Source organism: Mchenga conophoros, linkage group LG23 (assembly GCF_057382185.1).
Source record: "Mchenga conophoros isolate Kocher_MC1m ecotype Shallow Benthic linkage group LG23, M_conophoros_male_GT1.1, whole genome shotgun sequence".
NCBI classification, from domain to species: domain Eukaryota; kingdom Metazoa; phylum Chordata; class Actinopteri; order Cichliformes; family Cichlidae; genus Mchenga; species Mchenga conophoros.
In genome coordinates, this window is record NC_140547.1 from 21120225 (window position 1) to 21192313 (window position 72089).

The following is a 72089-nucleotide window of genomic DNA, read 5'->3' on the forward strand; positions in this document are numbered from 1 at the left end:
AGACAATAATGAATAAAGGTTTGAATTTAACACTTAAACTTACTATAGTAGCACTGTTCTCTAATAGCTGTTTGTTCTCAGCTCTAAGCTCCAACTCCTACCATCTGAGAAAGCTACACTCAACCTACAATCATTTTGGAGAGGCACAAGTGAAGCACCTGTCTGCAAAACTGGTAGATGCACATTGCCAACTGGACAATCTCAGGCATCGAGACGCAAACTGCAGCCATTCTCCTGTTCAGCAGGTAGATGTGAGAATGTAGCTCAGTGATCTTTGACAAAAACTGTCAAACTGCATGGCAGGAAAAAAAGAAATATTAATTAAATCATATTAATGGGACAGTTTCAAAGTCAGCACATGGAATTCAAAAACAGTTCCTGAAATTAAATTATGATGCCCTTTTCATCCCCACGTGCAAATACAGAGTTATATTTGGAAGGTAAGATTTTGTTATTACTTTGTTTTATTTTTTTATATAGTGTCTTTCAGTCTTCATTTTTTTAAATCTATGCCCCTTGGTATTCAGTTACTTTAAAAAGAAATGCATTCATGACTATCACAACTTCACAGTTTTTCTTTTAGTTTTTACAGCACATTTTGCTGTTGCCAGTCTAGAGGCTTTTATTTTAATACTTAATTTGTATTTTATCTTCCCACAGCCCAAAGACTCGCAGTTAGTGGGTGTAGGTTAATTGGGGATTCTAAATTGCCTATGGGTGTGAATGTAAATGTGAATGGTTGTCTATCTCCCTGTGTTAGCCATGCAACAGACTGGAGACCTGTCCAAGGAGTACCCCGCGTCCCCGCGACAAAGACTCCAGTCAGGCCCACTAGAACGCCCTGAAAATGCATAGATTTTGAATTTTTCATTGTATTTTCACAAATTTTAAGCCTTTCCTATTAATAAAGAACCCCCATTATTTATTTTACAACAGAAATTAAGTAAAAATTAAGTAACAGATAAAAAGTTTAAATGACAGACATTTCCTGTTTTTTCACTATCTACTGTATTAAATTGTGTTTGAAACAAGCTCTCATTCTTCAAACTAATTTGTAATTTTAAATGTTAAACTATTATTTGATTAAACATCCAGTAATAATACAGAAAATATATATATTAACAAAGCACTCATCATATCAGGTCAGGACTCAAAGCAAAAAATAAAATCTTTATTCAGGTCAAGTGGTAAAAGGCCAAATCCGAGTCAGTGGGTGAAAACTACATCTTAGAGGTAATTTAGAAAACCCAGAGGACACTATGTCAGCAAAGCAAATGCTAAGACAAAGAAGGAGCAGTATATGCACAGACTGAGGGCTGACTGGGAATTGGAAACAGGAGAAGAAAATAGAAATCTGAAAATACATTAAACCTATACAGCCCAAAGTGACCTGAAATAACGTGGACGGAAACTTAAGAATAAAATACTGTGAAAAATCATGAGAGTGAACACGAACACATAAGTGCCTTTCATCTGTTTATCGTTTGAAGCCATCTTTTCAAAAACTCCTCGGTCACTAAAATCCAGTTTGTTCAGTTTTTTTCCCATTACTCCCAGTCAGCTCATTTCCTCGTCCGCCGGAGCAACATTTCCCTGAACTTTCGTAACTTCCTGTGATGCTTTGTAAATTGTAGATATAAACAAACTTTCATTTAACGATGAATTCAAAATACTAAAAACAACAATATTGAGATCAGTTATTGGCCTGAGGGTTTCAACTTTGCCCTCAATGTTTCCTGTAGAGGTGAAGGAGGAACGTTTCCAGCTGCTGTACCGTTCTTTGTTTGTAGTAGACTGAGGTACAGATTGCTCAACATTTGATGTGTAAATGTTAATAGTTGTCAGGAATGAGGAGATTTATTTGTTCTCAGCTTTGTTTAGGGTGTTCCAGTCAGAGCGTTGTTGCAAGTTAATTATTGAAGCCATATTACAATGTATCAGCTGATTTTCAACCTATGAGCTACAGCTTAAGACTTGTTTGAAGAGTTTAATGAGCCTGAGTGATAACAGAGATGATTTGGGGGATTTTCTTTTTTTCTTGACACAGACGTCGTGAAGACACCAGAGAGCTGAATAGCGAAGAAGCTAGTGGGAGAAACGCAGAGTGAGTAGAACTTTGATTTATTTGAGCCTCCCAGGTTTTTCTCTCCATCACAAAGCAGCTGCTTTTATCTTTGTTTGTTAGCTTATGTGGTGAACATTTGAAGACTCTAATCTCTGAGGTCTTGAATTGGCTAAAGACTCCAAACCCCCAACAACGAAGTCTCCAACATTCGGCTCAGAGCCTTTCAAACAGAATGAGCAGGTAGAGATTTGTTCATCAGATCATTTTAAACACAGAAAGCCTGACTGTGTTATATTTACTAAGACTCAGGTGTTCTTGAAGTGCACCCTGAACGGTTTCATAATCAAACTATAAAACTGAAGTGCTGTTGCTAAGCTCTAGTTTGACTCTGAGGCTGTTTTATTGTTGTTTTATGAAGGAACAAAGTGCATTACTGGAATGGGTGAGTTCTTCCTGCTGGGTTCCTGTAAGTGCCATTGTTGGGATGGATTTATGGAGGATCTGTGGAATTCACAGCAATTCAATTGTAGTTAATCCCTCACACCTGTGTAACCACAGTTAATGTTTAAATTTTGAGTTCAGTGTTATCGCTTCAGAAATTCAAATACATTTCTTCCTTTATCAATTATATTTAACCTTCTATTTCCAGATGTAATAAAATAGAAGCAGTAAACACTGAAATCGCAGCATGACTTTTCCTTCAAAACACAGAGTCACACTGCTTAAGTTCAATATTTGTATCTAAATCTGCACCAAGACAGAGTCGACACAATAGATTTTTTCAGTTAATGCTAATAATATTTCAAATGTCATGTGTGACAAGTGGAGAAGCACAGAGAGATTGTGAGTACCAAAATAACCTAAAATAGAGTTAAGCACTTATCCTCTAACTAACCACCATCAGTGTGTTTTAATAGTAGTAAGGATGCCAACACAAACTTGCCACTGATGTGTTCTGTTCAGCAATAAGCCAGTGGCAGGTGTAAGCTTATTAGTTCTTCTAAAAGTAAGTCTAGCAGTTTGGCAGCCATCCTGAAATACATCAGCTGATGGAAGCTTCTTCTGCGTCACACTGCCGTCTGACTGCCACATGAATGTTTTGTGTTTCCTCTGCAGGTGAAGGTAGAAAGTGTGTGTGAGCTGATGTGGATGTGAATTCAGCAGCATGGATCAGTGTGAGAACAGACAGGAGGGAGTCCCTCCCTCTAAAACCACTCTGTGTGGGGAACATGAGAGCCAGACCAAAGCTCAGAGGTGAGATGACCATCTCTAACTGTCCACGACTCTTCTCCATGTCACAGCTCAGCTCTCACATCACTGCTCCATCATTATTCACAGGAACCAACCTGGAGCTGAACCCAGCTGTGTGTCCTTAAAGAGTGACTGGTCAAAAAATCGCCTCATTTATTTTAAAGGACAAAAATCATCTGCAGAGAGGTGAGCTGTGTTAGTAATATGAACTTTTTGATAGTTATCATTTTGGTGCCTGTTGAAAGTAGGAACATGGGTAGTCCTGTAAAGGCCAAAGTAAAGTGTTTACGTCTGGGTGAGACCGTTCCCCTTCCCGATACGTAACATACCGATGATTTGTCATGTCCTGAGGTGTCACATAGGAACCAGAAATGTAACCTTCCGCGCCCCTATGATGCGTGCCGGGTTGTGGATAGGATCCAATAGAATGACTCTCCCGGTGGTAACACACGTTCCAGACGTGTATTCCAGCCCTAACCCTAAACTTAATCCTAATCCTAATCCTAACCATAACCTTATCCCTACTCTTAACCACAACCTTAATCATATTAGATAGTGTTTTCCAAAGCGATTCATAATGAGAAAGTAAAATAAATGTACATGTGTAGATTCAGTCCAAACAGTTCTCGTGCTTCATCCCTTTCTGAACAGGTAACATAGAGATGTGTTGGGTGGCCAAAAGCATAACATACCGATGATTTGTCACATTAAACATATTATGCTTTGGGATGAGAACGTTTGTCTGAGTGGTGCTCTGTTCTTACAGTGACTGTTTGGAGTTTCTTTATGCTGATTTACAGTCTGGAAAAACAAGGTTGTATTTGGGATGATGGTGAGGTCTTCATCTGTTTTTGTTGCTGGAAATGAAAAAAAATTCTTCTCTGTCTAACAGGACCTATGGGAGACCTGAACCAAGCAGTGTATCTTTAAAGAGTGACCGGTCAAAAAATCGCCTCATTTATTTCAAAGGACAAAAATCATCTCCTGCAGAGAGGTGAGCTGTTAGTAACAATGATGTGTTTTAAATGAACTGCTTTTTGTTGTTTCATGGCCCTAAACAGCATTAAAAAAAAATAAGGAACTGAGCAAGGAATACCTTTATTCCACAGGGTGGGCCATTTATATGGATACACCATAATAACATGGGAATGGTTGGTGATATTAAAGTCCTGTTTGTGGCACATTAGTATATGTGAGGGGGCAAACTCCTCAAGATGGGTGGTGACCATGGTGGCCATTTAGAAGTCGGCCATTTTGGATACAACTTTTGTTTTTTCAATAGGAAGAGGGCCATGTGACACATCAAACTTATTGGTAATGTCACAAGAAAAACAATGGTGTGCTTGGTTTCAACGTAAATGTATTCTTTCATGAGTTATTTACAAGTTTCTGACCACTTATAAAATATGTTCAATGTGCTGTCCATTGTGTTGGATTGTCAATGCAACCCTCTTCTCCCACTCTTCACACACTGATAGCAACACCGCAGGAGAAATGCCAGCACAGGCATCCAGTATCCATAGTTTCAGGTGCTGCACATCTCGTATCTTCACACCATAGACAATTGCCTTCAGATGACCCCAAAGATAAAAGTCTAAGGGGGTGAGATCGGGAGACCTTGGGGGCCATTCAAGTGGCCCACGACGACGAATCCATTTTCCAGGAAACTGTTCATCTAGGAATGCTCGGATCTGGCACCCATAATGTGGTGGTGACCATCTTGCTGGAAAAACTCAGGGAACGTGCCAGCTTCAGTGCATAAAGAGGGAAACACATCATTATGTAGCAATTTCAAATATCCAGTGGCCTTGAGGTTTCCATTGATGAAGAATGGACCCACTACCGTTGTACCTCATATACCACACCAAACCATCACTTTTGTTGTTCCAACAGTCTTGGAGGGATCCATCCAATGTGGGTTAGTGTCAGACCAATAGCGGTGGTTTTGTTTGTTAACTTCACCATTCACATAAAAGTTTGCCTCATCACTGAACAAAATCTTCTGCGTGAACTGAGGGTCCTGTTCCAATTTTTGTTTTGCCCATTCTGCAAATTCTGTGCGGCGATCTGGGTCATCCTCGTTGAGATGCTGCAGTAGCTGGAGTTTGTAAGGGTGCCATTTGTGAGTAGCTAATATCCGCCGAAGGCATGTTCGACTAATGCCACTCTCCAGTGACATGCGGCGAGTGCTACGCTGTGGGCTCTTGCTGAATGAAGCTAGGACAGCCACTGATGTTTCTTCATTAGTGACAGTTTTGTTACGTCCACATTTTGGCAAATCCAACACTGAACCAGTTTCACGAAACTTAGCAAGCAGTTTGCTAACTGTAGCATGGGAGATGGGTGGTCTCGTAGGGTGTCTTGCATTGAAATCTGCTGCAATGACCCGGTTACTGCGTTCACCAGTTATCAACACAATTTCGATCCGCTCCTCACGTGTTAACCTCTTCGACATGTCAATGGCTGTGAACGAAGAGAAACTTGTAAATAACTCATGAAAGAATAAAGTTACGTTGAAACCAAGCACACCATTGTTTTCCTTGTGACATTACCAATAAGTTTGATGTGTCACATGGCCCTCTTCCTATTGAGAAAACAAAAGTTGTATCCAAGATGACCGACTTCTAAATGGCCACCATCGTCACCCACCATCTTGAGGAGTTTGCCCCCTCACATATACTAATGTGCCACAAACAGGACTTTAATATCACCAACCATTCCCATTTTATTACGGTGTATCCATATAAATGGCCCACCCTGTACATTTAACCTTCTGCAGCTTATTGTGGGACCATCAATAGTCCTGCATAGTGTAAATGACTGTTTTACTTTGGGTGGTAAATCACAAACACTAGTTTCCTTCTGCTCAGGCATGGCCTGCAAACCAGGTTCTCTTATGGATGACAAAAGTATTCTAAGTCTTCATCAAATTCTTTTGCTGGAAATGAAAAAACAATTTTCTTCTGTCTAACAGGATCTATGGGAAACCTGGAGAACTTAGATCTGACACAAGCAGGGTATCTTTAAAAAGTGATGAGTCTAAAGATTGCTTTATTTACAGGGAGTGCAGAATTATTAGGCAAATGAGTATTTTGTCCACATCATCCTCTTCATGCATGTTGTCTTACTCCAAGCTGTATAGACTCGAAAGCCTACTACCAATTAAGCATATTAGGTGATGTGCATCTCTGTAATGAGAAGGGGTGTGGTCTAATGACATCAACACCCTATATCAGGTGTGCATAATTATTAGGCAACGTCCTTTCCTTTGTCAAAATGGGTCAAAAGAAGGACTTGACAGGCTCAGAAAAGTCAAAAATAGTGAGATATCTTGCAGAGGGATGCAGCAGTCTCAAAATTGCAAAGCTTCTGAAGCGTGATCATCGAACAATCAAGCGTTTCATTCAAAATAGTCAACAGGGTCGCAAGAAGCGTGTGGAAAAACCAAGGCGCAAAATAACTGCCCATGAACTGAGAAAAGTCAAGCGTGTAAGTAAGTAAGTAAGTAAGTAAGTAAAATTTTATTTATATAGCACATTTCTAGATAGAAATCACAAAGTGCTTTACAAGATATAACAGATTATAAAAAAAACAAACAAGATACAAACAAAGTTAGCAAAAAGCAATTTTAAAAAGATGTGTTTTTAGCTGTTTTTTAAAAGTAATCAATGAAACAGCGGATCGTAAGTCCTGAGGAAGGGAATTCCACAGTCTGGCGGCCACAATAGCAAAAGCTCTATCACCCCTAGTTTTCAGTCTCGTATACTGAGTGACAAGTAGGCCCTGACTACTCGACCTCAGAGACCTACTAGGGGCATAGGGCTGTAAAAGTTCAATAATATATGGTGGTGCTTGTTGTTGAAGAGCCTTAAAAGTTAAAACCAAAATCTTAAAATGGACTCTAAATTCGACAGGAAGCCAATGTAACTGCATAAGCAACGGTGTTATATGTGAAAATCTAGAAGCGTGCAGCTGCCAAGATTCCACTTGCCACCAGTTTGGCCATATTTCAGAGCTGCAACATCACTGGAGTGCCCAAAAGCACAAGGTGTGCAATACTCAGAGACATGGCCAAGGTAAGAAAGGCTGAAAGACGACCACAACTGAACAAGACACACAAGATGAAACGTCAAGACTGGGCCAAGAAATATCTCAAGACTGGTTTTTCTAAGGTTTTATGGACTGATGAAATGAGAGTGAGTCTTGATGGGCCAGATGGATGGGCCCGTGGCTGGATTGGTAAAGGGCAGAGAGCTCCAGTCCGACTCAGATGCCAGCAAGGTGGAGGTGGAGTACTGGTTTGGGCTGGTATCATCAAAGATGAGCTTGTGGGGCCTTTTCGGGTTGAGGATGGAGTCAAGCTCAACTCCCAGTCCTACTGCCAGTTTCTGGAAGACACCTTCTTCAAGCAGTGGTACAGGAAGAAGTCTGCATCCTTCAAGAAAAACATGATTTTCATGCAGGACGATGCTCCATCACACGCGTCCAATTACTCCACAGCGTGGCTGGCAAGAAAGGGTATAAAAGAAGAAAAACTAATGACATGGCCACCTTGTTCACCTGATCTGAACCCCATTGAGAACCTGTGGTCCATCATCAAATGTGAGATTTACAAGGAGGGGAAACAGTACACCTCTCTGAACAGTGTCTGGGAGGCTGTGGTTGCTGCTGCACGCAATGTTGATGGTGAACAGATCAAAACACTGACAGAATCCATGGATGGCAGGCTTTTGAGTGTCCTTGCAAAGAAAGGTGGCTATATTGGTCGCTGATTTGTTTTTGTTTTGTTTTTGAATGTCAGAAATGTATATTTGTGAATGTGGAGATGTTATATTGGTTTCACTGGTAAAAATAAATAATTGAAATGGGTATATATTTATTTTTTGTTAAGTTGCCTAATAATCATGCACAGTAATAGTGACCTGCACACACAGATATCCCCCTAAAATAGCTAAAACGAAAAACTACTTCCAAAAACATTCAGCTTTGATATTAATGAGTTTTTTGGGTTCATTGAGAACATGGTTGTTGTTCAATAATAAAATTATTCCTCAAAAATACAACTTGCCTAATAATTCTGCACTCCCTGTATTTTAAAGGACAAAAATCATCTCCTACAGAAAGGTGAGCTGTTACTAACACTGACTGACGCTATTTTAGCCATCAGTTTGGTGTTTGACTTAAATTAACTGGAATACTAAGGTATTAAGGAATTCCTTTATTATATAATATATACACAGATGTATATTTAAACGTCTGCAGCTTATTGTAGGACCATCCATAGTCCTGCATAGTGTAAATGGCTGAGGGTCACATCATGAGGACCACGAAATACCTAATTACCATTTAAATCCAAATCATATTTACCTCACTGATTGCACCTTAAACTAAAGTTGATTCACATTCTTTGAAATCTAGATTTACAGAAAACAACGGCAGATAATTGTGCAACAGCTCTTTATGTTGAAGAATGTACGTATCCATTCAGACACAATGAACTCAAGCACTCATTTTACCTGGAAATACCAAGAGTACATCATCACCAGTGTTCACAATCTGACAGTGAAAACAGGACAATAGTAGAAGAGAAGGATCTTAACACTATCAAAGGAGATTTTGAAAGAATCTCAAACAGTTACTGAATCCTCTGAATGTGTGAATTTTTTTGAAATTATTAGAATATAAGAAATAAGAAATATCAAATGAAAGGAGGATCTGCTGTGAAAATATAATATTGTTGGCATGGATAGCAGGGATAGCTCAGCAGGTAGAGTGGTGGCCCCATGATCGGAAGGTCGGGGGTTCGACTCCACTGAACAGCTACCCTGAGGTACCCCTGAGCAAGGTACCGTCCCTACACACTGCTCCCCGGGCGCTGCATTGGTGGCTGCCCACTGCTTCACTGGGTGAATGGGTTAAATGCAGAGGAACTATTTCCCTATGGGGACTAACTCGCACACTTTACTTTTACTTTACTTTACTTATTGTCCCTGATAGACAATAAATCGATGCAGTCTATTAAGTGTATGGAAAATCCATTGATACAGATGCTGGTTGGGTTTAGAAAGAAAACATTCTGAATAAAAAAAAAAAACCCACAACAAAAAAGTGCCTGCATTAAATTTGCACACATATGCTAAAGTTATTTGACAAACATAATAGAAGGTGTCAGGTTGAATTTACACAATGATCTTTCATGGAATTAACACATAACTGTTTATCAGATGTACAATGTTGAAAAAATGCTAAGCTGAGTAGCTGAGTATCAATGAGATCGTCAAGAGTGGCAAACTTTTACAACTACATGGAGTCATATATAATCTAAACACCTTAGTTTTTTTTTCTTCAGATGTCACTTACATTGTCTTTCCCCTGTGCATGAACTAATATTCATGAGTCCTCCACAGACTGGACCAGGAAAATTCAGAGGTTTCTAGTGGTCATTTTGTCCAGCAGGATCAAAAACAGCTGGACTCCATATTCATGGTGCGTACATACAGTATATAACAACCACTCTTACATCTATTATGTTCATTCATCTTCATGTTGCTCTTTGTAGACCAGTGAAAGGACATGATGTCAGCACTATTTTGTCATTGACATAATGTTCTTATAATATTTTGTTCCAGCTGTTAGAGGACAACATCATCACGTTTGTAAAGAATGAACTGAAGAAGATGCACGAGATTTTGAGTCCAGATTATTTAGAGATGGAAGAAGATAATATGTCGAAGGATGACAATAAAAAGCAGAGGAGTAAAAGCAGAGAGGCATTTGTGACAATTGTGTTACACTTTTTGAAGAGAATAAAGCAGGAAGAGCTGGCTGACCGTCTGCAGAGCAGTAAGGGGATTTCTCAAAACATTTAAGCTGCAGCATGAATTTAAAATTGAAAAATGTCTCAATACTTACTGAATTGAAATTTTGGGATATTTTCTGAAAACCAAATTAATGTAATGTATTTTTGTGTTTTCAGAAATGTTTGCTCCACTTTGTCAATGTAAACTTAAATCTACTTTGAACAAAAAGTTCCAGTGTGTGTTTGAGGGGATCACTAAAGCAGGAAACTCAACACTTCTGAATCAGATCTACACAGAGCTCTACATCACAGAGGGAGGGACTGCAGAGGTCAATGATGAACATGAAGTCAGACAGATTGAAACAACATCCAGGAAAGCAGACAAACCAAACACAACAATCAGACTAGAAGACATCTTTAAAACTTTACCTGGAATAGATGAACCAATCAGAACAGTGCTGACAAAGGGAGTGGCTGGCATTGGGAAAACAGTCTTAACACAGAAGTTCACTCTTGACTGGGCTGAAGAAAAATCCAACCAGGACATCCAGTTCATATTTCCATTTACTTTCAAGGAGTTGAATGTGCTGAAAGAGGAAAAGTTCAGCTTGGTGGAACTTGTTCATCACTTCTTTACTGAAACCAAAGAAGCAGGAATCTGCAGCTTTGAAGACTTCCAGGTTTTGTTCATCTTTGATGGTCTGGATGAATGTCGACTTCCTCTGGACTTCCACAAAACTAAAATACTAACTGACTCCAGAAAATCCACCTCAGTGGATGTGCTGCTGACAAACCTCATCAGGGGGAATCTGCTTTCCTCTGCTCACATCTGGATAACCACGCGACCTGCAGCTGCCAATCAGATCCCTCCTGAGTGTGTTGACATGGTGACAGAGGTCAGAGGGTTCACTGACCCACAGAAGGAGGAGTACTTCAGGAAGAGATTCAGAGACAAGAAGCAGGCTTCTAGGATCATCTCTCACATCAAAACATCACAAAGCCTCCACATCATGTGCCACATCCCAGTCTTCTGCTGGATCAATGCTACGGTTCTGGAGGATGTGCTGAAAACAAAAGAACAGAGAGACATGCCCAAAACCTTGACTGAGTTGTACATCCACTTCCTGGTGGTTCAGGCCAAAGTGAAGAAGGTCAAGTATGATGGAGGATCTGAGACAGATCCACACTGGAGTCCAGAGAGCAGGAAGATGGTTGAGTGTCTAGGAAAACTAGCTTTTGAACAGCTGCAGAAAGGAAACCTGATCTTCTATGAAACAGACCTGACAGAGTGTGGCATCGATGTCAGAGCAGCATCAGTGTACTCAGGAGTGTTCACACAGATCTTTAAAGAGGAGAGAGGACTGTACCAGGACAAGGTGTTCTGCTTTGTCCATCTGAGCATTCAGGAGTTTCTGGCTGCTCTTCATGTCCATCTGACGTTCTTCAACTTCTGTGTCAATCTGCTAGAAGGAGAAACCTCTGCATGGTCTAAAGCATTTAATAAACTCAAACTCCAAAACTGTGGTGGACAATTTCTTCACAAGAGTGCTGTGGACAAGGCCTTAGAGAGTCCAAATGGACACCTGGATTTGTTCCTTCGTTTCCTCCTGGGTCTTTCACTGCAGTCCAATCAAGCCCTTCTACGAGGTCTACTGACACAGACAGGAATGAGCTCAGAGACCAATCAACAGACAGTCCAGTACATCAAGAAAAAGATCAGTGAGAATCTGTCTGTAGAGCAAAGCATCAACCTGTTCCACTGTCTGAATGAACTACATGATCGTGCTCTAGTTGGGGAGCTCCAACAGTCCCTGAGTATGGGAAGTCTTTCCACAGAGAAACTGTCTCCTGCTCAGTGGTCAGCTCTGGTCTTCATCTTATTGACATCAGAAAAAGATTTGGATGTTCTTGATCTGAAGAAATATTCTGCTTCAGAGGATGCTCTTCTGAGGCTGCTGCCTGTGCTCAAAGCATCTAAGAAAGCTCTGTATGTTACCATAAAGTTTTTAAGATCTATTCACAAGGAAAATAAAGACTGAATTTGCTGCTTTCTGTGTATTTTCTCTTAGGCTGAATAACTGTAACTTGACAGAGAGAAGCTGTGAAGCTCTTTCTCTGTCTCTCAAAGTAGAAGGCTGTGAGCTGAGAACGCTGGACCTGAGCAATAACAATCTGCAGGATTCAGGCGTAAATCTCTTGATAGCTGGAATGGAGAGTATGCACTGTAAATTAGAGAAACTCAGGTCAGATACATTGTTTGTGGTTTAATGTGAGAGCTGTTTGCTAATTCGAACCTTCATTGAATGTAAACAATAACATGCACTCCTGAATTTCTTTAAGCATTTAAAGTTTTCCAGTTTCATATTGAGATTTACACATTTATTTAGTACTTTGGGGAAAACTTTGGAATTGTCTAAATTAGCAATTTTTTTTGTTTTTATTTAACAATTTGTTTATCTTCAATAAGTATCAAGAATCTTTTTTAGGCTTTAGCAGGTGTAGGGATTATATGTTATATATATCACGTGTGATTAAAAGTTTAAATTAGACATTTTAAAAATGTTTTTTTTCTTCTAAATTACTGTCTCTTCAGACTGAGCACTTGTAACCTTTCAGAGAAAAGCTGTGGAACTATGTCGTCAGTTCTCAGTCTCCAGTTCTCTAGTCTGAGAGAGATGGACCTGAGCAACAACAACCTGAGGGATACTGGAGTAAAAGCTTTGTCGGATGGACTAAGAAGTCCACACTGTAAATTGGAAACACTCAGGTCAGAAATAATCAATTGTTTAGTTGATGAACATTTTGAAATCTGGATTGCATAAGTAACCCAAGCCGGGGTTAGTTACTTATGCAAGTTTGAGGGGTTTTCTTTAACATTTCCATTTTTTTCTTCTTTAATTCTTGCCCACTGATAAAATTAAGATTTCTCCTTCGTTTGATTTTTGAACTTTGAGTTTTAAATCTGGACTAAATGTTTATGATCAAAAAGTGAATAACATACAAACGTACAGTTTATGGAATGTAATGGTCACTTTCCACTGAAATATTTCAACACAGATATCGTGATTCAGGCTCAGTCATCAAGCTAACTAAATCCCAAAAGGTTGATTCTGTTGATCTGGATGTAACGATGAACAGAATCAACCTTGGATTTCAACACAGACTAGAAATTAAATTGGTTCGTATTATAACCAGAATGAATTATTATTGTAGTTTGTCCTGTACTTTTTTGTGCTAATTATCTGCTGTTCTCTAATAGTATCTGTAATGATTATTATGTGCAGGCTGTCGGGCTGTCTGATAACAGAAGAAGGTTGTACTCTTCTGGCCTCAGATCTGAGGTCTAATCCCTCCTGTCTCAGAGAGCTGGACCTGAGCTACAATCATCCAGGAGAGACAGGCATGAATCTGTTGAAGCAGCTGAGACTTGACAATCTCAGGTACAGAGAACGTCTCATAGCATCACACACATTTGAACACAGACGACTTATCAGAAGAAAGAGTATGTGATGCAGGAGCTTTTATGTATTGTAATCAAAAAGTAAAGTTATGTGTTTAGTTTGTGGAGAGCAGATTGCTGTGTTAAGACAAGATTTTTGATTTTCAACATAATCACAAAAACACAGTAAGCCATTCTCTGATGGGGAATTTAACACAGTGTTCAGTAGGTTCTGCCATGATAATATGCCCTGAGCTGGTATGTGTTCTGAGCCCCGCATGATCAAAGTCAAAGTCAACTTTATTTGTCAATTCTGCCACATGTACAGGACATACAGAGAATAGAAATTTCGTTACTCTCAAACCCTAGATGAAATAGCAAATGAACATTTAAATATAAGAGAGTGATTAAAAAATGCAAATAAAATAATTAAAAAGTAAAAATTTAAATAAATAAATACAATACAAATTAACAAGAAAGCTATGCAATATACAATATACAATATTCAGGTAAGGGTAAATGACATTGAGTGTAAACCAGGCAGAGTAGTGCAAATAGGCAAATAGTGCAAATGGAGATTTAGTAATGTACGGTAAGAGATAGTATAACAACAAAGTCTTATGAGGTAATGGCAGTCCAATGCTCCACAAAGTGACTGGTAACTGGTGCAGGCCAGTGAGTGAGTCAGAGAGTGTGTGTGTGTGTGTGTGTATGTGACAGAGTTCAGTGAGACCATGGAGGAGAAGAGGGGAGAGGGGGCAGAATCGGGAGGGAGTTAAGCTTCCTGACAGCCTGATGGATGAAGCTGTCCTTCAGTCTGCTGGTCCTGGCCTGGAGACTCCGCAGTCTCCTCCCTGACGGCAGCAGCTTGAAGATCAGCCGCTATGCAAAGGGCTTTTTTAGTGAGACGGGTGCTGTAAATGTCCTGGAGGGAGGGGAGAGAGACACCAATGATCCTCTCTGCAGCTCTCACTATGCGTTGGAGGGTTCTATGACAGGACGCATTGCAGGCTCCAAACCACACAGTGATGCAGCTCGACAGGATGCTCTCGATGGTGCCTCTGTAGAAAGTGTACATGATGGGGGCTGGTGCTCCTGCTCTTCTTAGTTTGCGGAGAAAGAAGAGACGCTGCTGTGATTTCTTGGCCAGTGCTGTGGTGTTGTACGTCCAGGAGAGATCCTCTGTGATGTGCACACCCAAGAACTTGGTGCTGCTCACTCTCTCCACAGACGCTCCGTCAATGGTCAGAGGAGCATGTTGGGTGTGCATTCTCCTGAAGTCCACAACAATCTCCTTCGTCTTCTCCACATTCAGAGAGAGATGATGAGAGCAATTCCAAAACAGTTTAGAATGAAATGCACATGATTTCATTTCCCTTAACTTGCATTATAGGGAAAGGCTCCAATGATGTTCAGATTGAACTAATTGATATGCAGTCTGATTCAATACTGTCAGTCTGATTCAACTAGTATCACTGCTGGGTAGACCTGCTCAGAAGATGTTGGTTCTCTATGGATCTACATTTATATGTCAACAAACAAACAAAGGAATGATATTTAACAAATCCAAGTACAGATTCTCTGTCAGTGATGATCACCTGTCTGCTGTCCTTCACATTTCCACCTCAGATATTGGACCTGACTTTAATGGACAAACAAACTAGACTTCTCTCACTGAAAAAGAAAAAAGAACCAAAAAACTGAACAAAATAACTAAAGTAATTAGTTTAATTGCTTAGTAATTAGTAAAATTAAACTCCATTGAAATTGTGTAAAAACATGCATGCTTCATTCTCACTCATTTGGGAGTATTGATGAAATAGCTTTTAGTATGCTGTGACTTAAAGTGACTGTAGCTCAAGAGGTAGCACAGGCCAACTACTGATAAGAAGAGTAGGTGATTTGATCCCCGGCTGCTCCTGTCTGCATGCTTTCAATCTTTTTGTTGGACTACACTGTTTTTTTGGGGTTTTTTTTTATATGTAGCTGTAAGGTTTGGTTCTCTGCGCACCTGTGGAGGCATACAAGTGCACCGGTGAACCCCTTTTAACCTTAGCTTCATTGTCTTTTTAATTAGGAAGTCTCCTGTGAAAAGAATTTTTTTTAAACTACATAACTGAGTGATGTTTAAGTTAATGAATGATCATTTTGACAAATAGAGATTACAATGGTGATCCACATAATTTAAATTATGAATTCTGCTATAATAAAACAGACTAACTAGATCATGACAACCACTGGACAAGACTTCAGAAGCATTTTCTTCAAGTGTATTTGTGAAAATGTTTGACTGTTCCTTTATCATTGTCTAACAGCATGTGTGTGAGAGCGATGTAATGTCCATGTGTGCATGCTGAAAGAGACTGTGGTGGTCTGACCCCCCTCCTCCTTTCAGAGTGGAGCCTGCTGGAGTCCGATGGCTGAAACTAGGAAGTCTGAGGAAGTGTAAGTGTGTTTTTAATGTGATTCATGAAAACAAAGCAGCACACATTCAACCATCTTCAAACTGTCACATCACTCATTCACATCTCTGATGTCAGGAGTCATCATCAAAGTGTCAATCAATGAACAGATGATGGATCAATAATTGCAGCTGTATTGTGTTTGTTCTCTCCATCAGATTCCTGTCAACTCACAATCGACACAAACACAGTACACAGAAAACTCAAACTTTCTGACAACATGAAGGTGAGAAAAGCAAAGGAAGTTCAATCATATCCTGATCATCCAGACAGATTTGAACGGCCTCAGCTGCTGTGTAAAGATGGTCTGACTGGCTGTTGTTATTGGGAGGTCGAGTGGAATGGAAAAGTTGAGATATCAGTGAGTTACAGAGGAATCACAAGGAGACGAGACAATGACTGTTTGTTTGGATGGAGTGATCAGTCCTGGAGTCTGAGCTGCTGTGATGATGGCCGCTACTCTGCCTGGCACAATAAGAAATCAACATCCATCTCCTCCTCCTCCTCCTCCTCCTCTGTCTCTAACAGAGTAGCAGTGTATGTGGACTGTCCTGCTGGCACTCTGTCCTTCTACAGAGTCTCCTCTGACACTTTGATCCACCTCCACACCTTCAACACCACATTCACTGAACCTCTTTATCCTGGGTTTGGAATCTGGTCCTCTGGTTCCTCAGTGACTCTATGTGTAGTTTAGCATAATAGTGTCCTAACAGATAGTTTAGTCCGTACATGTCGGTCTCTTTCATTTTGAAACATGTTTTCAGATTTATGGATTCAGCTGATGTTTTAAACTGTTCTAAATGATTTTTGTAAACTTCTTTCCTGGCTTTGTAAGTTTGTTGAGCAGTCAGGGTTCATCTTGATATTTATTTTTACTTTTGTTAGTGTGATGAAATCATAACTAGATTTTAACGTGTCTGTGGTCAAATTTGGAGAATTAAATGGTCCTTTAGAACCTAGATATACAGATAGTCAGTTACCAATACTGAACATTGTTTTACTCTGTTGTGGTATAGACTCAAATAAAACAGTGACAAAAAGACTGTAACTGTGACTGTAAATCATTCATTTACCTGTCCAGATGACCTCTTGTGTTATAATATAAGAAGATGTGCTCTATTTATCCATACCATGTATCTGGTCACATGGTCCAGCTTTACAGAATATTGTATCTAAGTTGTGCTCTTCTTTTGGCTCCCTGGCCCTCAAATTTCTCTGTCATCATAACTGGGAGAGGCTCAAATGAGAGGATGAGGTTCAAGTGAAGCATGCAAGGAGACACATTACCAAAAGAAAAAGCAACCAAAGTGTTGATGTTTAACAGAAGTGAATGTAAGTAAAGGTGCAATAATAATGCATTAAGTGAGCAGCGCCCTCCACTGGCAAGAGAGTAGAACTGATCATCAGCACTGGTGAGCTCATGCCATTGTAAAGGATCCTCTGTCAGTCCATCTTGCCACTATTCACAAGACTCTCTACTCCTGCTAAAGTATTGGTCAAATTTTATTGAAACTTGCCCACCCTGAGGACCTGATGTGTGTACATTACATACATACACATGTGTATGTGTGTACATTACATACATACACATGTGTATATGTCATTTTGTTTAATTATTGATATTGAAACAGGTCTGATCAGGTCGGTACAATTACTGGGTTAGGATAGTTGCACTGCATGTGGCAATTATAAGCAACACACAATAGCAGTGGCTCATGGTCAAAGTAGTCAATCATTTTACCTGAACCCTTGAATCTCTCCCTTGCTTATTATGTCCCCCCATCAATTTTCTTACTGCGATAATTTCACCTTCCTCCATCTCTTCCTCACTCTGTTGTTGGGACTGCTGTCCCTCCTACAGCGTCCTGTGACTGTAAAGCAGGGGTCCCCAATCCCAGTCCACGAGGGCCGGTGTCCCTGTAGGTTTTAGATGTGTCCTTGATCCATCACAGCTGATTTAAATGGATAAATTACCTTCTCAACCACTATATCCCAATTCAGGCTCTGCAGCCTTAAAGTACACAGCCTTAACGGTCCACAAGGGCCGCTAAGGTCGGAAGTGAGAGGCTTGTGAAATGGGACGGTCTAACCTCCGTCATGCTGCCCAGGTTGCCTAGCAACCGTGACACCGACAGCTGGAAACACTTCGTACAGCTTTGTTTGACAGAAATGAAGGAGAAAATGTTTTGTTCATTTATTTGTTTCTTTCTACATGAGCTTTGATTTGATAAGTATCTGAGGCTGAGACCACAGGACTGTGAAATCATGATTATTGGGCTTCACTTCTGTACTGAACAGTCATTTAAGATTAGCTAGTAAATAACAATTAGCTGATGTTGTTCATGAGACTAAAGTCATATCACTTTGGTAATGTAAATATAATATGGGCAATATTAAAGTTATAATTTCAATCATTATTAGTTATTACAGCATTGAATGAAGTCTGTTTCAAATACTGAGCTTCAGTAAAGATTCAAGCTGCATTTATTTATATTATTTATATTTCCTGTCACCTTAAATCTTCACTCAAAGACAGGTTTCTTTGACACTGTATATATAACTGTGTTATATATATGAGAGACAAATATTTTTCTTTTAATAATAACAATAATAGTAATGGATTGAATTTATATAGCGCTTTTCAAGGCACCCAAAGCGCTTTACAATGCCACTATTCATTCACTCTCGCATTCACACACTGGTGGAGGCAGCTACAGTTGTAGCCACAGCTGCCCTGGGGCAGACTGACAGAAGTGAGGCTGCCATATCGTGCCATCAGCCCCTCTGGCCAACACCATCATGGGGAGGCTCGCGGCTCTCCAACGGGAGATCGAGAGACCAGTGTCAGAGTGCTAAATTCGCTGCTCGCATAAAGGAGAAATCAACAATATTCAACATATGGACATCACGGCGCCAGCTGCTCAGGCCCAAGGCTGGAGCCCACCAAAACAACTCCCTGATAACGACTGTGTGATGACTATTCTTCCCATGCAAGGCCACCTGGGTTGGCTGGATACTGTTTACTTAGCCTGATAGGGCGAAGGACACTGTCTCAGCTGAACTCTGGACATGCACACACATACACTTACACTGATAAGCACGCACTCATCCCCCTCCCTTTCCAAACGCCTTCGATGCTTGTTTCCTGCGGGGGAAGACGGCGGGTCTGCGTGCCGCGCTGAAATGGTAGCGCTGTATAGGACGACTGCTGTCTTCCTTCGGATTACCCCCCACCCCCCTATCCACTCCTGTGGCTAGTCACGTGCTCTAATGTTGTGATGTGGACATTAATGTGCTCTCTGTGCAGAGGAGGTTTTTTTTGTTTCCTGTTCTCATGCTGTCCTCCCATAGGTGCCCAGCCTGAGAAGAGGTCTCTTTTTTTCCTCTTGTACTTTTTCCCATTGTTGTGTAACTTTTCAGTGTTTTCTCTGCACCGATCTCCGACTGTATTCCCATGTGATGTCTTTGTTGTGTGTGTGTAAGTCCGGGGGGGGGGGGGTCCTATTCCTCTGCGGGGCAACCTGCATATGACCAATAAAGCATTCAATCAATCAATCAACCAGTAGGCGGTAGGGTGAAGTGTCTTGCCCAAGGACACAACGACCAGGACAGAGAACCCGGGGATCGAACCAGCGACCTTCCGGTTACAGATACACTTCCCAACCCCCTGAGCCACGGTTGCCAAAATGACATATTAATATGTTGGCATTACTAAATTTGTCTCAGTGCTGACTTTAAATATCCATAAAATCATCACATTCTCTGTAAGATTAACGTCAACTATTGAACGGCGTATATATTAAAGTAAAGGCTTTAAAACCAAGTTAGTACAAACATCGCTAATGTCACATAACTTTCCCGACATGTGGCCAACAGTAATGTTTTAATGTTCTTCGTTATTAAGCATTCGCACATAAGTAACATAATATTCAGTTCTTACTTTTAAAAGTTTGCTCTTCGGCCACCCCTCTTCTGCCGTTTTTTTTCCCCGGCAAAATTATCCACACCCACAGCCGCGCTATGCATTCTGGGATATGTTGGGCCACCAAGTCTACACCGCCACATCCTTAAAATTCAGTGAAATGAAGGACGCATTTGAGGGCCGCATTTCGAGCAGCCTTTGAATTGGGACAGCCTTCGTCGCGTCGCTGTGACGTAATTAAAATGCGGCCTTTAAGGCTGCAGACCCTGAATTGGGATACAGCCAATGGCATTGTCCCAATTCAGGGACACAGCCATTTTAACTCCGTGAGACACGTTACATACAGCATTGTTTGACAGAAATGAAAGAGAAAAATGTTTTGTTGGTCATTCATTTTTGTCATGACATCACTTTGATTAGTTGAGTATCTGAGGCTGAGACCACGGGACTGTAAAACATGATTGCTGGGCTTCATTTCTGTGCTGAACAGTCATTCCAAGATTAGTTAGTAAATAACAATTAGTTAATGTTGTTCATGAGACTAAAGTCCTCTCACTGTGGTAATGAAAATATAATATGGCCAATATTATAGTATTGTCAGATTATTATGATTGATATATATAGATCTATCTACCTTCATAAACATTGAATTCAACCTAGGTCAAAATAAATACAGTATCACAAAGTAAAACTGCTGAGAAAGTGCTCTTTTAAGTGAAAAACAGGTATGAATGATTATTTCTCTGTGTTACCCTGTGGTAATGTGTTTGGGTGTACACCCAGGATCATATTATGACTTTGACATATGACTTTAATTGATATCGCTGTTTGTGTCATGGTGTGAGTATGGTTATCAGCAGTCATCTGTACAATTATCAAAGGTTGATTTAAAAACACTTCATGTCATCTACGTTCATTAAACTGACTCCATGCAGTTCATCTTCTCACCGGCAGAGGGACATAACTCAACATCTCGCCAGAGATAAAAGAGACATTGGTGACGTTAGTGCTGTACATACTGATCTGATTAATATGGAACTTCATGTTTCTTTTATTATATCAATTTTAAAAACAAGCTATTTTTAAAAAAAAAAAAAAAAAATTAAAGGAACATGTGAGGCTGAATGTCATTAATATTTATTATACATTGGGTGTACAGTAAAACAGTCATATAGCACCGCCCACAATGTAGTTTTCATTATTTGGGAACAAATCAAAGCAAATACCTAAATGTAACCTAACTGTGAAATTTTACTCATGAGACCTTCCCTTCTAGACTGGAAGACTGTTCAGTGCTTAATCAAACTGCATGACACTGACAGTCACTTGAGCACAGGGAAGTGTGACACAAACAGACTGACACTCTGGGCTATTTCAGTAAGTCTACAAACATACATCAGTGTGACTGTGAAACCACAAAGCATTACTGTCACAGGACCGAGTGGTCTGTACTGAACAGGACTCAGATGCAGAACCCCAGAGCAGAGACAGCAGATGATGTAACAATAATTTATTAGGCTTAAGTGCAAGAAACGTAGTAAGGACAAAAAAAACCCCAGTAAGACGTGGAGTTTGACATGGCGTGGCCTGGGAAACGTGGCTAGGGCGAGGGAAAGGGGCCTGAGATGCAAAGTGGAGCTGAGCAGGGAACAGTCACACTGAAGAGAGAAGACAGTGGAGTTAGGGAGGTAGTGGAGGCAGCTCTGAAGTGGTAAGTTGTAAGAGTAGCAATTCTTACTTGCAGTTGGGGACATAGAGTGTTGAGAGGGGGGTGATGACAATCCAGGGGAGCTGAGTGGCGTGACAAGGCTGACCTGAGATCCGGGGTCTTCAGATGCAGTGTGATGGCAGGAGGGCAGGCAGGTGAGGCACAGAGTGATTTTCAAAATGGTTGCTTGGTATCCTGAGTCCAGAGGTAGAGTGTGAGCCAAAGTGAATTCAGCAACTGCAGCACAAGAAAGTCTCGTTAGTAAGCTAAATCACAGCAAGAACTTGAAGCATAAGGCCTGTTACCAACATGACAAACTGGCAGTGAATGAACATCAAGGTGTGGCTTAAATCCCTCTGGCTTGATTGCCTGCAATAGGCTCCAGGTGTGCAGGAGCTGGAGGAGTTGGCCCTGCCCAGGGGCAGATCCCAGGTAAGTTCAGGGGCCTTATGGAAATTCCACCCACCCACCGCAGACCATGGCAATTACATCTGAGGTTTAGGGAAAAAGCTTCCAGTGTTCTATTAAACAAAGAGAAAGCATGGATCTGTTATTGATACCATATCTGACCTGCTGAAGGTTTTCTTTGCCTCACTCTCATTTTGTTCTCTGACTCCTCTGTCATGTGAGCCTGAAGCAGCTGTCTGTTACTCATTTCCTCATTCATATAGCTGTTGTCAAACCTCATATCAGAACACATTAACCCTTTAAAGCCGGTCGGAGCGGACACGCTCCATTTTGCGTAACTATTTTTAAATCCCGGTAGCACTGCAACCACGTAAGCTAGCGCAATAATTTTTTTTGCATATGAAACCGGAGGAGTTGTACTTGCATCTTTTTTTTTTTTTTTTTTTTTTTTGACTGGGGGAAAGAAGGGGAGAAAGAAAGAGGGAAAGAGAAACAGCTGAGAAGAGGGACGGGGGAGAAGGGCAAAAGACAAAAACCAACAGAACGGGCAGAGAAAAAAAATGCATATATCAATCACCTGGATCACCTGCTGAGAAAGAAAAAAGAAAGCAAGCAGAAGAGAACAAGAGTAATAGAATAAACAACATCACAATGATATATGGGAATATGACAGTAAATACTAAATGTTAAATATTATTGTGCAGCACATAAGATCAACAGAACACAGTGTGCTTTGAGGTAGGAGCCAAAAAGGGTGTAGTTTGTGGGTGTGATCACCCGTGTGTACACCTGTGAGCATGGACGCGTTTGTTTTTTGTTTTTTTAAAAGGTTCCTTCATGTAATAATCTGCTAGAGGGTGTGGGGGGGCCACAGCCCCGTCCTCCAGGGCGTGAAGCAGGTGTGGAGGAGATCAAAACTCCAGACATCCAGAGGCCCCCAGAACACAAGAGACCAAGGAAGACCAACAGAGGGGCAGCCGCGCCACTGTCCCAGAAAGAGCTGAGGAGAGTCCCAGATGAGGGCTCACTCAGCAGCCGCGGAGCAGAAGCCAGGGGGAGTTGCAGTGACGCGCCCGTGAGCTCCGCCGGCAGCCAGCTGCGCCTGAGTGACCGAGCCCCAGGCCGAGAGGCCGGGGGCACCCCACCTCCGAAGTGGCCCGAGCGAGCCCCAGGCTCCAGGCCCCGATAAGCGGCCGCCAAGGAGTGAGCCGGTGTGTACCTGGACGCCCATCCCCGGACACAAAGAACCACCAACGCACCGATGTCTGAGGGGGTCCGCCACTGGCAGGGGAAGTGGTGGTAGGGGGAGATAGGCCTCCAAACCTTGGAGGGCCTGAGATGTCCCCAGAGAGGTGGCGTCTGATACCCAACCTGACATATAGACACAAACGTACAGGCACACACAGATACAAACATCCATTCCCACCCTCATGCTCTCATATGCACTTACTCCACACTCAACCAACGTGGAGACAGACATAAAGAGACGTTGTACACACGATCACACTCCCCAAGCGTACTCTACAAACCGGGTCTAGGTGCCCCCGCCCCTGGAGGGGGGAACTGCACCCAGACCCAGGTGGTGTTTCCCTTTTCCCTGCGGTGGGGGGAGGCAGACCGCCCCGACTCCGCAGCAGCAGGAAGGCTCCACACTCCAGACCGCAGTCGGACGGCCAACTCCTCTTCCTAGTCCTAGCCCCCCTGCTCCAGCAGGTCGCAGAGAACGGGGGTGAGAGAAGACTCCGAACCTCCTTCCACCCGCTCATTGTAATGTTGATGCATGTGTGTTCTAAGGTGCATTTAAAACCCAGGAGGGCTTGGAGCTACCTGCCAGAGAGCAGCAGGTAAGCGCATGGTCCCTCCTGCTAGCCCTCAATGTCTACGTGTATTTAAAATTGAGAGGTGGGCAACGATGCCATTCCTTACTGGTGGGGTGAAGGGAGCGCCATGCATCGCAAAGACCAAAGTCGCTCATATACTGTTTGATTATATTTGTGGACTGCCAATTACGCTGAGTTCCCGCTGTATTGAGCCTATCCATGTCTTCATTTAGTCCAAGGTTGAGGTCACCTCCAAGAACAAGTGTGCCATCTAAGTGTTCAGAGAGTGCACTGAAAAAACCGTGAAAGAATGAGGGATCATCAACATTTGGACCATATACACTTGCAATACATAGCTTTTTATCACGTATAGATAGTTTAATGATTAAGAATCTGCCCTCTGGATCTATAACTGTATCGAGTACTGTGAAATTTATATTTTTATGTATTAAAATTGCTACTCCCCTTTGTCTAGAATTATAACAAGCTGAGAACACATTAGGAAACTCAGGTGTTTTAAGTTGTACTTGCATCTTATGCCATCAGCTTGTCCTAGGTCACAGTTTCCTTCCACATATAGCTTTGCAAAAACTGCATAAAAAGCACTTGCAGCAACAAAAACATAATATTCCAGAAACACGCTTTGCCGATCCGATCAGCTGTTTGTAACACTTCCTACGTCCATCAGCGCGAACTATCGCATGTCCGGCATGACCTGCCCGGAACCGGAAGTGACGTCATTTTGCGGAAATGTAGTTTTTTACCATCATGGCCTTATGAGCCTATACTTGTGTTTTTAAAAGTTATGTTTGACTTTATGACTTTCTGTGTCGTTTCTGGGATGCTGAGGACTCATATTGCACTGCTGGAAATAGTTTATTTTGATGCATATGCTGTTATTTTGCAAATTTGCACTATAATATATTTTTTCATTTTTCCTGCAGTATATGAAAATTGGTGTATCTCAAAAATAAAACTATGAAGACACTTAAAATAAATTTCCTTTGGTGGGAAACTAGTTTGTGCAACTTTTTTGTATTTACAGTTTTGAGGGATAAGCCTCTTAAATTTCTCTAACTAGAAATTTATGTTAAAAAATCAAAAACGATTTTCTATTTTTTTGTAGTTTATTGCACTTTTTTGCAATTTATGTAATTACTATGCACTTAATGCAGACATATTATTAAAATTTGGGCTATAATGTTTGTATTGATGTATAGCAACTTGAAATGCTCCAAAAAATGGCTCCACAGCACGTAAAAATATACTATAAGCTCTGGCGGACTTGGTTCTATGGTAGGTCTTAAAGGGTTAATCTACAGTTGATTAAAAACATTGAAATCCCACTTAGAGATTAGCTTGCTCCCTGCAGACTCTTTAAAATGAGTGCTATCATCTTCCATCTATCATCAGTGTAAAGACATTGATCTGTGGACACAGTGGATTCAAAACTTTATTTAAAACTGTAACTCTTGTTCAGTGATACTTTAACGTGCAGACTAGAGGAGGATCCAGGGACTGAACACCAACCACAGCAGCCTCATGTTCCACAATCGTCTTTGACTCATGCGTCTGCTGACATGTTTGAAAATGTTGTCCAGATGTGTTGAATTGGCTGAAAACAATGAACTGAATCTTACACTCAAAATGACACATTGTCAGCGAATGTATCTGCACACATTTCCTTCTTAAAATTTGATTAAGGAAACAGCTCAAATTAAACTACAGTGTTTTCTTTAATATGCAGTGACACCAGTGTAAATTCAAAGTGTCAGATTACAATATAAACAGATCATTTTGGAGGTTAAGTTGATTAACAGGAAAGTTGTGTTTTTTTAGTTTTATCTATTTATTTTAAACAATAAAACTCTGATCAGACATTTCCAGATAATCAAAAACAGATCAGTTCAGTTTTTGGACAAGTCCTGTGTCAGCTCCTTTCTGGGTCTTTCTTTCCTTTTTACAGTTTCACTTCATTTTCCTGAACTTGGGATCACATTACTGCCTCAGTCTGAAGCTCTGTAACACAGTAAGGAATCTTTCATTTTTTACCTGCAGAAACAGCAAAAAATTTGCTTCATAGTTCAAACTAACAGAGAAAAATCTGGAATTGGGAAGGTGTGAACAAAGGAAGCTGACCAACAATCCATCTGACATCTTGTGTGTGAGTGTGAACAGAAAGTCAGAATATGAACTCATACTATGGTCAAGATATTAGAGGTATTAAGTAATTTATTTTGAAACAGTTACTAAAATGTTATATTCTGTAACTTTCTCCTGTATGTTTCTAGTGCTGTCTTGAAGTATGTTTTTCAGTACTTCCTCATTTCACAGTTACTTCACCTACTTACAAACTCAGTTAATGTGTTCAATATTTATGTTTGAATGCTTAAATGTTCTTAAATGCCAAGTTCTTCCCCACTTTTAACTCTGCTGATCCTCTATGAATTATGGATCAGCTGAAATGTTTGAAAATGTTCAGATGTATTGACCTGACTGAATATTAATGAGCTGAAGCTTCCAGTCAGAGTGAATCAGTGTGTCAGTGAATGCATCGTGTGTGCTTCATGGCTCCATCTAGTGGACTGATAGTAGAAGTAGAGCCGCTGATGGCAGCTTCCTCTGCCTCACACTGCTGTCTGACTGCATTCAGCTGACACTGAGAGGAAGCAGAAAAGAAGCAGCTGATATTTGGACAGCACACATGATGGAAAGGAGGATTTCAGTTGATGTGCACATGCATGATTTGTGTTTCCTCGGAAGGTGAAGGTAGAAAGTGTGTGTGAGCTGATGTGGATGTGAATTCAGCAGCATGGATCAGTGTGAGGACAGAGAGGAGGGAGTCCCTCCCTCTAAAACCACTCTGTGTGGGGAACATGAGAGCCAGACCACAGCTCAGAGGTGAGATGACCATCTCTAACTGTCCATGACTCTTCTCCATGTCACAGCTCAGCACTCACATCACTGCTCCATCATTATTCACAGGAACCAACCTGGAGCTGAACCCAGCTGTGTGTCCTTAAAGAGTGACTGGTCAAAAGCGAATATTTTAGATTTTCAAAAAGCAGCATCAAATAATGCAGAGTAAGTGCTTCTCATTGTTTAGATTGGACTGAAAAACATCCCAGGGGACAAATTGTAATTCAGTTAAATTAAACTATAATTAATCAATTGAAGAAACTGTTAACTTTTTTTTTCTCTTTTTCTGTCGGGCTCCATTGCAGACCAGATTTTTCTGGAGCTGAACCCAGCTGTGTGTCCTTAAAAAGTGACTCGTCAATGTATATCCCTGTAGGTTTTAAGGAAGGACACCATTCGGCTGCAGAAAGGTAATATGTATCTAAATGTTGGAACTGACTTTATTTATTTAAACAGTTTGACTGAATAGTCGCTGACATGTTTAATGTCAGGTCAGATCTGTTTCACACACATTTCTATATTCATGTTTAAAGTGGTGTGCGATGGAGTTTGTTTTAAAAACACAGCAGTTAAAGTGTAAGGAACCAATGCTGTAGCAGAAGATGGTGGTCAAACTACAATATTCAGTTTAATATTTCAAAGTTCAACAATACTATGTACAATATAAACAAGTCATAATGAGGAGTTATAAAGTCTGATGGACACATACAGGAATGATTTCCTGTAGCATTCACTGGTGGAATGAGCTTTTTCCTGAATGTGCTTTCCAACATGAAATGGAAAGGATGTGAAAGATTGTCAATCACTCCCATTTGTGTCATCCTTTGTGAAATGCCTGCCAGAGAGTCAAGCTCCACACCCACGTTAGTGACCTTATGGATTAGTTTATTGTCTTTTGCTATCCACTAACCCCCGTCTACAGCCCCAGCACACAGCAGAATAGAGACTGGCACTGACCACAACAGACTCATAAGAAATCCTGAGCATCACCTAGCAAATGTCAAAGGACCTCAGTAATCTCAGAAAATAGAATGAAGAGTGTTTCTGTTTTTTTTGTTTTTTTTTTTTAATGAAGTCCAGTTTATTGTCAGTCTGAACATGGCACTTGCCATCTTCCAATGACTGCACACAGACCCAATAGAAATAGTTCTCATTGGTTCTTCTGTTCCTCCTCATGTCCACACCCCAGTATTTAGTCTTTGCATTGAGTTGCAGATGGTTCTGCTCAGATCACACAAGTAAGTTACCCAGCTTCAAAAACAGTTTTAATGCTGACGTCTTTCAAACAAAATACAAAAGCAACACAGTGCTGGCAACAGGAATGCAAAAAATCTGAGTCACAGGGAAACCAGAAACCAAAGGAACACACAGCATGATGGGGGGGGGGGCACAACAAACGAGGGTTTAAAGGTTTAAATACATAAGAGAAGATGAGGCCATATTGGAGACACTTGGGAAGAAACATACAACTAAATCTGAAAGAAGACAGATTGCCAAAATAAAACAGGAAGTAACAGTATACAGAACACAGAAATGCAGACTTTACACAGGGAATGAAAAGTAAACTAAAACAAACAATACAAATAAGCTAGGATAATAAATTGAACCCAGATAACTTTAACCACTTTAAAGATCGCCTGAGGAAATAAAACCAATAACAACAACAACAACAACAACAAGGAAACATTTCAAAAATGTACAAAACTTAAAAATACCACAAACTCACCAAGATAAATTCAGATTTATCTTGGGTGATTGGAAAATGTTTGACAGTAATAGCTAAAACAAATGTAAAAGGGAATTAGATCACGAGGAGACAAAGTTGTATGTTGAAAACATACATTAGACAGAAATATGCCTCTTCAAGACATTTATAACATGTTTAGAACATATTTAGAAGAAATGGTACAATAATTGACTACAAACATAGACATTTTCTGAGAACTGGAAGGTGAGCTGTGAAACCAGTTATACATACAGATAGAGAAGGGCTTTTATTTTAGCTGAAACTAATGGAAAGCTGTCAGGACAAAACTAAGCTTAGCTAACATTTTCAAACAGCTGCAGGCTGAGCTGCTGATTATCAATGGCATTATCAGGACTAGTAAAAATTTACGACTTAAGGGAATCATCTGATTCACTGCTCACATTCAGACCTCACTTCATGAGCGTTTAGCTTGTGGTTGACTCTGTATGAACAGACCTGATGTAAACTAATTCTTCATGATTCCTCCACAGAGTGGACCAGGAAAGCTCAGAGGTTGCCAGAGATCAGTCTGACTGGCAGAATCATGCACATCTGGACTCCATATTTAGGGTCTGTACAGGGTGTGAGGGTTACTCAGACCATGGCTCAGATTGGTGGGTGAATGGGATGTGGGGATGTGCCTGTGAAGGTTCTCAGTCATCCAGGTCATAGTAGTCTGAGGAGCTTGGAAAGAAAAGTGTCTGGATTTCTTTAAGTTGCTTGAAGATGTTTCACTTCTCATCCGAGAAGCTTTTTCAGTTCTAGGGCCAAATGGTGGAGAGTCCCAGATTGAAGCCCTCGAAAGAGTGAACTCTTTCCAGTGTTCACATTTTGGACAGAGTAGACAGATGATTTGAAAGCGGAGTGGAAGAAGTCATCTTTGTCCACTGTGAAAAACCATCTTTGAACAGTGGCGGTTGCATACGACACCAACTGTCTGCCATCTATAATTCAGTTTTGAGATCTCTTCCCATACACCTTAACGCCCACTCACATCCTGGGCCATCTGACCTCAGGAATCCTTTGGTAGGGTGGGGCTGGTTTCACAATGAGCTCACCCAAAACTTTGGCTGATTGTGACTACACCCATTTTCACACCTTGACTCATGTGATTAGGTAGAGGATAATTAGGGAGTCCATTGTCCCTCTTGAGGGGATTCTCCCACAGGGCTTAAATCTGGGACTCTTCACCATTTGACCCTAGAACTGAAGGAGCTTCTTGGATGAGAGGTGAAATGTCTTCAAGCAACTTAAAGAAGTACAGACACTTTTTGTCTTTGGTGGCCAGATTGGAGGGCACTATGATAAAATCCAGTGAAGACTTTTGGCACTGGTTTTAAAAACACAGCACACTTTATATGCCTTGTTCTTATACACGCAAGGTGTCTCTGTTCACTTTAGCAAAATCCAGCACCAGTGTTGGGAAGGTTACTTTTAAAATGTATTCCACTACAGATTACAGAATACATGTCTCAAAATGTATTTTGTAACGTATTCCGTTACATTACTCAATGAGAGTAACGTATTCTGAATACTTTGGATTACTTCATATAGTATCATGCTTTTCACAACTACATGAATGTACTATTGCTGTGTGATTTATTACTTTTACTGAAGGTTATTTGCCATATCAATTCCAACTAGACTATATAATAGCTTACTTACAACTGGGCTCGTTAGGCCATCTTTTTGACTGCAGTCGTTATTATTGTATTTATATGCTTCCATCTCCTGTTTCTGGTTGGTGACAACTCGTACTTTTTGACTCTCCTTTTTCTCCCTCCCTCGCGCTCACAGACACGTAAGCGGTATGGCAGTCCATTCTCCCTAAAGCACGGACTACACTGCCCATGAGGCTCCATTCTTTAGGGCTATGACTGTAACACTCACAAAATAAAGAATGTATAGCCTAACATATGAAACAGGAAAAGACCGTTGTGTAATCCATTTATTTCGACAAAGTAACTGTATTCTGAATACCACCTTTTTAAATGGTAACTGTAACGGAATACAGTTACTCATATTTTGCATTTTAAATACAGTGGCTTGCAAAAGTATTCGGCCCCCTTGAACTTTTCCATATTTTGTCACATTACAGCCACAAATATGAATCAATTTTATTGGAATTCCACGTGAAAGACCAATACAAAGTGGTGCACACGTGAGAAGTGGAACGAAAATCATACATGATTCCAAACATTTTTTACAAATAAATAACTGCAAAGTGGGGTGTGTGTAATTATTCAGCCCCCTTTTGTCTGAGTGCAGTCAGTTGCCCATAGACATTGCCTGATGAGTGCTAATGACTAAATAGAGTGCACCTGTGTGTAATCTAATGTTAGTACAAATACAGCTGCTCTGTGACGGCCTCAGAGATTGTCTAAGAGAATATTGGGAGCAACAACACCATGAAGTCCAAAGAACACACCAGACAGGTCAGGGATAAAGATATTGAGAAATTTAAAGCAGGCTTAGGCTACAAAAAGGTTTCCCAATCCTTGAACATTCCACGGAGCACTGTTCAAGTGATCATTCAAAAATGGAAGGAGTATGGCACAACTGTAAACCTACCACGACAAGGCTGTCAAAGGAGAGCGCTGATCAGAAATGCAGCCAAGAGGCCCATGGTGACTCTGGACGAGCTGCAGAGATCTACAGCTCAGGTGGGGGAATCTGTCCATAGGACAACTATTAGTCGTGCACTGCACAAAGTTGCCTTTATGGAAGAGTGGCAAGAAGAAAGCCATTGTTAACAGAAAACCATAAGAAGTCCTGTTTGCAGTTTGCCACAAGCCATGTGGGGGGGACACAGCAAACATGTGGAAGAAGGTCAGATGAGACCAAAATGGAACTTTTTGGCCAAAATGCAAAACGCTATGTGTGGTGGAAAACTAACACTGCACATCACTCTGAACACACCATCCCCACTGTCAAATATGGTGGTGGCAGCATCATGCTCTGGGGGTGCTTCTCTTCAGCAGGGACAGGGAAGCTGGTCAGAGTTGATGGGAAGGTGGATGGAGCCAAATACAGGACAATCTTGGAATAAAACCTCTTGGAGTCTGCAAAAGACTTGAGACTGGGGCAGAGGTTCACCTTCCAGCAGGACAACGACCCTAAACATAAAGCCAGGGCAACAATGGAAAGGTTTAAAACAAAACACATCCATGTGTTAGAATGGCCCAATCAAAGTCCAGATCTAAATCCAATCGAGAATCTGTGGCAAGATCTGCAAACTGCTGTTCACAAACGCTGTCCATCTAATCTGACTGAGCTGGAGCTGTTTTGCAAAGAAGAATGGGCAAAGATTTCAGTCTGTAGATGTGCAAAGCTGGTAGAGACATACCCTAAAAGACTGGCAGCTGTAATTGCAGCAAAAGGTGGTTCTACAAAGTATTGACTCAGGGGGCTGAATAATTACGCACACCCCACTTTGCAGTTATTTATTGTATTGATTTTCGTTCCACTTCTCACGTGTACACCACTTTGTGTTGGTCTTTCACGTGGAATTCCAATAAAATTGATTCATGTTTGTGGCTGTAATGTGACAAAATGTGGAAAAGTTCAAGGGGGCCGAATACTTTTGCAAGCCACTGTATGTGACACTGGTACATGTATTCTGTTACTCCCCGACACTGTACAGCACTGGCATTAGTGCAGGAAAGTTATTCCACCTCAGTTCACAAAAGAAATTTAATGAATTTATTTAGAGCCCAACATGTCTGAGCTAGAGAAATGTGAAATTCAGCAGTTACTCAGAATATTCTGAGATGTAGTTGTGTTGCTTTAATTGCTTGACTTCACGTCTGGTTATGGATTTGTCCACAACCATACTTAAGATTGTAGGACACTGTGGCAGTGAAGGACCTGACGACAGCAGCATCGCAGCTTTAAACATCTTTCATTGTCTAGTTTTCCAGAGTGCAGCTTTCCAGCTGCTCTGCTTCTGTAGCACACACAACCCCCTTCTCAGGTCCCGACAACATCTTAAACAGGGGAGACATGATTATATGATGGGGTTAGGTGTGTGAGACAGCCTCCAATGACACTATACCCTGAACCCACCCACCCTGCAGCTAGCCACAAACCAGAAACCGCCACAGGCACCAATAAAGCTTATGGAAAAGTTATTACTGTCACGGCTGACACAACACAACCAGTGTCCTGTACACGCACCACAGAGTCCAATTTGCTCACTGTGATGTTTTTCACTGCCCGTCTGTGGTCAGCAGTCCCAACTGAAGCCACAGGAGTGAGTTGAGGAGTTGTGTGATGATGACGGTGGGGGCACCATCTTTTCCGGGATGAAGTGTTGGGTGGTGTAGCAGTGACCAGCGACGGGGAAACTGCCCGTTGGTGCTGGGAATACCAAGTGGCAAGAGTCTTTAGGAAGGCCACAGAATCCTCTTTGCCTGGGCCATCCATGCCAAACAGTTCAAACTTGAAGGTCGCTCTTAAATCCTTAATAATACAAACCAGCTCCCTGACATCCAGGAAGTTCTGAGGAAAAACAGTGGAAGACAGGAAGGCATCCAAGAAGACGACTTGAATGGGTTTCTTTGGAGTGTCCGAGGTGTGGATGACTGCCCGGCAGTAATCCCATAGCTGTGTGAGCAATTTTCTCCTCTGTGAAAGAGCCTGAGTCTGCTGGGTCCAGACTCAGGTTGGTTTGTATTGTCACGGCTGCCGGGTGGTGTTTGTGGAAAAGGATCCAAAATGCAGTCTAAGGCTGTGATGCAAGTGACTGTTTATTTACAGAGTGACATAAACAGAAAATGATGAGCAAAAACCTAGACTGGGGGAAACTAATGACAAACCCAAAATACATGACACACACTGAGCACAGACCGACGCCCACTATATATACACACACAAGGTAATTAGGAAATGACACACAGGAGGGAAGCATAGCTGATCCTAATTCACATGATGACAGGGAAACGCAAGCTGAACACAGTGATGTCACATATGGATCTACAAAATAAAACAGGAAGTTCCCAGGCAGTTTAACAGAATACAAAATCAGAATGAAACTAGAACATGAGAAAATAATAATAATCATAATAATAATCACAAAACGCTGGGTCCCTGACCCAGGACCATGACAATTAGTATTTCACTGGTGTGACTTCTGAAAGTCACAGCATTTTTCAACAGCAAAGGAAAGGAAATGGAAACATCTGAGGGTATTTTAATTTGTTGATTTTTAAAAATATTACTTAAGAGATTTCCTACTACTAGGATGTAAAATCAAATTACGAGAAAGAGTAGTGATCATGAAGGGAAATTCTGATTGCATTTTATATGTTGTATAGTTCAAATTATATTATAGTTTTAGTTAGCAACCTGTTGTCTTAGAATGGAGTAGTATATGATGAAACCAACACCCCATTATTTAGGCATTAATTTAAGTTTGAGAGACACCAAAATATGATATTTGTATTGGAAACATTCTGGCTGAAGTCCAGTGTATCCAACATTGATCTGATGATTCACTTCATGATTTCACACTGATTGAATCATTCATATTCTATTCTATTCCAGCTGCTGGAGGAAAACATTGTTAATTTTGTAAAGAATGAGCTGAAGAAGATTCTGAACATTCTGGGTCCAGATTACCCAGAATGCTTAGAAAGTCATGGGGAGGATGAAGAGTTGTTGAAGGCTGAGAATGAAAAGCAGATGAACAGCAGCAGAGAAGCATTTGTGAAGCTCACTCTGCACTTCTTGAGGATGATGAAGCAAGCGCAGCTGGCTGATCATCTGGAGAGCAGTAAGAGGGTTACTCTAAATATTTAAAATGGTAGTAGAATAACATTACTTTTGCGATCTCATATTATATATCTACTTCTGAAAGCAGAACTTGTTGATGTTTTTATTTTAAGGCTATATCCTGTCTGTGTTCTTTAAGAAATTCCCAGCATATGCCGGAATAAACTTAAATGTGCTTTAAAGAAGAAGGTCCAGTGTGTGTTTGAGGGGATCGCTAAAGCAGGAAACCCAACCCTTCTGAATCAGATCTACACAGAGCTCTACATCACAGAGGGAGAGACTGCAGAAGTCAATGAACATGAGGTCAGACAGATTGAAACAGCATTCAGGAAACCAGACAGACCAGAAACATCAATAACACAAGAAGACATCTTTAATGCCTCACCTGGAAGAGATGAACCAATAAGAACAGTGCTGACAAAGGGAGTGGCTGGCATTGGGAAAACAGTCTTAACACAGAAGTTCACTCTGGACTGGGCTGAAGGCAAAGCCAACCAGGACATCCAGTTCATATTTCCATTCACTTTCAGAGAGCTGAATGTGCTGAAAGAGAAAAAGTTCAGCTTGGTGGAACTTGTTCATCACTTCTTTATTGAAACCAAACAAGCAGGAATCTCCAGCTTTGAAGACTTCCAGGTTGTGTTCATCTTTGATGGTCTGGATGAGTGTCGACTTCCTCTGGACTTCCGCAAAACTAGAATCCTAACTGATCCTAAAAAGTCCACCTCAGTGGATGTGCTGTTGATTAACCTCATCAAGGGGAAACTGCTTCCTTCTTCTCGCCTCTGGATAACCACACGACCTGCAGCAGCCAGTCAGATCCCTGCTGAGTGTATTGACATGGTGACAGAGGTCAGAGGGTTCACTGACCCACAGAAGGAGGAGTACTTCAGGAAGAGATTCAGTGATAAGAAACTAGCTAGCAAAATAATCTCCCACATCGAGACATCACGAAGCCTCCACATCATGTGCCACATCCCAGTCTTCTGCTGGATTACTGCAACAGTTCTGGAGGATGTTCTAAAAACCATAGAGGGAGGAGAGCTGCCCAAGACCCTGACTGAGATGTACATCCACTTCCTGGTGGTTCAGGCCAAAGTGAAGAAGGTCAAGTATGACGAAGGAGTTGAGACAGATCCACACTGGAGTCCAGAGAGCAGGAAGATGATTGAGTCTCTGGGAAAACTAGCTATTGATCAGCTGCAGAAAGACAACCTGATCTTCTATGAATCAGACCTGACAGAGTGTGGCATCGATATCAGAGCAGCCTCAGTGTACTCAGGAGTGTTCACACAGATCTTTAAAGAGGAGAGAGGACTGTACCAGGACAAGGTGTTCTGCTTTGTCCATCTGAGTGTTCAGGAGTTTCTGGCTGCTCTTCATGTCCATCTGACCTTCATCAACTCTGGAGTCAATCTGCTGGAAGAACAACAAAAAAACACCCAGACAGAGAATCACTTCTATCAGTGCGCTGTGAACAAGGCCTTGCAAAGCACTTCAGGACACCTGGATTTATTTCTGCGTTTCCTCCTGGGTCTTTCAGTGCAGACAAATCAGAATCTCCTACAAGGTCTCCTGAAACAGACAAGAATTAGTCCCCAGACAAATCAGGAAACAATTAATTACATCAAGAAGAAGCTCAGTGAGAGTCTGTCTGCAGAGCAAAAGATTAACCTGTTCCACTGTTTACATGAACTGAATGATCGTTCTCTAGTGGAGGAGATCCAAAGGTCCCTGAATTCAGGAAGTCTCTCTACGAATGAATTGTCTCCTGCTCAAGGGTCAGCTCTGGTTTTTATCCTACTGTCATCTGATGACCTGGATGTATTTGACCTGAAGAAATACTCTGCTTCAGAGCAGGCTCTTCTGAGGCTGCTGCCCGTTGTCAAAGCTTCTGAAAAAGCTCTGTAAGTTTTAAACTCGTTTGCTTTAAATACACTGCTATATATTCACTAGCAAAGAAAAAACAATATCTCAAGATTCTTTTGATGTCTCACCAGACTTAGTGGCTGCAACCTCTCAGAGAGAAGCTGTGAAGCTCTTTGCTCAATACTCAGCTCCCAGTCCTCTAGTCTGAGAGATCTGGACCTGAGTAACAATGACTTGAAGGATTCAGGAGTGGAAGTGCTGTGCCGAGGACTGGAATCTCCACATTGTGAACTGGAAACACTCCGGTCAGGGTTCTAAAATGTTTTAATTATGGTGATTTAAAATCTGGTTTGCATTGAGTCAGGCTATGAGGGAATGTGTCTACTGGAATTTATCAAAGTATTTATTATTATTACTTCTGTAAAGTAGAACCTTCAGTGTTTTTATTATTATTATTATTATTATTATTATTATTATTATTATTATTAATAATAATAATAATAATAATAATAATAATAATAATAATAATAATAATAATAACAATTTATTTTCATTTGTTTTATTATTTTATTTTCACTACTTTGCTTTGGCTTAAAATATTTCAAGGATTAGATGTTTTGTGGGTAAATTTGCTCCAATTTTTTTTATAAATAATCTTGTAAATTAACTTGGTGTCTTTATCTGGTCAACATTCTAGTCTTTGCATAAATTTATTTATGACCAAATGCCTGCAAACTAATAACAGTCCCACTAGCCTTAGTTCTACTTTATGTAGGTTTTGCTAACTGTAGACTTTAGTTTTTAAGTGCTAAATCCTACTTCATTACAAAATAATGTTAGTCAACTGCATCACACTTCTCTATGAGTATGTCATGTTTCTGCAGCCTGTCAGGATGTATGATCACAGAAGAAGGTTGCTCTTTGCTGACAAAAGCTCTGAGCTCCCCTTCCTCACATCTTAAAGAGCTGAACCTGAGCTACAATCATCCTGGAGATGCAGGAGTGACTCTGCTTGAGAAATTGAGTCAGGAAACTCTCAGGTATGGAGAGACTTGTTTGTAGCCAAAGATTATGTCTAATAGAGGAGATTTTTTTTCTTTGCTAAATCTCTCTCTCTCTCTCTCTCTCTCTCTCTCTCTCTCTCTCTCTCTCTCTATATATATATATATATATATATATATATATATATATATATATATATATATATATCCTTTAATTATACTTTAAGTGTTTAAGTAATTGGTTAGTCTGTATTGTTCTTCACAATCCGTATTGCTCTCTTTCCTTTGTTTTGCTTAACTCCTGTTTCTCTGATTGGTGTTTCCTTTCTTTCTCCACAGTCAGTCTTGTTCTCATGACTGCTTCTCCCAGTGCCATACCTTTGAGTCTTAGTGTTTGTGTTCATAGTTATCATACTTCCTGTTTTATTTTGACTGTTTATTTTTGTTTCACCTGCTCTGTTGTTCCAGCTGTGTTCTCCCCTGTTTTCCATCCACTATCCTCTGTGTACTTATGTCCTCTGTCTTCCTCTGCTTGGTGTCACGTTGGCCCCATTGCTCTGTATTTCCATGTCCTTCTTGTTTCCCTCTTTTGATTTTATCTCCTAAACTCAGAAAAAGAGCACTATTGAACACTAACTTTATTTTGGCAGATATCAGAAAGCAAAAGTTCATTACACGCAGTGAGAAAAAAGTAAATGTGGAAAATATTATAGGCGGGAGTTTTCTTCTAACATGTGATACTAATAAATGGGACATGTGGATTATTTCTACTGACTGAAGCACCTCCCTAAGAGTAATGAGTCGGGGAACTAAAGGGTCATACAAATTTATCTTTACATGAAATGCTCTTCAATACACAAATGGATTAAAGTGTATATCTGAAAATCTTGGCTCTTCCTTTATCAGTGTCTAACAGTATGAGAGCGATGTAATGTCCATGTGTGCATGCTGAAAGAGACTGTGCTGGTCTGACCCCCCTCCTCCTTTCAGGGTCATTCTGGAGCCTGCTGGAGTCCGATGGTTGACACCAGGTCTGAGGAAGTGTAAGTGTGTTTTTAATGTGATTCATGAAAGCAAAGCAGCACACATTCAACCATCTTCAAACTGTCACATCACTCATTCACATCTGTCACCATCAAATTGTCAATCAATGAACAGATGATGGATCAATAATTCCAGCTGGACTTTGTTTGTTCTCTCCATCAGATTCCTGTCAACTCACAATCGACACAAACACAGTAAACAGAAAACTCAAACTGTCTGATAACAACAGGAGGGTGACACGTGTGGAGGAGGATCAGTCATATCCTGATCATCCAGACAGATTTGATGGTGATTGTCAGCTTCTATGTAAAGATGGTCTCATCAGTTGCTGTTATTGGGAGGTTGAGTGGAAAGGAGAGGTTTATATATCGGTGAGTTACAGAAGAATTTCAAAAAACGGAGACAGCCATGCCTTTGTCTTTGGAAGGAATGATCAGTCCTGGTCTCTGTTCTGCTCTGATGTTAAGGGTTACTCTGTCTTACACAGTAACACAGAAATATATCTGCAATCCTCCTCCTCTGTCTCTAACAGAGTAGCAGTGCATGTGGATCATCCTGCTGGCACTCTGTCCTTCTACCGAGTTTCCTCTGACACTCTGATTCACCTCCACACCTTCAACACCACATTCACTGAACCTCTTTATCCTGGATTTACAGTCTGGTTTCCTGGTTCCTCAGTGTGTCTGTGCCGAGTTGAGTGTACAGAGTGTCCTCCTGTTAGAGAAACACTTTGACTGTTAAACAGATAGTTCAGTCTGTACATGTCTGTCTCTTTCAATCAGAAACACAGTTTCAGATAATCAGTCAGTTATAAATATTCTAAATGATTCCTTGTAAACATCTTCCTCTTCAGCCCTTTAAAGGTGGAAGCTACAATTATTTCAGGATCCACATGGTTTTTTTTCTGTTTTTTCACACTCAAAGCTTCACATTGAATATTGGTATATTGTTATTGGTAGGTTTACGACACCAACTGTCTGCCATCTATAATCCAGTTTTGAGCCCACTCAAATCCTGGGCCATCTGACCTCAGGAAATGTGTTTTGAGTTATGTTCAAAAAAGATCTGGAATTAAAACAGGACTACAATAGTTAATTCACAGTAAATTCAGGACTACTTTAGGCCACCATTTCCCACCAATTTACTCAGAACCAGAATCTTTTTTTTTCAAATTGTAAAACATCAAATCAGACTAAATGTTTATTTTTTTGATTGAGAAATATAAAAAAACATATTTGTTAAATTTAAGAGTAAAGAGAGAAATTGTATGTATTTCGTAATTGCAAATGGCACCAAATTGTATTCAAAATTGAGCCACACTCACGGAGGTCCACAATTCTTTTCCTGGTGTTTTGGTTCATGTGGCTCTGTGTTTTGGGGGTGCCTTATATGGATCCACAGGTGTGCCACCAATTTAATCACATGGCCTCTACTAACCTATCAGAAGCTTCTTAAACTCTTATTAACTCTTATTAATTAACAATAAACTTAGTGTATATGTACTCCTAAAGTTGATGAAAGTGATAAAAAATAGACAGCTCTCTCTTTTTATTCTGACATTTAACTAATTCAAAAGATGCTTCAATATTTATTTATCTAAAACAAAACAAGTTAACTCTAAATTGATGTTTAACAGTAAATAAAAAGTTCTTGTTTTTCCCTAAAGTGTATGTAAATATCTGGTTTCAACTGTGAACATACTGCTGTGTATTGAAATTCCTCTTGTTTTGCATAGAAATATAGAAATATTGAAAAACATACAAAGCATAATATATAAAATAACATCTACCTGAGTTTTTTCTTTGAAAGGAGCTCCTTATGGCCATTGTTGTGTTCATCAGTACATAACTGAAACCGATTTAGAGGGCTTTATTTAGCCATAGAGGGTAACAACTGAAAATATGAAATAAACACACATTTAAGCTAAGACCAGTGTTGGGTGTAATGTGTTACTAAGTAACGCGTTACTGTAATTAAATTACTTTTCCACTGAAAAAGCAGAGTAACTAATTACTGTTCATTTTTAGGTATTTTAATTACAGTTACTTACAATGTACTTGCGTTACATTGTAAAATAATTAAACTCGCTGAATATCATTATTTAATTTCAATAATTTGTCTTCTAAACGTAGAAGTAAACTCTGCCGCTTTAACATCGCTGTAGTGCAGCTGCACGTCATTTTGCACCAGTTTGCTGCATAGTCGTATTCTAAAGCGGAAGATGTCGGACTTGGCTGAAGCAAGTGGCTGTTTTATGAAATGGACATATTTCCGTCTCTTCACTTTTCTGAAACAAGCAGACAAGAATATTACAGTAATATGTAAGCTATGTGCTGGGGAGAAAAAACTATCGGCCGCTGTTAATAGCACGAGTAATCTACTGAAGCGCCTGACACGAGAGCATAGACGAACACTTCTGAGTGATCCTTGTTCATCATCCATGGATAACAACGCGGTTGATTTTACTTAAGCAGCACAAAAAGCATCTGAAGGTGAGCTTAAAAAAATGATTGCAGGCTAAATTGTGGAAGAGATGCTACCGCTGCGTACTGTAGAGTCTCTGTCTTTATAAAAAGTTATTTATTATTTAAAGAGTTTAATGTCTATTGTTTGCCCACTCATTGTATATAGCTATTTTAAGAAGTATTTAGTTAAATTACTTATTTAGTAATTAAGTTACTTTTCTGACACAGTAATTAGATAAGTATTTTAAATACAATATTGACTAAGTAATTAGTAATTAGTAATTAGTAATTAATTACTTTTTTAAAGTAACTTACCCAACACTGGCTAAGACTCTCTAAAAAAAACAGCATTGTTGTTCGGCTTTTCATTTCGCCATTTGTTGGTTCACTCGAAGAGCAAGTAGCGGGGGTCTAAGTGTTAATATGGGTCAAGTAACCAGTTTGATATCAATCTTTTGTGATACACCATCATATTTACATTGTAAAAGTACAAATGATTTGCTTTGGTACTTGGTCAAACTTAAGCTCTCCTCTGTCTGCCTGGCTGCACTTCTCCTACAGCAAACTCGCAGGCAGCAGCTTCTCCCCCCTCCCTCACATGCGTAAGTGCTGTGCTCAGTCACCTAGTGCCTGAGCTCGGATCATACCAAAATTAGGGGGAATTTACGACTGTGCGCTATGTGCTTCGAATATTGTGTGTATAGGTTTTGTTTTATACAGTTGTCAGTCAGGCATCTAACTATGAAACAAATTACACTCCAAAAGGCTTCTGAAAAAATGACCCGGGCTTAAGCCCAGCAAGCCACCCTCCCGCTCCACCGATGGCTTCATTAAATATACTTCTTTATTTTCTGTGATATATAATTGATTTGATGGGTAATTGTGATGTTAAATATTTAGATACGGTTAACTTTGGAGTTATGTTGGGAAAATATCACATACCTGTAATGAACTCCTTGTGTTTATGTAACATTTGGTCTTTATTTAGTTCAAGCCACTGAAAACTGTGGAAACAGTAAATAAAAGTCTGAATGACATTCATGTTTTAAATCTTTGCTTTTCATTTCTGCCATTGTTAAAGAAGCTATACTCTTCTGTTCCCATCTCATTTCAAAGCATTACTTGTGTTCATAAGATAAACTACATGATGTCAGTGTAGCCAGATGGGCTACTCTCCATCCCTGGCTCATTCACTCTCTCTCGCTCTCTTTCTCCCTCTTCCTCTCTCTTCCTCTCTCTCTCACTGCTAGTCAGGTTGTGTTGAGTGGAAACACACCTATAGTTTAATTGCATTCTTGGCGTTCTCGACAAAATACACACTTAAAGTAGAAATTTTAATTGAAATTAAATGTTAGTAGTACACTTATCATGAACAACCAAAACCAGTGACAAGTGAACTCAATTGCAGAATCCAAACACGAACCACAGAGAATGGAAATATTTATTTTCACACTTAGAGGATTTATGTTGAAGCAGGGAAATGCAGGGGGCTTCAGTAATTACACAGAAAAAGGAGAGGAGCAGTCTAAGAGGGGAGAGATCACAAAATAATTGACTTGTGACCTAGGATGTCCTGTTGCAATGTGCACTCATGGACATCATTAATTTTGAACACAGTGTTCATTATGGACAAATTTTGATTTGCACAGAAGTCCAGTAATAGAATCAAATGTCCCAGTAGTTACCAGATGGAACCTACCTGAGCACAATGACAATCAGAACTCATTCTACAAGCTGAAGATGCAGGGAAGAAACATCTGCCTGCTACCTCCTACCAACAAAACTTAAACATTAGAATAAACTAGCTCACTGGCCATTATGGTGTCTTAATTTGATATTTTTGCTCTCTCTTGGCTGACTAAACCATGTAAGTGGCCTACAAGGGCCACGATAGCAAAGATGTACTAGCGATGTAGCAAGGACAGGCACTTGAATTAGGAGGCCTACAAAAACCAGAATTCAGTTGACAGCAATCTGTAATCTATTGACATCTCGTGGTGAGAGTTCACAGACTGTACAATAAAAAAATTTGATGAGCAACAAAAGCTCCTTTAAAGCCCAAATGGGCAAAAGATGGCCTGATGCCCAGAAATGGCTCAGGGACTATTTCAATCCAACTAAATACAATTCCAAATAACACGGAAAATTATATCATAGCACCTGTTAGAGCTTCCACATTTGCTATATTCACAGTTCAGTAATATGGAACCTGTATGAGTAGCAAAAGCTTCACTGAATAAAGCTGCTACTTAAATTCTGGCTTTAATAAAATTTTAACACTTTTAAAGTATTTGTATTTTACTTCAGAATCAGCAATACCCACTTCAGCTACAGGAGCAGTTAAGTTACAGAAAGCTTGATCTGGATTAAATATGAATCACATGTATTTCCAGAAATCTTTCCCTGACTGCACACAATAAGGCAGTCAAAAGGCTGTTTTGTGTCAGTGCTGAAATTGCAGCTCTATTGTCCACTAGAGACAGGCTCCATAAGTGAGTCAGTCCTTTGGGATTACTTCACTAAAATGTGCAGAATTACAGCAGAAGAAAACATGTTTATAACTTGATACAAAAGCAGTCTTGGTCTTTAACGCTAACTTCTCCCTCCGTAATAGCTGTAAGGTGGGTGAATCTTTTTGCAACTCACCTGCTTGGATTTTATTAAAGGTTAAAGTTGGGGCTGTGGTCGATTCAATTAACAGGTGTGCTGACAGTACTCAGGATCATGAACTAAATATTTTTAGGGATTTTGACTGTTGAAGATGTAACATTAGTCTGTTGGAATGCATAGCAAGCATTTTGTCCACCATTGTCTGCCAGTTTCTAAGTCACACACACGAAGGTAAACTCCTCTGAATCTTGAGATGTAGCTGTGCTCTCCGGTTGCTCTGGAACCATGAGACTTTCTGCATCTATCTGAATCTGATCAACATTTCTACGCCAGACTGAGTTGGCTCCAACATTTATGATGTATGTCAGCGGTCTGGTCCATGACAGAATCATGCCAGACTGCCATTTCTGACTTGGGTCTCTGTAGTCTCTGGCAAGTGTTAAATATTAACACTTCACCGAGTTCTTTTGATTCCTCATAGCCATCAGATGGAAGACAACACACTGCTCAGTAGACCATTTCACACTTTTATTACTTCCGGAAGGGAGATGCGTCCTGTATGACACGCTGCAGCGAATCTCGAATTGGCGGTGTCCACTTAACAGTTTTGTTACAGGGTGTCCCACTCTAGTCTAAACAACAGTGCTACACAAGCATTCAGTAGCCACGTTGCATAGCGTACTCATAGGTTATTGTCTATTAGCTGCAAAACATCTTTACTCAGCTCCAGGGAGGCTGCGACCTTGCCCTACTCCCTTCTAGTAAATTTCCACTGGCAGATGGTTCCTTGTTATTAACTTCTGCATACAAGCGTGCATGAGAGTCTCCTGCAAACTTACTTGTAAGACAATGACACGCTGTAAGAGCCTTTATTGTTCAGGGCCGTGTCTTCTTTAGTGTTCTGAACTATGCGTTTATATGACATTTGTTAATAATATAAAGCAAACCATTGAGGCACTTCAACTAATTTCATTTTCACATTTCACACAAGAACTTTTTGTCCAACATTGAAGAATCTGGTTTTTTTTCTTGTTGTTTCCACCATGGAAGACTGTTTACCTTGGACATCCTTGCGAATGTCTGGTTTCAGCAAATCTAGACGCGATCTCAGATTCTGTCCCATGAAGAGCAGTGCAGGTGTGTGTCCAGTTGTTGCATCGGTGGTGTTCCTGTAAGCCAGTAAGAAATTACAGATTTTCTGTTGTAGCGGCTTACCCTTTGTCCGACTGGCTTTCATTGACTGCTTGAAGGACTGGATGAACCATTCAGCGTGTCCATTTGTTGCAGGATGATGGAGGGCTGAAGTGATATATCGTACTCCGTTACTCCTAAGGAAACACTGGAACTCCTCTCCAGTAAACTGACAACCATTTTCACTTATGAGCTGTTGTGGCAGACCTGTGCGTGCAAACACTGACCGAAGTCTATTGATCGTGCTGGCAGCTGTTGCTTGCTTTACGGGGATGATTTCTGGCCACTATGAGTGAGCATCAACCACAACCAGGAACATTTGGTCCATAAATGGGCCAGCATATTCTATATCAGGGGTCAGCAACCTTTAACACCCAAAGAGCCATTTGGACCCGGTTTCCATACAAATGAAAAAGTGGGGCCACAAATACTTTTTGACATTTAAAATGAAGATAACACTGTAGATACTATTTTTTACCTTTATGATTTGTGTAAACAACTAAAGTGTGTTGCTTATGAAATCCATGAAGTGCTACAGAGAAAATTACATTTTATTCATGTAATTAACACATTCTCAACTCTTAAAGAAACAAACCAAAAGGAAAGACACCCAGTTGAAGGTCTCTTAACCCTGTACTGCATGACTTTTTATTTTTTGGGGAAATATTAATATTTCACCCTATTTTGGGGGAGATTTAAGGTCCGTAATAATATATCAATCATAAAATATGACACCTCCCCAAAATGATATTGGTTTGTTGCTTAAAGGCAACATGGTGCGATAAGGGTAATCAAACACCAAGTTATTCTATAATAAGTTTTATTAGTACAACAAAAATGAACAAATAAACAATCTAAACATTTCACAGAACAATAAAACACCAAATACATCCAACATTTGACCCTAACCCCATGCATACACACACACACACACACACACACACACACACACACAATTACTTTACTTGATTCAGGGATCCACTCCTTAACTTCACTGTCACTCCCTAAAAGCTCACTGTCCTCTGTCTTTATCTTACCTCCAAATGGAGAATTTTTTTTTTTTTTTTTTTTTTTTGAAGGGCCAGTGTGAGACATGAAAATGTGGTTTGTTGCCTCAGGGCAACGCTATGCAGTAGAGGGTTAAATGAATTTAAAAGCTGAACTTAAATGATCCATTTAGCAGATCCATAAAATGTACATTTGTCCAACAACACCTGACATTTTCTCGGTGCCTTTAAGCGTCCCTCACGAAGAAGAAGAAGAATTGATGTTACTCACGTCCTCTCTGCAGCTCACTAGCTAGGCAGGAGAGTTAGCATCCACATGGAGGGTTAGTTGGTTTTTTCGTATCTTTTTTCGCATCTTTTGGCCACTTTCACAAGGATTTCCCCCTCTCTGTCGCCCACTGCACATCCGGGATCCGTTTTAACCTCGCCGCCAGTCTGTTATGTTCTCTCTTATAACTTAACTGGCAAGGTTAAAAAATTGAACAGCTTTGTTCAAGGTTAAAAAATTGAACAGCTTTGTTCAATGAAACCATCACAGGAGATGATAAAAGTTCATATTTTTAATCATTTCATGTTAAAACAACAGAACAGTTTATCAATCCTAGTTTTTGATATTTAACCCCAGGTGAATAAAAATAATGAAATATTAACATTTGTACAGTTTATGCTTTAATGTCTGTGCCTTTAAAAACTGAGAAATGTAAAGGAGAGTTTGTGTGTGGGGTGATGGAGCACCTCTTCAACCTGAGCCTGAGGTTGGGAAGAGTCCCACAGCTCTGGAAAACCTCCTGTGTTGTACCAGTGCCAAAGACTTCACGCCCCAAGGACCTCAACAGCTACAGGCCGGTGGCTCTGACATCCCACCTGATGAAGACCCTGGAGCGGTTGGTCCTGGCTCAGCTTCGGCGCCTAACAAGCTCATCACTGGACCCACTTCAGTTTGCCTACCAGCCTGGCATTGGAGCGGATGATGCCGTCATTCACCTCCTACATCGTTCCCTCGCTCACCTGGAGACCGCTGGAAGCACTGTGAGAATCATGTTCTTTGATTTCTCCAGTGCCTTCAACACTATTCTTCCCTCGGTTCTGAAGGACAAGCTGGAGAACTCTGGAGTGGACCATCACCTCACTACCTGGATCCTGGACTACCTCACCGACCGACCACAGTATGTGAGGACTCAGGGCTGTGTGTCGGACAGGGTCGTCTGCAGTACGGGGGCCCCACAGGGAACGGTTCTGGCTCCGTTCCTCTTCACCATCTACACTGCAGACTTCTCCCACAATTCCACCCAGTGCTTCCTGCAGAAGTTCTCTGATGACTCTGCAATAGTCGGCCTCATCACTGATGGGGACGACAAGGAGTACAGAGGACTGACTCAAGACTTTGTGGACTGGTGCCAGCTGAACTACCTCCAGATCAACGCCAGTAAAACCAAGGAGCTGGTGGTAGACTTCCGCAGGCACAAGCATTCTCCACTGCAACCACTGAACATCCAGGGTATGGACATTGAGGCTGTGGACAGCTACAGGTACCTTGGTGTTCATCTGAACAACAGACTGGACTGGACTCATAACTCAGACGCCCTCTACAGGAAAGGGCAGAGCAAGTTGTACCTGCTGCGGAGACTCAGGTCGTTTGGAGTGGAGGGCCCACTCCTGAAGACCTTCTATGACTCTGTTGTGGCTTCTGCTATCTTTTATGGTGTGGTCTGCTGGGGCGGCAGCATCTCTGCTGGGGACAGGAAGAGACTGAACAGGGTGATCCGAAGGGCCAGCTCTGTTCTAGGATGCCCTCTGGACCCAGTGGAGGTGGTGAGTGACAGGAGAACGGCGGCTAAGCTGTCATCCCTGATGGACAACATCTCCCACCCCATGCAGCAGACTGTGACAGCACTGAGCAGCTCCTTCAGTGGGAGACTGCGGCACCCACGGTGTGGGACGGAGAGATTTCGCAGGTCTTTCCTCCCCACTGCTGTCAGACTCCATAATAAAGACTTTAACTGATCAAGCACACACATCCACACATGTGCAATAACACTAAGTGCAATAATCTTTTCTGGCATCGTTGTATTTTTACTCAGTTGTATATAGCATTCGTATTCTATTTTTATCTTATTGTATATTTTTATTCTATTTTATTCTACTGTATATAGTATATTATTTTATTCTATTCTGTACAGCTGTGTACTGTATTTATTCTTATTGTATTCTAATTTTTGCGTCATAACTTTTGCACTGTCCACTTCCTGCTGTGACAAAACAAATTTCCCACGTGTGGGACTAATAAAGGTTATCTTATCTTATCTTATCTTACTTCCTCAAAGAAATCTTTTTCTTCAACTTGAAAACAGTTCAATAAAAATCAACTGAAAGGTGAGCTCACTAGTTTGTTTTGAAGCTTCTGACCATATCTCATGGTTTTTTATCAACAGGTGCAGTTTGTTCAGTTCTGTTTTTAGGACTTCTTCTCTGTGCTGTTAAAATGTTGAGAATAATGTAATTAATATAGTTTCTGGATCGAAAAAGTTCAGACTGACTGATTGACAGGACAGATGATCAGAGGTGCAGAGTTTTTACCATTATCATTGACACCGGGACAGAAGAATGGGTAGAGTTTCTCAGTGAAGGAGCAGCCAGTAAAGGAGTAGATAAGAGCTGCATCATCTACATCATGAAAGGAGACCAGACCCTCTTCATAATCCACAAACACTCCCACCTTCTCAGGACAAAACTGAGGAGAGAGACGGACCTGGGAGTCCTCAAAAGCTACACATACATTTCCATTTACTACTGCTACAGTCCAGTAACCATCCTCAGGACTGAGTGTGATTTCTTCCTTTCTGTTGACTGACTCTCTGACCATTCCTAAAATCCAGTCTCTCTTTTCTTTAACCCAAACCTCAAAGTAAAATCTGCCTGAAGAGAGACTCTGCTTTCCTAAAACACAAACACCTTTAGAAAATCTCTCTGGGTTGTCTGGAAGATTCTTCTTCTCATCACCACAGTGTACTTGTCTTTCATCATCAGACAGGATGAGATAAGGATGTGCTGTATCAGGATCAAGAGTCATATCCACTGCATACTGCTGGACCCTCTTCAGCTCAGCCTCAAACAGCTTCTTCATTTCTTTACTGAGAGTCTCCTTCAGCTGATCCACAGCTCTCACCACAGTCCCCTCATATGATGGTGGATGGATACTGACCTCTGTCCAGTCCTTGGTGGCTGGAGCAGCTTTCAGGAATGAGAATCTTTGGAGAAGGCGGAGGTGATCTTTAGAGCGTGAGAGCTGCTCCACCTCAGAGCTTCTCTTCATCAGCTCAGAGATTTCCTGTTCCAGATCTTTGATGAAACCTTCAGCCTGTTTCTCTGTTGTTTCCTGTTTATCTTCAATCTCCTTTATGAGCTCGTTGAGGCTTTTCCTGAGAGACTTCGTTAGAGCAGTGAAGACCTGAACACCTTCTGCTTTCTCTCTGTCTGCAGCATCTTTACTCATCTTCACTGACTCTTTGATCTCCTGAATCTTTAGTTGTCTCTTCGTGATCATCTGTTGAATTTCAGTCTCAGTCTTCCCCCAGTTTTGCCTTCTTTCCTTCATATTCTTCTCTCAAAGGAACAAACTCATGAGTCCTGTGGTCTATAACAGAGCAGAGCATGCAGATACATGTCTGATCAGTCTTACAGAACAGCTCCAGAGGTTTATCATGCTTCATACACATCCTGCCTTCCAGGTTCTCCTCAGGATCAATCAGCTGATGTCTTTTCAGACGTGAAGCTGTCAGATGAGGCTCCAGGTGAGTCTGACAGTAGGAGGCCAGACACACCAGGCAGGACTTCAAGGCCTTCAGTTTGGTTCCAGTGCAGATGTCACAGGGAACTTCTCCTGGTTTGGCAGCTTGTTGCTCTGAGCTGCTGCTGCTGACTTTCTGCTGAGCTTCATGTCTGAACTGAGAAACCATCTCAGAGATGAAAGTGTTGATGTACAGCTCAGGTCTGGTCTCAAACACCTTTTTACATGTGGGGCACTGACAGGTTTCACTAATATCCCAGTGTTGACTGATGCAGTTTTTGCAGAAGTTGTGTCCACATGGTGTGGAGATTGGATCAGTTAAGATATCCAGACAGATGGAGCACTGAAACTGATCATGAGATAGAAGACAGCTGGCAGCAGACATGTCTGCACTCTGAAAGAGAAAAGAAACTGATTTTATTTAAAATTCAGTTTTCATTCTATTTAATGTGGATCCATTCTGCTTTTCCTTCTTTCCTGCCACATATGTCCTGTTCCAGGCTGCCTGTGGAGAATCAGTTTCAAGATTTTTTTTTTTCTTCTGTTCTCTTAGTTCTGTTTGATGACAATCCCAGCCATGCGTGTCAGGCTGGATCATGAATATAGGGAACAGGGAACAGAGGTGATGAGAATTACCTCTGTTCCCTCTGTGTTGGATATAGGGAGAGAAATGCAGAATAACAGTTGAGGATATCGTAAAGAGGATGGAAATGGCTGTAGTGAAAACATACTTAAGGTAGAGGATTGGAGACAAAGAAAGTCAGCATGAAATGAATAAAGTGAATCGAAGATTTGCACTGAAACATGAATGTGATCAACTAGACTCACCACTGCTTGTAGAGACTCTGCTGTGTTGTTGAAGACAACCTGATGGACTCTGTTAAATCCCACCTCTCTCTGCAGGTGTGTCAGGCACCCTTGTAGTAAGCTTTTCAGACCTTGAGATTAGGGATGAAAGTCTTGATGCATGCTCAGTCATCCAGGTAAGTAAATCCCAAAAGGTGGATTCTGTTCATCTGGACGTAGGGTTTTCAGTGGGAGAAACGTTTCATGACTCATCCAAGTCATGAAACGTTTCTCCCACTGAAAACCCTACGTCCAGATGAACAGAATCCACCTTTTGGGAGTTAGGGATGAAAGGTTTTAACTCTAAACTTTTTTTCTCTGTCCAACAAATGTAGTCTGATCAGTCCTGCTGTTAAATAAACTCTTATTTCATCCTTTTGTAAAACCAAACAAACACACCAGCTTCAGCAGCATAAAATTTACATATACTGACAAAGAAAGAAAGATCCACATTTGGCTTGGACTTTTAAATTGTGTGATCACGATTATCTGTACTCACCAGTATTGGACAAAATCTCTGCTGTGCTGTTGAGAATGGCTGTATGAACTCAGTTTCATGTTCCTTTAAAGGGAAACAGATAGTATAACAGATTGTATCAGTATTTAACTGAAAGTCTGCTGTGACACAAACATTTACTTTCATCCAGTAAATGTTGGAATGTCACCTATTCAGATTTTTGTCCCATCTCATTCTCGTCAGACTGGATTCCAGGATTCCTCAAACACAGGAGGACTGGACTTTATGGACTTAATGTTAAAAATCAGCAAAAAGAAAATCAGAACCTCAACCCATTTTTACCCTTTCCTCTTTTGGTTGATGAATGCTTCAGTGACCAAAGAACAAAAAATGTTTGTCACTTTTCGCAGCTCAAGATTGAGAGTTACTCTTATTTAAAATGAGAGGACTATTTTTTTAATGATCATCTCTACTCACCAGTGTTGGACAGAAGCTCTACTCTGTTGTTGAAGAAGGCTGGATAATCCAGTTCAAGTATCTTTGAAAGAGAGAGAAATATTTCATAGTTCTCACTTTAGGTTTCACTTCTTCCTAAAACGCTTGTCCTTCGGGTTTTGCTCCACACCTACAAGACTGTAAAATGATCTACAGTGTCCACCAAATCCATCGACCTGAGCTGAAATATGACTCACAAACTGCTGAATTGATTTGTTGCATCTATTGTAACTACATAGCTGGTGGAGAGTTCAATTATACAGTGTTATTTAGGATTATTGAAAAAAGTTGGACCTGTTCAAGCTTATCTTTTCAAGTTTTTGTGGACCTCGGGTGACTCCCAAAAACCTCTCTGAATGATGCTAAAACTGATCACATTGACTTCAATTCTGTGCTTCAGTGTAGTTTTAAAGTACTTGTAATTTACTTCAGAATCAGCATATCGGGACCTTTCACATTCTCTAATACAATCTAGGATGTGCTACTGCTTGACAGCTTGCTCTACCTTTTTCAAAAAGAGTGTGACCAAAATGTATAAATTTGACCCAAATCAATCACAAAGAGTGTGTTGCAATCAAAAACCACCTTGTGATTTTTTTTTTTGTTGCTAGCAGATAGGAGAAGTTTGTATCGAAGACATTAACTTGTCTGTAAACAGTCACCATTTACTCTCTGAGCTGTAGTGAAACACTAGTGAAAAAGTGTGACAGGGCTGTTCAATATAACGATATATATTGGATGACGATATAAAAACATTTATCGTTTCATTTTACGCTATCGTTTGTTTCGTGGTGTCGCAAAATAAACTGTTTATGGCAATATTTTTTCATTATTTTGATGGTCACTGTAGTGGCTAAATTAACTTCTTAAAGTTCTCTCTTTCTCTTACATTTAATATAACCACACTACAGACGGACAAGCATTTGTTTTTATGCGTTGTCGTTAGCAACAACGACGGTAAAACCACCGTGTTTCCGCTTGTTACACATAAACCTTTCACAATAAAGCTCAAGATCCTGTTGAGACTTTTCAAAATAAACTGAATCACGTGAAAGATGCAGAGTGTTTACAGGTGAGAAGCAAAAAAGAGCCGTCAGGTGCTAAAAAATAAACCTTAGACTCAAATGTTAGAACAGGCTTTTCCCTGCAGCACGCCGTGTAATAAATACAAAGAAAGCGGCGGCCGTTACAACTTATGTCTAAAAATGTATAGTTTCATGCATCAGTTAAAACACTCGACTCCAGGTACGCGACGCCCAGCTGGAAACACTTCACGCAAGTCGAGCTGCCCGAGATTCACAGAATTTACAGAAAATGTTACATTTTTGTGATTTATATTGTTATCGGACGATAGATGTCTTAATATCGGGATATGAGATTTTGGTCATATCGCACAGCCCTAAAGTGTGATGCTCTTACTTTGAAGGCAAACCTTCTACACCTCTTTCCTCATGACAACTGGTTGTCAGATAGTTGCAGACTAGTCTCTAGGCCTGTGTATCTGAGGTTTCATTCTCTTGAGCCTATGGTGTCATAGACTCCAAAAAAGGAGACAAGTTAACGTTATGTGGTTAGCGGTCATGTCACTGCAATCTCAGCTATTGTCATCTTGTGGCCTTTAAATAGAGTGCATGTTTAAGGCACTTAAACCGTGGCTTTTTTCAGGCCCAGAAGATGAGTCTTTAACTTCCCTTAAGTACAGTGGCAGTGGATGTGGGTTGGAGATGCAATGAGCTTGAACCTGCAGGTGACCATCTTCACTGACCACACCATCTGTGACGGAGGACTCATCTCTCCTGGTGTCCTGCAAGAAAACAATCATATTTTTTGGAACATGAACTTAATTGCTTTCTTAAAACATTTTTTTCTGCATTTGGTATAAAACAGACTCCAATTTAGACAATCTCAGGCTCCCTCCCCACCGGAGAGGTGACATTCATGTCATGAAAGCATCATTTTAAAAAGGGCTATGCAAACATGGCCAATGACTTTCATTCTAATGATGTGCAAAATGATTTGGGAACAAAACAAATTTTGCTGTTAGAAAACTTGCAGACTTCACTATATATCCCCTCTAAACTAAGTTTGGGGGATGTGATCTTTCAAGAAATGCAGACCAAACTGTTGTTGTTTGTTTACTTACACAGCATGTCTTGTAGAATTAACTGGAGTCACCAGCAACAGCGTAGTGTAGTCATATCTCAAGTCTAATAACAGAAGACAGGAAAAGATCAGTAAAGAAACAACCAAACCAAAGCACAAATAAAACAATAAGTAAAACAGGCTGATCTAAAGTATGATTAAAGTTCAGCCTGATTAATATAAATGTCACTGACAGTTGCTAATATATTGGAAAACCAAAATACTTACCACTGAGTTGATGTCTTTCTGTCCAACAACAGGAGTGCTGGTCCCGAACCTCAAAGACAGTAAGAAGCAAGCAGAGGGAGAAAAAACAGAACATTTTTCAGAAACTGATTTGATCCTTAATGGCTGTGCAATCATTGTAACATAGAGTTTGCTTATGTTGTTAAATAAAGGCTAGATTTGACATTAATAGATGCCACAGATGTTCAAAAGCTGCCACAAAGCATGAAAAAAAAAATGGACGTCCCCGAAAACGTCTGAGCAATTTTGCAAATATGTGATGTCTTGATAAATCGAGCAGATATTTGAACTTTACACAGCTACATTCTCGCCTGAAAATATCTTAAAAGTTTATTTTGTGACCCAGAAAAAGTAATAAGTTTTTTAGCCACGCTCCTCCGCCATTCCCGCGCTTACAAGTACGCACAGGCTCCCAACCGTGGCCGACAAATGCGATCCTCCTTTTCCCCAGACTACCCTTTCTGAGTCACAAAATAACCTTTTACGATATTTTCAGCCGAGAATGTAGCTGTGTAATGCTTAAATATCTACTTAATTTATCAAAATATCACATATTTGCAAAAGTGCTTCCACGTTTTCGGAGAGCTCTGTTATCCACCAGCGCCATAGCTGACCGGGAGGTCAAGGCTCGATAGAGTCCGGGAGCACAGCTATCTCCTGGCTTATTGTTTTCAACCCCCTGTGGTCTTTTGCTACTCAGGTTAAACATGATATATATATAATTCGTTAGTTAGTTAGTTACACTCAACAAAAATATAAACGCAACACCTTTGTTACTGCTCCCATTCCCCATGGGATGGACGTAGAGACCTAAAATTCAATCCAGATACACAATATAACCATCCCTCCCAAACAGTGGTCACAAATCAGTCCAAATGTGTGGTAGTGGGCACATCTGCTATATTGAGATAATCCATCCCACCTCACAGGTGTGCCACATCAGGATGCTGATCTGACATCATGAGTAGTGCACAGGTGTACCTCAGACTGCCCACAACAAAAGGCCACCCTGGAATGTGCAGTTTTGTCTCACAGCAAAATGCCACAGATGCCACAAGCAATGAGGGAGCGTGCAATTGGCATGCTGACAGCAGGAATGTCAACCAGATCTGTCGCCCGTGCATTGAATGTTCATTTCTCAACCATAAGCCGTCTCCACAGGCGTTTCAGAGAATATGGTAGCACATCCAACCGGCCTCACAACCGCAGACCTCGTGTAACCACACCAGCCCAGGACCTCCACATCCAGCAGGTTCACCTCCAAAATCGTCTGAGACCAGCCACCCAGACAGCTGCTGGAACAATTGGTTTGCACAATCAAACAATTTCTGCACAAACTGTCAGAAACCGTCTCAGGGACGCTCAACTGCATGCCCGTCGTCCTCATCGGGGTCTTGACCTGACTCCAGCTCGTCGCCGTAACAGACTTGTGTGGGCAAATGCTCACATTCGATGGCGTCTGGCACGTTGGAGAGGTGTGCGCTTCACAGATGAATCATGGTTCACATTGTTCAGGGCAGATGGCAGCTGAGAATGTCCCAGTTCTTGCATGGCCAGCATACTCACCGGACATGTCACCCATTGAGCATGTTCGGGATGTGCTTGACCGGCGTATACGACAGCGTGTACCAGTTCCCACGAATATCCAACAACCTCGCACAGCCATTGAAGTGGAGTGGACCAACATTCCACAGGCCACAATTGACAATCTGATAGACTCCATGCGACGATGTGTTGCACTGCATGATGTGTTGCACTGCATGAGGCAAATGGTGGTCACACCAGATACTGACCGGTTCTGGGTCCCCAGACCCCCAATAGCGCAAAAAACTGCACATTCCAGGGTGGCCTTTTGTTGTGGGCAGTCTGAGGTACACCTGTGCACTACTCATGATGTCAGATCAGCATCCTGATGTGGCACACCTGTGAGGTGGGATGGATTATCTCAATATAGCAGATGTGCCCACTACCACACATTTGGACTGATTTGTGACCACTGTTTGGGAGGGATGGTTATATTGTGTATCTGGAATGAATTTTAGGTCTCTACGTCCATCCCATGGGGAATGGGAGCAGTAACAAAGGTGTTGCGTTTATATTTTTGTTGAGTGTAGTTAGTTATGGCTATGGATTGAAAACACCCCACCCCTAACGGCTGCACTGTCATGATCCTGGGTCCTTTTGACCCAGCGTTTTGTGTTTTCTCTTCGCGATTTTGGTTCTGTTCTCTAATTGGTGTTTACCCTGTTCCCCCCCGTGTGTTCCTGTTTTATTGTGAAGGTCTGCGTCTTATGTGAGTGTTTTCAGTTTGCCTCCCTGGTCTCGTCATGTTAATCACTCCCAGCTGTGTCTCCCACCTGTGTGTAATCTCCCTGTGTTCTCTGAGTGTATTTAAGTTGTATTTTCTGTCTTGGTAATCGCTGGTTCGTCTGTGTTGTTTCCCCTCGGTCTCCCTGCGTCTCCCCGTATGTATTTCTCCGGACCTCCCTGCATCCTCATTCTGGTTTGGGTTCAGCTCAGCTCGGTTAGCTCCCCCGCAGCGCCTCTCAGCTCGGTTAGCTCCCCCGCAGCCAGTGCTCCTCTCAGCTCAGTCTCCTGTGCCTCCTTCAGTTCAGTCTCCTGTGCCTCCTTCAGTTCAGTCTCCAGTGTCCCCTTCAGTTCAGTCTCCAGTGTCCCCTTCAGTTCAGTCTCCAGTGCCACCCTCAGTTCAGTCTCCAGTGCCACCCTCAGTTCAGTCTCCAGTGCCACCCTCAGTTCAGTCTCCAGTAGCTCCAGTGCCGCCTGTAGCGCAGGCCCCAGTAGCTCCAGTGCCGCCTGTAGCGCAGGCCCCAGCGGCTCCAGTGCCGCCTGTAGCGCAGGCCCCAGCGGCTCCAGTGCCGCCTGTAGCGCAGGCCCCAGCAGCTCCAGTGCCCCCGCTACCCGTAGCTCTGGCTCCAGTATCACCGGTTTCACTCATTCACTCCATGCAGGGAGAAAGTCTAATTTCACCTCAAGGTGCTTTTCATGGTTCAGCCGCCATTGGCACAGTTTGCCGCTCCGGGGCTTCCCCAGAGGCTAGGTCTCAGTCCCCGGCTGATTCTGGACCCCTGAAGTTTATGCAGCCACCTGAGAACTGCACCATGTCCGCGTTGTCTGGGCAGAGCCAGTGCTCAGTGCATCGCCAGTTGCCTTCGTGTTTGCCAGAGGACTCCATGACTGCTGGCTTAGTGGTGACTTCTGCTGGAGGGTCCGTAGGACCGCTCCGGCCTTCGTCTCTAGTCTCCGCTGGGGGGTCCGAGAGATCGCTCCGGCCTTCGTCTCCTGTCTCCGCTGGAGGGTCCGAGGGACCGCTCCGGCCTTCGTCTCCTGCCTCCGCTGGAGGGTCCGAGGAGCCCGTTCAGCCTCCTGCCTCCGCTGGAGGGTCCGAGGGGCCCGTTCAGCCTCCTGCCTCCGCTGGAGGGTCCGAGGGGCCCGTTCAGCCCGTCCAGCCGCCTGCTGTAGCTCCATCATCATCCTCGCCTGCTGCAGCTCCAGGGCCTTCAGCCTCACCTGGTCCAGCCTCTGTGTCTTCAGCCTCGCCTGGTCCAGCCTCCGTGTCTTCAGCCTCGCCTGGCCCAGCCTCCGTGTCTTCAGCCTCGCCTGGCCCGGCCTCTGCCTGTGCTTCGCCTGGTCCGGCCTCTGCCTGTGCTTCGCCTGGTCCGGCCTCTGCCTGTGCTTCGCCTGGTCCGGCCTCTGCCTGTGCTTCGCCTGGTCCAGCTTCAGCCTGTGCTTCACCTGGTCCAGCCTCTGCAGCCTCGCCTGGTCCGGATCGCCATCGCCTGAGTCGCCGCCGTTGCCTTCTGCACGGTCGGCCCCCTGAACTGCTCCGTCGTCTCCCTCGTCGCCGCCGTTGCCTTCCGCACGGCCGTCCCCATCGCCTGAGTGGCCGCCGTTGCCTTCCGCACGGCCGGCCCCCGGACCGCCATCGCCTGAGTGGCCGCCGTTGCCGTCCGCACGGTCGGCCCCCCGAACTGTGTCCACGTCGCCGCCGTTGCCGTCCGCACGGTCGGCCCCCCGAACTGTGTCCACGTCGCCGCCGTTGCCGTTCGCACGGTCGGCCCCCTGAACTGTTTGGACTCCTGTGCTGTCGGCCCCCTGGCCGGCCCCCTGAACTGTTTTGGACTCCTGTGCTGTCGGCCCCCTGAACTCTTCTGCTTTGGACTCTGTTTTTTCCTGTGTTCTGGTGTGCTTCGTTTCTTTTGGTTTTGGACTCGTTTTTTGTTTTTGTCTTTTGGCCTTCTGGTGCTCCGGTTTTGTTTTGTTTTGCACCTCCCGAAGAATTTTGTCTGGGCTCTTATCTCCCTTTTTATTTCAAACAATCAACAGAAAATTTCACAGACATATTTTTATGTAAGGTTTTTAAGGCTGTGGTGTTAATTTTTAAGTAACATGAGCCCAGCCGCAGCAGCAACGCTAGGCTAACACTAACTAGCTAGCAAAATTATAAACCTGGTGCTAAACTAAGAGAAGCCACAAAATCAGTTTGAATAAGAGTAAACATTTACTCACCAAGTCAGTGTATCAGGTAAAGATCCACAATAATCTCTTGAGCTGACGCTTCTCCAGGTTTGCTCAACATATTCCATAAAAAATGCTGGCACCATGAACATGCGGACTGATCCGAGAGGGAGAAGGACGGTAGTCACGTGGCATTTTCAAAACACATCTTTCATCCTTCCACACTGAGAAGCAAAACTTCCAGCTTACTTAGTTTTTCTAAGTTAAGATAACTCAAATAAATTGAGTTTATCAGCATTTTTGCATAAAAAGTACTGGTAACTTATTTAAATCGAGTTCTAATAACAAATTGATAAAAATTGAGTTCAGCCTATTTAATATTTTTAATTAAACACAATATTACATTTTACAGTGTACCTTTCTAATGTGATGTTGTTGTCCCTGGCTCTCTTTCTCTGTCTCTCCCTCCTGCTCTGTTCCTGTGCTACTGCGAGTGTAACTACCGCCCCTCCTATGGCGTTATTTTTGTGCCACTATTCTGAGCTATTCTGCCTCGTTTGAGTTTTGGACGAAATGGATTCTGGGATATTGCATTTCGTCATTTCGAGCTGATTGGAGACCAAAACAGCCAATCAAATTCTTTTTGCATCCAAGTCTGTGATTGGCTGGTTTTGTTGCACAAATATAACGGTGTACAGAAAGAGTTGAGCGCGCACAGGCAAAAATGTTGAGAGCGCAAGCAACACATTGCGAGCAAGCGCAAGTGCAAAAACTGAGTGACAGGGGCTGCTATTGTGTGTGTATCAGAATCAGAATCAGAATCAGAATACTTTATTCATCCCGAGGGAAATTAGGGGTTACAGCAGGCAGCACGCTAATGGCGCATGCGCACTCACAAAGGAACCTTCTGACCAACTTTACACAAACATCACATTGGGCAGACATGTCAGAAGGTAGGCTGATAGGAAAAAAACAACGAAAATACACTACATGAGGTAAGAGGAGGAGAAAAAAAACTCCACTCAGACTGAGCTCCTAGTGGGAGAACAGTTTGATAAAAGAAAAAACACCTCAGCACAAAAGCACATGACTATCAATACACCATAGAAACACGAGACAAGCAACAGGGGCGGGTAAAGGGTAAGAGAGAGCCGGCGTAGACAGCGCATCCGGTCCTGCAGCATCTGTGCTGGTCCAGTTGACTGCTATCATCCCCGGTAGGGCACAAGCATCGAAGGCGTTGGAAAGGGAGGGGGATGAGTGAGTGCTTATCAGTGTAAGTGTGTGTGTGTGCGTGTCCATAGTTTAGCTGAGACAGTGTCCTTCGGCCTATCAGGCTAAGTAAACAGTCCTCCAGCCAATCCAGGTGTCCTTCATGGGGCGGGAAGAATAGTCATCACACAGTCGTTATCAGGGAGTTGTTTTGGTGGGCTCCAGCCTTGGGCCTGCAGCTGGGGCCGTGGTGTCCAAATGTTGAATATTGTTGATTTCTCCTTTGTGAGCAGCTCGAATTCTAGCACTCCGAGGCTGGTCTCTCGATCTCCCGTTGAAGAGCTGCGAGCCTCCCCATGATGGTATCAAACTTCTGTTCCGTGGTGTTGTCAGTCTTTTGATTCTGAGACCTCACAACTGCAGTGATCCGTTCCGCGATGTTTTCCAACTGTCGCTCAAGGGTCTCATTTTGAGCAGGCCTCTCTCTGATGTTTCCCCTCATACGCTCAATGGTGTTGTTTTGAGCCTTCACAGCAGCTGTAAGCGTCTCCAAGGTGTTGACCATATTACGTTCGTTGTGAGAGGTCGCACCTCGTCGCTTCGAATCCAGCGGGCAGCCTTGTGGGGGTTTGAACAGCCGGTTCCGCTTTCTTGGAGTAACAAACACTGAAATACATTTTTTGCACGCAGCAATGAATTTTGTTCACTCAAATTTATCTTTTCTTCGCTCAAAATGCAACACTTGCACCTGCAATTTTATTTTACATGCACTCAATTTCTTTTTTATGTGCGCTCAAGTTTTTTTTTTACGTGCGGTCAGAATAGTGGCACAAAAATAACGCCATACCCTCCCCCCTCTTCCCAGCGCAAAGCACAAGGCTGGGGTGCAGAGTGAAGCGGAAAAAAAGTGAGAGAGAGAGGGTGAGAGAAAGGAAAGAAAAAACAAACCCACGGCTTGTGTCGTTCACGTCAAAGATCCGGCTCTAAGAGCCGTTTCGTTCGCGACCGACACATCAACTGTTCAGAGTATCATGGCTGCTAGGCAACCTGAACAGCGCGACGAAGGCTAGACCGTCCCATTTCACAGTAGTGATGGTAAATTTGATTCTTTTTACTGAATCGAGTTTTAATGAGTCACTCACCAAAGTGAATCGGATTTTTTGAGTCATTTGATTCACTGAGTCAGTCGACCAGAGAGTGCAAAAAATTTTCACTCAAACTTAATTTGTTTCTCTTTTCATGTAAATCCTACTGCTAAGATGAATGATTCTAAAAGAAAACAACTATTTTATAGAGCAAAAAAGAGCAAAAACATTTCTAAAATTAAGCAATTTCCTATCAAAATTGCTTAATAAACATTTATTTTATTTTATTTTTATTTTATCAGTATTTTCCTTAAATGTGTTAAATATCTATTTTCTCATCTAAATGTCCACTGAGCTGTGAGCCAGGGGGCGGTAATGCGCCTTAACATTGGTTGCCAACCAGGAAGAAGAAGAAGCTGTGAGCCAGGAGGGAGGGGGTGAGTGAGTGAGTGATTCGTTCGCTCTATGATTCAGCACAGGAGGGAGGGGGTGAGCGAGTCCTGAGTGATTCGCTTACGATTCAGCACAGGAGGGAGGGGGTGAGTAGCTCAAATGTGCTGTTAGCATGTAGAGCGATGCTACTGTGAACCGAGGAGCTATTTTCTTGATGTGAGCTTCTACTCAAGGTTTTTTCTTCCAGTTCAGAGCAGAAATATTTTTGTTACGATGCTGGATGTTGTGTTTTTCTCCACAATTTTAATTATAAGCTAGATACATTGCTGCTAACAGCAACAGGGATGAGTCAGTGAGTCAGTTGGGCTTGTGAATCATGATTCATGAGTCAGTAAAGTGATTCTCGAGTATTGAACGATTCGTTCATGATTCACGCATCACTATTTCACAGGCCTCTCACTTCCGCGCTTCGTACTTCAAGCGTGCAGACCCTGAATTGGGACACAGCCATAAAGTGTGAAAATTTGTTTTACCAGTGAGATGTGTCCTGCCTGCATTTCTCTTAACATTTTGATGTGTTTTAATGAGAATCAAATCAAATCAAATCACTTTTATCACAGTGTTCGCTGTGTCGAATCTAGCGTAGAATACGTTTAGATCCTCACACAGAGAGGCCGTGGTCTGCGGTGTGCTGGTTTTCCCTCTAAAGTCTGTGATCGTGTTTAGTCCCTGCCACATACTCCGAGGGTTGTCAAACTGTTGCTCCACCCTGTCCCTGTACTCACGTTTGGCTGCTTTGATCGTCTTCCGGAGTTGGTAATGTGCGTGTTTGTAGTCCGATGTGTTCGCGGAGGCAAAGGCGGTGTTCCGTGCCGCCAGTGCCGCGCGAACATCTCCGTTAATCCAGGGTTTTTGATTTGGGAAGGATTTAACTGTTCTGGATGGGACGACATCTTCCACGCATTTCCTGATAAATCCGCAGACTGAGTCTGTGTACTCATCAATGTCCCTAGCAGCCACGTGAAATATTTCCCAGTCCGCGTGATCAAAACAGTCCCGCAGCGCAGACTCCGATTGGTCCGTCCAACAGTGCACCGCCCTCCGGGTTGGAGCTTCCTGTTTCAGCTTCTGCCTGTAGGCGGGCAGGAGCAGGATGGAGCGGTGATCTGATTGGCCGAATGGGGCGCGGGGGAGGGCTTTGTACGCATCCCGGAAAGAGGTGTAGCAGTGGTCGAGTAGCCGGTCTCCACGAGTGTTAAAATGGATGTGTTGGTGGAGTTTGGGTGAGACTTTCTTCAGGTTTCCCTTATTAAAGTCTCCGGCTGTGATAAACGCTGCCTCTGAGTGTGCGGTTTCCTCACTGCTGATCGCGCTGTACAGTTCCCTGTGTGCTCGGCCAGTGTCGGCTTGTGGGGGAATGTAAACAGCCGTAATAATCACTGCTGTAAATTCCCTCGGTAGCCAGAATGGCCGGCACTTAATCATCAGGTACTCCAGGTCCGGTGAGCAGAAGGATTTGACCGGGTGCACGTTCGCATAATCATACCAGCTGTTGTTGATCATGAAACATACACCACCGCCTCTGCTTTTCCCAGTAAGATCCTGTGACCGGTCCGCGCGGTGCACAGAGAACCCCGGTAGTTGTATTGCGGAGTCCGGTACCTTGTCCGATAGCCAGGTTTCTGTGAGGCAGATCACGCAGCAGTCCTGCATCTCTCACTGGAATGAGATCCGTGCCCGAAGCTCGCACAGCTTGTTCTCCAGAGACTGCACATTAGCCAGTAATAAACTGGGTAACGGTGGTCTGTTAGTGCTCCGTCTCAGTCAAACCAGAACGCCAGATCTTCTCCCTCTGCGTCGGCGTTTGCGGCCTCCAGGGCCAGAGAACAAAGGTGTCTCAGGTGAGATGAATGGGGGGTCTGCAAACGGAGCGTCCGTGTTGCAAAACTTGAACTCCGGAAAGTTATAAGAAAGACCGTCTTTTATGTCCAGTAAGGTTTGTCGGTCGTACACAAGGAGACATGTGCTACTCGCGAAAAAATAAGGAAAAGTAAAATTAAACACAGAAAAAAGCTGTTGCTTGGGGGAGCTCGCGACGAGGCTGCCATACTCGGCGCCATCTTGTAGAAACTCAGGGAGCATGAAGACTACCTAAAGGAAAAGTGCGTCTGTAAAGAGGAATGTGCTTCAGTACATGAAGCTGTAGTGAAGCAAGGAAGGCCTCTTAAATTTGGGAATGGTTGGATTATAAAAACCTAGACCATGGCACTGAGGGACAACTTCTTCTCCAGAGCTGTGAACTCTGTCACCCTCCTGCATGCACAGACACATTGCATGCATTAAAACACCAAAGACATGACATGTAACTGCATAATGACAATACAAGTTGAATCATAAAAGGTGAGATCCTTTTGAATTGCTTTCACCTGGAAACAATGAAGTTTAATTCGACCAGAATAGGAATGGAAATGAAAATAAAATTAAAAAGTACAGCATGTACTTGGCTGCAAATTAGTGATACACCAGCAGACTAATGATAGCTAGCTAGCTAGCTAAATAAATAAATAGATAGACAGACTGTAAATTATGGAACGCCAGGACTGCCATAATGAATTAATTAAATACACCATTAAATAATTAATTAAATGTGGCAATAATTAATTAAAATTGGAATTAATTAATTAAATAAATAGTTATGACACATGTAATTAATTAATTATTGACACATTTAATTAATTATTTATGTATTTCACATTTTAATTAATTATTGACACATTTAATTAATTAATTATTGACACATTTAATTAATTATTTATGTATTTCACATTTTAATTAATTATTGACACATTTCATTAATTATTGACACATTTCATTAATTATTTAATGATATATTTATTTATTTCATTTTGGCAGTCCTGACGCCTGGCTCTCATCATGAAATAATTTTATCTGTCAGCCTCACCCATCAAACTCAGGGGGCGGGGTTAACGCTGATCGAGTCAAAACCATTGCTTTGGCCTGGTGGCCATTGTTTCTAGCACACAACAACCGGCATGTGGAAGCTAACAGAACTGAGCTTTGAAAAACCCTGTTTGTGTGTTACCAAATACCGTTTTAATATTTTTTTTAGCCGAGAATGTAGTGGTTTAATCTTCATGTGTCTGGTCGGTTTGTCAAGATACAGCCTCTTTGCAAAAGTGTTTCGATGATTTCGGAGATGTCTGCCCAGTCTCACGGCAAAGCGTGGGATAGACCCGCTCGCCTCGCAAGCAATCCCACCGACAAAGCGCAGGCCCCGGTACACAGCTGTAGTAACCCCCGCTGACTTCTTTTACTGAGGTTATATTTATCGGTGTTTTATTTCCTGATGTTCTTATGTGTCCTACGTGTTTCAGTCGCCAATTCTGAATTATAACTAACATTAAAAACATGTTTAAGGAGGAGAGAGAGCAAATAAATCTGTTTAACATCTGATCTTTGGGTTTTTGTTCAGTAATCAGCGTGACCTGTGTATAAACACATAAAAGAGATAACGTTGGTGTTTCCGTCATGTAGTAACTGCTGGCTTTAACTGTACAAAGGTTGTTCGACACTATGAAACACATACAGACTTCATGATGTTCGGCTAATATTTTTATTGTGAATATTAATCATGCTGACCTCGCTCTGTACACCACGCAGCGAGGTCAGCATATCCACGATATCCTCAGCTCCATGAGTTAACACAAAGTTTCCCAGCTGACTATCTAACTGCCAACTATTCCAGAGACGTGAAAATATACAGCATAAAGAAAAGTGTAAGAGACTCAGCAGCAGATTAGAATAACAGTTATACATTTAATAAATCACCAAATGAATCCAAGAAACGAGCAAACCTGTTCCGACAATTTGAATTTGTATTCCCTCAGCTGCAGACTCGCTGCTGTTTAAATGTTTGAAAAGGAAGATTAGATATAAACAAACGTCAAACATAGACTCAGTCTGCCTTCACATTTGATATGAGGCCAGCACGTATAGTGGCCTCAGCAGGCTATTACTGAAATACACGTGCTATATCATAAACTATGATATAAACAGGGAGGTCCTATTAACATGTTTAGTTTTAAAGGACACCTTCCTGCCTTTAGTCTCATTCATGAGCAGTATTAGTTTTCTTCTAACATCCAGAAGTCTGCACGATGTGTTTCATAGTTTGTAACAAGCCTTTGACAGGTAAACATAACATGACCGAAAAAGCAAAAAAAAAGCAAAAAAAAAGAGAGAGAGTGTTGACATAAGAAGAGAAAATTCTCTCAATTATGGAGACAGACAAATGGTTCATTTATGTTTGATGTGTGTTTATTCCTCCCTAAATATCGTCGGTGAAGTTTGCCATGCACGTCAGATTTTCCTGCGCATTTTTATACCTCTGCCAACAGAGAGAGAAAAAAATCACATTCTAACAGACAGCTGGTGCTTAGAATACAGTTGAATAACTATTAAAAAACAGATGATATTTAGATGATAGTTCAGTCTAACACATGTGCCAGTGAACCATTAACCCTTGTGATGTCCTCCCGATTTGCATACAATGTGAGCCATCAGGGGTCAAAAATGTCCCCACTTCATTTGACTGTTTTTTAAAGTATAAAGTATAAATTGTCAATCAATTCCGTGTTACACCTTAGTTTTACTTAAGACCAACACATTAACACAAAATTTACTCAACATTTTACATTTTAGGGCCACCAGACCTTCTTTACAAAAAATAAACCCTGTTTTTTAGCGAAAACAAATTGAGAAAATTAAATATTTAATTGTTTAGATAATTTTGACTATCTGAATAACTAGAGAGTGCTGTATGTTGAACTTTAGCGAGAATTTTTTTTTTCAAGCGTTTATAAATTTTTAATGGCAGCAAATAATCACACTGGTGGTCCTCAGGGGTCAAAAATGTCCCCACTTCATTTGACTGTTTTTTAAAGTAAAAAGTATAAATTGTCAATCAATTCAGTGTTACACCTTAGTTTTACTTAAGACCAACACATTAACACAAAATTTACTCAACATTTTACATTTTAGGGCCACCAGACCTTCTTTACAAAAAATAAACCCTGTTTTTTAGCGAAAACAAAACAAGAAAATTAAATATTTAATAAAATTAAATATTTAAAAAAAAATTTTTTTTAAAAATTCTCACTAAAGTTCAACATACAGAGTGCTGTATGTTGAACTTTAGTGAGAATTCTTTTTTTGAACCATTTATAAATTTTAAATGGCAGCACATAATCACACCTGTGGTCCTCAGGGCTCAAAAATGACCCCGTTTGCTTTGAAGCAACAAGTATAAAATATCATCCATCTCTGTGTTTCAAGGTTTTATTCAACTTTATTCCAACTCATTGCCTGACAGTTTTCTATATTTTGGCATGGTAGGAGGGCATGAGTCTGAGTGAAGGCAAACTTTCATGAGGACAAAGGCGTGTCCATATTTGACCCAAGTGCAGGAGGAAGCTCAGGTTTATTCCTCTGCACTGGTCCCATCATGGACAGCATTCTTTCTGCAGTTGCAGGCCAAGGGGCATATACAGTAAACAAGCTGTTACAGGTGATTGTTTTCTTTTGGAAACCTGCAATGTTAGGGACAACTCGTGTCCTGACTGCAGGACAGACGGTTTGCCATCGCACACGAGCATGTTCCATGTACAGCTGGACCTGCATCACATGCTGCCCATGTTTTTGTCTCAAAGTTCCCTGGTTTACTTGGATGTTCTGTTGGAGGGGACAGAGTCCTCTGAAGGGGACTTGGTGCTCATACAGTCACATCAGTACCAGGATCTTACATCACAGCAGGAGGAACACCCACTTGTGTTTCAAGTCAAGTCAACACCAACACACATCATACACCTCAAATGGGAGCACGTTTGTGTCATGAACGACGATCATCTATTGTGTCTTTATCAAGAAATTATGTCCTTTTTGTGCTTCTATGATTAATCTTGTGTCAGCATGAAAACTTCTCTACCAGACTCAGGATGTCATAAACTGGCCGTAGCGACTCTACTGGATGCACGGCAGTAAGAATCAACACACCCACATATGCCTACAGCTGCATTCGGTCCATTTTTCTTCCTCTCTTGTTGTCCCTCCTTGTTCATCATTGAGTTGGCTGTAAAGCAGGTCATCTGCTAATTGGATGGTTGTTGGTTCAATCTCTGTGTGCTCTAGTCTGGAGTTCTTACCAAGGTGTCCTTGGGCAAGTTACTGAACCCCAACTTGGTCTCTGATGCATCCATTGGCATGTGAACGTTAAAAAGCAGAATACAAGCAGAATACACTGTGTATAATGCTTTCAGTACTCGAGTAGAAAAGCCACTGAAGGAGTATGGGACCTGGCACATGTGCTTGGACTGTGGTAGATCATCTTTCTCTGAGGCACATGAGAGAGTCAGGCATCGTCTGTCACTGGGAAGGTTAGAAGACCAGATCAGTGTTTCCTCACGTTACTGCAAATATTCCTCTGTCTCAGCTGACTCCTCTTTCCTGCTTGATTCTTTGTCTTCATCATAATTGAAATGGATGATGTGTAGTCCTCTGACACATCTTCTATTTCAGTTTCACATTCTGAAAATTCAAGAAACTTCAAGAAGCCCAGTCACTTTCTCTCCAAGCTCCTCAGACTACCATGTCCTGGATGCCTGAGAACCTACTTGAACATAGTTCAGATTCTTCATCACTTTTCTTCACTTCATAGCCTTCTTCCACTTCTGCAGGTGGCTGATGTGCTTTTTCAGAGAAAGGGTAGCATGTGCTCTAAATATTGACAATATTTTCTATATCTTCTAACCCTGGATCTTCCTGAACATTGATTCTCCCTCCTCATTATACTAGAGGACAATATGTGCTTTGTCCTACTGGTCATTGCTTTGCACAACATGGTAAAAAAAAGTATGCTCATCAAAGTATGCAAATCTCCAGTGCAATGGAGGCTTTTGAGGATACTTTCTGTGTATGTATTATTGTAGAGTCTACCTTACAATACGAAACACTTTGATGCGGCTGTTGTTGTGATTTGGCGCTGTATAAATAAAATTTCATTGAATATAGAGCACCTGCCTCCTCATTGTGCTGCCTGTTGTGGTTGTTATGACCAGTGCTTGACCCCACACATCAGTGATCCAAGATCAAAGATGTTTGAAAACAGTATGGTGTGAAAATACGGCTCTTTGCAACACTTTGTACTTTGGGGTCATTTTTGTCCACGAGGGCCAACATAAAATTCAATAAAAACCACATAAATAAATCAAATTACTTGAAACTTATTCCAATCATTCATAGTATAGTAATGAATAACTTCTGTTATTTTCAGCCCATTTGATGAATAACAAATACATTTTTGATAGCAAAAGATTTCTTTAGAGGACAAAAATGACCCGTGGACAACACAAGGGTTAAACGTCTGTGAAACTATGCAGTTATGAAATTAACTTTAACCTCAGCCAAACCGATTTGCTCAGTTGTAAATAAAACAGCGAAGTAAACGTGACCCGACAGACAGAACCTGAGTGAATGAAGTCCAGCGTTTAACCACTGAGAGCTAAAACTCAGCTGAGGTTTGAAAGCTGTGTGCTGGTGATTGGACATCAGCCGCTGATGAAGCTGTTCGCCTATAAAGTGCTCTGTAAGGAAACGAGCTCCAGCAGCTCTGCGCTCGGGGAAAACACTATATTTACTTATCTTGTGCAGAAAAATGCGCTGACATTGCGTTATATCGAGCACCGGCTGCCCAGTTAAACTGTGACTATCACCAGGTAACGTAGGCGTGTTTCTTGAATTAGCAGCAGGTGTTAAACAGCTGACAGATGAGGAGGAGGATGCATGCAGGTAAACTGAGGGTCTGTTGAGCTGATCGCTGGTTTCGTGAGAAAAATGTCAGCTCGTTCTTTATGTTACAGAAGCACAGAGACACAAGACCAGGCGGAAAGAGACGATCGTTCGGTGAAAATGAGAATCTGCGAATGCAACATGTGGAACACGGAGAGTGGAATATGTAAACAAACCGGTTAACGTAACCCCCTCGGTGCACTCTGCATGCTAACTGTTAGCAGAGCTAGTGAAATCTCTGAAAACATCTGAGCACTTTTGCAAACATGTTCTATGTTGACAACCTGACCAGACATACGTCGCGACATTCGCGGCTAAAACACTGTTAAAAGTGTAGCTGGTGACAGAAAAACGGGGTATTTTAAAACTACACCACCACCATTGCTGCCTGTGATTTGATCTGCATTCTGGGATAACTGGCTGCCCCAAGTCTACACAAGCAATCGATTATCTAGGATCGACCTGTTTTGACTTACTTTGCACGGCAACCAATCAAATGTTAGAGAAGCTGCATGGGCAGCGTTAACCCCGCCCCCTGAGTTTGATGGGTGAGGCTGACAGATAAAATTATTTCATGACGAGAGCCAGGCGTCAGGACTGCCAAAATGAAATAAATAAATATATCATTAAATAATTAATTAAATGTGTCAATAATTAATTAAATGTGTCAATAATTAATTAAAATGTGAAATACATAAATAATTAATTAAATGTGTCAATAATTAATTAATTACATGTGTCAATAATTAATTAAAATGTGAAATACATAAATAATTAATTAATTAAATGTGTCAATAATTAATTAATTACATGTGTCATAACTATTTATTTAATTAATTAATTCCAATTTTAATTAATTATTGCCACATTTAATTAATTATTTAATGGTGTATTTAATTAATTCATTATGGCAGTCCTGGCGTTCCATAGTAAATGGCTCTAAAAGCTGACATTAGCTAATAATGTCTAATGATCTACCCTATACTATATTAGCTAAACTGACAAACTTGCTGCTGAAGCTTCAAGGCCTCTGTGTAAGAGCACGGAAGCATCAGGACATTCAAACCTGTTTTTATTGTACTCCTAAATTAAAACTAGGTTTAATTCAAAAACACGGTGTCACACTGCAGTATAAACAGATCCTTTTGGAGTGTACATTCAATAACAGGGCAGTGAGAATGATTTCTGCAAAACCTTTAACAAACATTTCTAGAATTAAATCCCATACTGGCCAGTCTCTGATTTCCCTGATTGTGAAGCTGCTCTCAAACGCATCTTTGGGTGTTTACAAAACTTTCCGTTTTCTTTTTTTTTCTTTGAAGGTTGTGGCGCAGATGATCGGTTCCGTTTAAAGCTGCGTGTGAAGGTAATGTTTTCATTGCTAACATGACCTGTGTGCAGCTTACAAACAACAGACGTTAACGGACTCACAGCTAGAACTGGGAGCTCGGGACGAAGGAGGCTTACAGTAATTGTTTATCCGCAATTTAGTAGTTTACGTTTGTTTGCGCAGAGTCCCGGTGTTCCAGATCTACTGGCGTTTAGATCAACTGGCGTTGGTCGAACAGGGGCCCGTTCTTCGTACGTCGCTTACTACATCCAAGATCAAATGACACATCCAAGATCAAATCATCGCGCTAACCGTGAGCTCGCTAATCCGGTTCCCCGAACACACCTGCTGTTGACGATTACTACAGCTGGACGCAGGAATGTGACATCACTGGGTGTCGTAAAAGGGGCTACGCATCGATAGTAGAAACATTGATCGGCAACCCGCTGATTGGTCGGCGAAAATGTCCAAGGGGCGTGCTCGGTATTTTCCGGCAGCAGAGCAAGAACCCATGAGTGAGGGATTTCAGGAGTTTCAGAGTTTAATTAAAACGCAAGAGAACACTGCAAAGGCTGCAAAAGCAAGGAGAGAGGGCTGGCAGAAAGTTGCTGACAAATCAAACTCGTAGGTAATTTAATAATAATAATAATAATGGATTGGGTTTATATAGCGCTTTCCAAGGCACCCAAAGCGCTTTACGATACCACTATTCATTCACTCCCACATTCACACACTGGTGGAGGCAGCTACGGTTGTAGCCAGGCTGCCATATCGCGCCATCGGCCCCTCTGGCCAACACCAGTAGGCGGTAGGGTAGATCTATCATATGACACTATATTGTCCAATATCATATGGCATTATATTATATTATAATATGTTATATTATATCCCCTTTCACATTAGAGCCACAACAGGACCCACAAGAACATGGGAACAAGTAAAAGTGGAATACAGGAGTATTCTACAGAATGGTAATATTTATCTCTTAGATTGCTTTGCGTCTCTTGGCAAGGTAATACTGGCCTGTAATACTCTGTTAGTTTGTTCATAACAGCAACCAAGAAAAGGGCAGAGGAAAAAGAAGACAGGTGGTGGTCCTGCACCCCCTCGTCAACAAGTTGGTTAAGTAAATAATACCCTCACGGGAATATCGATATCTCTCTATGAGCACACTGTCGCGCTGAGCTAAAGGATCCTGTCTGTCCCGCAATATACGCTGAATTCTGAGGACTCTCCTTATCAATCTTGCACCTTCCGCAATGGGTTGGTCGCGTATACGGACAGGACATGGCTGCGACAGGCTTCCCAAATCCACCTTCGCTTTTATAGCCGTGGTCTCTCATCTTGATTACACGAAGTAATTTACAATTACTACTCTGAAATATGAATTACATCTGTAATAATCACATACATGTAATAGAATGTTAATAGTACATTTCCCTTTTTTAGGAAATGACCTGTATGTATCTGTGTGACATCAATAAAAGGATCAAGTGCTGCATTATCTTTAGTTACATTGATAATATTTATTTATGGTGAAACAGTGGAAAAATATCGCTGTTGCTTTCGTATAAATGAAGCGGACATACCTGCGTGGCCGCGATCTAATCCTGTTTACATAAAGTAAACCTGCTCCCGAGCAGGTTTACGCTTACGGCTCTGTTGCTATGACAGCAAGTCCCGGATGAGCTTCGGGGAACCGACTGATCCAGGATCACGCGAAATCGTCAACAATCTAATCCGGCTAACCTACTTAGCGAGGTACGAAGAACGGGCCCCAGATGTGTGGCAGTCTTGCGTTTCAGTAGCTACTACCGACAAACCAGCAAAAAAAACGCCAAATGTGTCATCTGTGACACTTGTGAGGTTGTCTCAAACACACTCCGTCAGTCTTGATGCTGTTGAACAACAAAATGTATAAAAATGTGGCGAGTTTATCTGGTGATATCCTCATACGCGACGCGATCGCGAAAACAGCAAACAAGTAACACCACGCCGATGTTGTTCACAGGACAGCAAGAGTAAACGATCGGGAGACTGTTGTCGTCGTTATCGTTCCCCTCGCACGGTTTATTTCTCCGAATTCAGCGTTTTTGCTTCACAACTAAAGCGAGCAGTTTACTTTGTGCACTAACATGGAGTCGAGTCAACCAGCGCCACCTCTGGCCAAGTGCCACAGCCTACAGCCAGATCAACTGGTGACACACATCTGCACCACGTTTGAATCAGTGTCATGCACATTTGTACCTTTCAATTGT

General features: G+C 41.6%; 2 protein-coding genes and 1 pseudogene across 8 annotated transcripts; 2 read left to right on the forward strand and 1 right to left on the reverse strand.

The window, feature by feature from the left end:
* The first annotated feature begins 2007 nt into the window (after positions 1-2007).
* On the forward strand, positions 2008-17059 carry LOC146547159 (NLR family CARD domain-containing protein 3-like). Of its 2 annotated transcripts, none has more exons than XR_014890851.1 (12): positions 2008-2104; positions 3182-3319; positions 3404-3502; positions 4209-4310; positions 9724-9802; positions 9946-10159; positions 10293-12102; positions 12185-12358; positions 12709-12882; positions 13400-13555; positions 15870-15999; positions 16175-16273. XR_014890851.1 is itself a non-coding variant. In XM_085265867.1 (12 exons), the coding sequence occupies exons 2-12, from the start codon at positions 3231-3233 to the stop codon at positions 16708-16710; spliced, it is 3483 nt and encodes a 1160-aa protein (XP_085121993.1). In that variant the 5' UTR covers positions 2008-2104; positions 3182-3230; the 3' UTR covers positions 16711-17059. The 2 variants fall into 2 exon arrangements, 1 of the variants encoding a protein (XP_085121993.1); XM_085265867.1 differs by having other exon boundaries at positions 15950-15999; positions 16175-17059.
* Positions 17060-25859: 8800 nt separating this feature from the next.
* On the forward strand, positions 25860-41731 carry LOC146547160 (protein NLRC3-like). Of its 6 annotated transcripts, XM_085265879.1 has the most exons (12): positions 25877-26038; positions 26638-26775; positions 26860-26958; positions 27099-27203; positions 29032-29110; positions 34085-34313; positions 34452-36219; positions 36313-36486; positions 37066-37221; positions 38173-38225; positions 38389-38597; positions 38759-38949. In XM_085265879.1, the coding sequence occupies exons 2-12, from the start codon at positions 26687-26689 to the stop codon at positions 38816-38818; spliced, it is 3021 nt and encodes a 1006-aa protein (XP_085122005.1). In that variant the 5' UTR covers positions 25877-26038; positions 26638-26686; the 3' UTR covers positions 38819-38949. The 6 variants fall into 6 exon arrangements, with proteins under 6 accessions (XP_085122004.1, XP_085122005.1, XP_085122003.1 ...); XM_085265878.1 differs by having other exon boundaries at positions 25860-25903; positions 38389-41731; XM_085265877.1 differs by having other exon boundaries at positions 25877-26094; positions 38389-41731.
* A 6295-nt stretch (positions 41732-48026) lies between these two features.
* LOC146547161 (E3 ubiquitin-protein ligase TRIM21-like) lies at positions 48027-49671 on the reverse strand (annotated as a pseudogene).
* Positions 49672-72089: the final 22418 nt, after the last annotated feature.

Coding starts and splice junctions, on each gene's coding strand:
- LOC146547159 (XM_085265867.1), top strand. CDS start 3,231: ATGGATCAGTGTGAGAACAGACAGGAGGGAGTCCCTCCCTCTAAAACC. Junction 3,320..3,403: donor AGCCAGACCAAAGCTCAGAG/GTGAGATGACCA, acceptor CATTATTCACAG/GAACCAACCTGGAGCTGAAC. Junction 4,311..9,723: donor AAATCATCTCCTGCAGAGAG/GTGAGCTGTTAG, acceptor AGTCCTCCACAG/ACTGGACCAGGAAAATTCAG.
- LOC146547160 (XM_085265878.1), top strand. CDS start 26,687: ATGGATCAGTGTGAGGACAGAGAGGAGGGAGTCCCTCCCTCTAAAACC. Junction 26,776..26,859: donor AGCCAGACCACAGCTCAGAG/GTGAGATGACCA, acceptor CATTATTCACAG/GAACCAACCTGGAGCTGAAC. Junction 38,226..38,388: donor GACACCAGGTCTGAGGAAGT/GTAAGTGTGTTT, acceptor TCTCTCCATCAG/ATTCCTGTCAACTCACAATC.